This window comes from Sciurus carolinensis, chromosome 12, assembly GCF_902686445.1.
Source record: "Sciurus carolinensis chromosome 12, mSciCar1.2, whole genome shotgun sequence".
Lineage (NCBI taxonomy): Eukaryota > Metazoa > Chordata > Mammalia > Rodentia > Sciuridae > Sciurus > Sciurus carolinensis.
Window position 1 is genome coordinate 2,366,453 of NC_062224.1, and position 69,743 is coordinate 2,436,195.

General features: G+C 54.6%; 2 protein-coding genes across 2 annotated transcripts; one reads left to right on the top strand and one right to left on the bottom strand.

Annotated features, from left to right (window-relative positions):
• Positions 1–12,769: 12,769 nt before the first annotated feature.
• On the bottom strand, positions 12,770–19,306 carry LOC124961936 (uncharacterized). Its single transcript, XM_047520987.1, has 4 exons — positions 19,231–19,306; positions 17,092–17,165; positions 15,955–16,406; positions 12,770–15,036 (listed from the first exon to the last, which is right to left on the bottom strand). Exons 1-4 carry the CDS (start codon positions 19,304–19,306, stop codon positions 15,000–15,002), a joined length of 639 nt encoding a protein of 212 aa, XP_047376943.1. The 3' UTR covers positions 12,770–14,999.
• Positions 19,307–20,859: 1,553 nt separating this feature from the next.
• Positions 20,860–54,668, top strand: Kcnk1 (potassium two pore domain channel subfamily K member 1). The gene is made up of 3 exons (XM_047520553.1): positions 20,860–21,657; positions 51,483–51,878; positions 54,033–54,668. The coding sequence occupies exons 1-3, from the start codon at positions 21,303–21,305 to the stop codon at positions 54,287–54,289; spliced, it is 1,008 nt and encodes a 335-aa protein (XP_047376509.1). The 5' UTR covers positions 20,860–21,302; the 3' UTR covers positions 54,290–54,668.
• The last annotated feature ends 15,075 nt before the right edge of the window (positions 54,669–69,743 follow it).

A 69,743-nucleotide genomic window follows, 5' to 3' on the forward strand; every position in this document is an offset into this window, starting at 1 on the left:
CTGGTGCCCTCATGCTGGGGCCAGCAGCTCCCTCCCACAGCCTTCCCTGGGCCCTGGGCCCGCTGGTGGGCAGCCTTGGTGTCTCTGTGACTACTTCCTGAGGCAGGTCAGTTTTAAGAGGAAGAGTTTGTTCTGGCTGAGCTCTGGTCAGCCGGGCCACAGCTTCAGGGCAGTGGCCAGGTGGCACATCATGCCATCGTGGGTGGCAGAGGAGGCTGCTGGCCTCACTGGCTGGGCGGCAAGGAGGCGGAGGCAGAGGCTGGGTGCAGCATCCTTCAGGGCGCGGTCTGCGGACCTGGCTTCCTCTCATGGGCCCGCCTCCTACGGGTTTCGCCACCTCCCAGCGGAGTCGCAACAGGGCCCTTGCTCCCGCTGGCCCGGGCTCACTGTGACCGCCCACTGTGGGTCTGCAGCTCCGAGCTTGTTTTCTGGGACCCGCCCTGCAGGCGCCGGGACAGAGTGAAAGGCCTGTACAAGCGTCCCGGGCAGGGACTCGCTTCAGGTCGCGCGCGCCTCGTCAAGGGCTCTGGCACCCTCATGGAACGGCGATGACGGTGCTACAGGCAGCGTCGTCACTTTCTAAAGATCAAGGCCGTTTCTGCACCAGCTCTGGCTGCAGCAAAGCCTTCTTCAGACTCACCACGTTCAGGGCGCTGTTTCCTCGAACCTGGCGGTATGTGCCTGACCGGAGCAAAAGCGACGACCGTGCAGTGAAGCTATCACAGCACAGCGACGAGGTTAAATTAGACTCATCGCTCTGTCTTCTGAGTTCCAAAACTTAATAACTACTCCTGGAAAATGAGGTATTTCAGGTGATAAGTAACGTTGATCATGGTCGACGTTTGGTCTTGTAATAGTTACCCTGGTTTATTATTAAGAACGGTTACTTTAAGTGCCAGAGGATCTTCCGGTTCTTCCCAACGCTGGCATGGTGCCCGGGACATGCGCTGTTTGCTCAGAGGGGGCCTCAGCGTCTTGCAGAACGTGCCCATTCCGACCCAGGTGTCCGGCACTGCCGTGGACGCTGCGGTATAAGGATGAGCCAGATGTGATCGCCCCCGTCCAGGCGGACGGATTTGAGGGCACCAACAACAGGAGCAGAAAGGAAATGGCCTTCAGGCCCTTGAGATCCCGTGTCTTCCGTGCACCACACTCTCAGAGGGCCGAGTCTCGGGACTCCTGCGGAGTATGCTTGGCTGATGGAGAGGGAAACCGCCAACGCAGAACAGGTTCACCGTGCACTGAACCTCGGGCCAGCCCTGAGGACGGGATGCAGCCTCGAGCTGGCGTCGCTGAGCGCTGGCCTCACCCCGGGGAGCTCCCGGCTCTCCGATGGAGCGGAGGGCTGGGGTTTTCTGCTGCTGTGCACACAGGGTCCTGCGTGGTTCTGCTGGAGGGTTCCCGGGTGCGCTGCTGGGTTACCATGGCGATCGTAACTCATCGCAGCCTTCCAGGTAGTGTTTTTCTGGTTGCGCTGTAGCGACTTCTGTGGAGTTTCTAACAATAGAAAAAGAACTGGGATCTGGTAGCGGGTCATAATTCACTTCCTGGCACCGTGTAAAAACCAAGAAATAGCATCTGAGTGGCAATATCACGTCCTCCAAACGTCCTCTGCATCCCAAAGCTCGTTTCCATCTACGATTCCCACACCTCAGACGTGCATTGAAACCAAGAAAGCCATGCACGTCACACCCGTGAAGCAAGAAGCAACCCCTCTGTAGCGCCTCGGTCTCGGCTGATTCCAAGACTCCAGACACAGGGTAGGCGGGGGCCTTCGTGTGTGACCAGGAGGATTTTCTCAGAGGAGAGCAAACAGATGGCCTTGGTGGCCCTCCGCAGAAAGCTGGAAGGGGACGGCACCACTTAATGGGAATGCCTTCAGATTTGCGACCCTCGGAAAGCAGAGCCATTTCCTCTGCAGGCAGACGCGCTGTGCGGAAAGCAGGCCCATCACTTCTGCAGTGGAGAGGAAGGAAATCATTTCAAGACAGAGCCACAGCCTTGAAGTTTAATTTCCTGGTTGTAACATCAGAATAACGAAATGTGCTTCCAATATTACCTATTAGAGCCTCCTCGTTTCCGGACTCGCCACAGAAGACAATTCAGCAGAGATATAGAAAATGCTAATCAAAGACCCCCAGGGGAGGGAAGAGGGGGCGAGGTAGGGAGGGAGAGGAAGAGGAAGGAGGAGCCTCAACCTCGGAGGTCACCGCTCCCCCCCTGCCTCTCTGCCTCCCTGCCTCCCTGCCTCCGTAAAGGGCACCTTGTTGAACAATGGCTGCCGTCTCTTCACCTCAGCAGGAGCCAGCATGGGCCCCATGGCGTGAACATACCCCAAGCCTCCTGCCACTGCCCAGCCTCAGAACATGGGGCCGCCGAGCACCTTGAGCTTCGGAGCAGAGGCGTCCAGATTGTCCCTCAGAGGCTGGCGTCTCCAAGGGCAACCAGGGAGCCACCCTCCTGTGCTACCACCACCTCGGCTGGCTCGTATCAGGTTACAACGTCATCTAATGTTTCACGTGAACATAGAACACATAAGTAAGTGGTTGCGTGTGGTGTTTATTGAGGTGTGTCACGTGTCTGCATGTGGTGTAGAGTCACGTTTGTGCAGAAGCACGTCACGCCTTAGACGGTATCAGCCGGGTGGTCACGCTCACGTAAACTCCTCCCTCACCCTTTCAACGGACTGCGTCAACTCTCTCTCAGAACAAGCCTAGGAGGGATGGGTGTGGCCCCGAGATACCCATTTTGCAGATAGGAAAGTCAGGGACAGAGGAATTGGAGTCAAGAAGTCAGTAGACAGCAAAGCTGGACCCAGTCCAGAATCCTCGCTCTGAACCGCCGTAACCTGGGGTCGCACCCTCTGGATACAACCCGGTTCTGGCCCCGCTATTCAGTACTGGATTCCAGAACACAAGAATGGAAACGAAGCATAAGTGAATTAAAATAGATCTGAAAACTAAATTCAGCTGCGAGAAGTTAGATTAATGTTCATGTGAAGTTTTCCATGGGGATTTGGTTTTTGTGGCCTCAGCTCTGACGTGGCTTCTCCTGGCCCAACGGAAAAGTGCAGGGCAGGGACAGAGCACAGCCGTGGAGCAGCAGCGTGGAGGCCCCAGGGACAGCACGGCAGTCCTCTGCACGAGGCCCTTTCCTAGCCCCTCCTGGCCTCCTGCCCCGAGTTCTCTAAGCCAGCATGGACGGCAGGTTCCCAAACCCAGAGGAGGGACTCAAACCCAGCTGGGACGCTGGACTCCTAGCAAGGGGGGACGGGAGGCAAGGCCCAGGCAGGGCAGCATCAGCGTCCAGCACAGAAGGATGTGCCGGCTGCCCGGCAGGCCAGCTGCAGGTAAGAGGGGGACAGAGGTCACGGGCTCCCAGGAGCTTACTTCCAAATGTGTGGAAGCGCACTTTCCAAAACTGTGCACACTTTGTAGACGAGTACTTTAAAACAAATTAAACCTGGACTTTGGTTTTATTTTCATATCTGGCAACTTGAGCAGAATTTAGAGGGACTGCAGAGCCGTTGTGTACAATTGATTTTGTCCACTGGCTTCCTGCGAAAGACCAAGGTCGTTAGAATACGGAGAGGAAACGAGGTGATTCCTGTCTCTCCCTTTCCTCTTCCTCTCTTAGGTTCTGTAGACGGTTAATCCCACAGTTTAGCTCTGGGTTATGCGTCGCCCTGTGCAAACCCGCTGATCATCGTTACCTTCAAAGTACAGTTTAATGCTGACTTCAGAGACCATGTCCCTAGCCGGCGTCATCAACAGCATGCCCTGGGCCTCAGTCTCACTCAGCTGTGTTAGCCTGAGGTTCTGGCAGCGAAGATCGTTTCCGATTAGCTTGAGTCTCCCGCCGCGGGTTTAAGGTCCTGAGGAGAAGCAGCCCCGACGCGCTCGGCGTTTCTGCTGCCCGGGATACTGCTCTTCTGCCTCTTAAATAGGAAAGCAAACCCGACCCTCAGCTCCAGCTCACTCCCTCTTGTGTCCACCAGTCCCTCTCTTCCTTCCCGGGTCTCTTTTGAAAAGTGAGATACAGCTCAGGAGCCATAACATCCATGCAAATCTGCTAGCTGCTTCTCTCCAACACAAGGGGATGCAGGCGGGGACACTAAATATAGACATTCCCATGCACGGAGAGGAAAACTGGAGGAGGGAGTCTTCAGTCTCAAGCTGCTGCAGAGCCCAGCTGTGCTGGGAGCGGCCCCTGGTCCTAAGCTCTGCCTCAGCATGGGGGGCTGCACCCCTGGGCTGTCAGCTCTGCCCTCTGGGCTGCCTCCCCTGTCCTGAGTCCTGGTAGAACTCTGGAGGCCAGTGGCCTCTTTCCTCCCACTCTGCCCAGCTGGCCAGGTCTCTGCCGGTATGAACCTCTCCAGAAGGCGGGGGCCCCGGGGAGTCAATGTGGACCCACTCTGTAGTTGAGGCTTACCCACAGCACTTTTCTGGGTAAGTCCACATCTGCCTTTGGCTTCTGCTGAGAAGTCTGAGGACAGCCATGAGTCACACATCCAGTGCCTTCAAGGAGCCCTGAGAGACTGGAGGCTGTGATCTTTAAGACCTTCAGAGTCACGCGCAGAAGCGACTCCGTGGCTTTCTCTCCAGAGCTGGCTGTCCTGTGCACCTGCTGATGGCATTTCTTGCAGTCTGGAACTTCCCAAGTCATCCGCGGCTGACTCCTGGGTGGTTGATAGTTCTGGCTTCGGTTTGTCTTTTTCTTCTTGCGTTTTACAAACAGGCTGCAACTTGGGTTCTGCCTGGACCTCTCCCACCAAATGTCCAAGCACACGTGCGGTTGGCTCTGCTTCCCACATGACGGCAGGATGAAAGCCAGCTTCACAGTCAGGCTGTGCCCGCGGCTCCTCCCGGGTCCCAGCGCACCTGCCTGGTTCTCTGGACCCGGGGCAGCTGGGCCTGCAGGGCCCCTGTGTCCAGCGAGCCTGCTGAGGGGCTCGTGTGTGCTGTAGGGCCTGGCAGCTTTCCTCCCCTGCCTCCCCTTTCCTCCTGGGATCTTACTAACAGAATCATTAACGGCCACTTCTTTTTTTTTTTTTTTTTTACTAATAGTTCATTCAAAGAAGTTTAGGCTTTTTCTATCATTTTCCTCAAAGTTCTTCCAGTCACCAGTCCCTGCCCCAAAGCAAAGCCCCTCAACGGGTTCAGGGATCCATTACGCAGCACACCGACATCCGTCCAAAATCCGTGCGTCTCCTACAGCAGAGGTAAAAAAAATCACGCAGACACATTGGCGTCCAAGAGCATGGATTTATTACTCAACGGTCCTGCAGGTCAGAAGTCCAAGTGGTCTCACGGGGCCCCGAGAGAGGGGCTGCCCCGGATTCTCCCTGGAGATTGCGGGAGGCAGCCCCTTCAGTTCCCTCTCTGACTTCTGGAGTCCACCTCAAGTCCTTGGCTTGGGGCCACTGTCTCCACAGTCAGAGCCAGCAGTGGAGCGTCCTGCCGACCCTGCTCCAGCCCTCGGTGCCAACCGTGACCCGGAAGGTTCTCTGACTCTAGGGACCATGGCTTAGATGGGCCCACGTGGATGATCTGAAATGAGCTCCTCGTCTCCAAGTCCTCAACTCTAACACGTCTGCGGTCCCTTCTGCCAGGTGAGGCATCAAATTCTCCAGCTCCAGGGTTAGGACATGGACATCTATTCTGATAAATAACATCTTTCATTATCCTTATTTCTACACATCCGATGTTCTTTGTTGCTACTGAAAACATTTCTAAATTCTGTTATTTGTTTCTTTTTTAAATATCTAAATTTTTTATCTGCTCTTTTTAGCTATAATTGACAATAGAATCTATTTCGACATAGTGTGCATACACCGAGCATCACTTCCTGTTCTTGTGCATGATGTGGAGTCTCACTGATCGTGTGCTCATGAACCCAGGAAAGTGATGTCCAGCCCATCCCACCGTCCTTCCCATTCCCACTCCTCCCTTCCCCTCATCTCCAATCTGATCCATAACCTTTTATTCCCCCCTCCCCACCTGCCCTCAGTCATCTGTTTGTATTAGATGGAAATTTCGTTGACGTTTGTCTATGAAATTTGTGTCTAATGATCTTCTTATATTCATTTATCAACTCAAGGTGACACTGGACTTCTGGTATTCTAGGTACGCAGTCACAGCCCACGTGAGTGCCGACAGTTGTGGAGTTTACGAAGTGTGAAGTGGACACTTTCCTTCCTGAGTGCACCCGCCGGGCACCTGGCTCAGCACCACATGAGGTGGTTGGTGGTGCCCATCTGCACTTCCCAACAGGGAAGGAAAGTCCGGAAGCCTCCGTGTCCTCAGGAAGCCTGGATGCTGGATGAGGAGGACCTCCCGAGGGCACCTTTCATAAAATATATTCTGCATCACCTGAAATGATCACACAGTACAGATTTTCTTTTATGTATTAGCATGTCAACAACATGGGTTCTCTTACATCGTTGGTTCCCGGCCTAACCCACTGTGAGCGCAAGACCTGGTCCTTTCAAGCACTGCTGGGTTTGATCTGCTCTTGTTTCACACCTGTGTTCCTGAGGAACGTTGGCAGCACGGTTTTTCTTATTGAGATGTCCTCGTCTGGACTTGTATGGAGTCCCGTGGCAACCAGAGCTGCTACGTGTTCCTCTGCTCAGTCGGACCCACAGGCTGAGGAAGAGCATCGCATTCACTGTCCACCTGAGCGAGAGACGAAGGAAGGGAGGCAGGGGTCCTGCCTGCTCACCACATCACATGGCCGACAGCAAATGTACCCCCACCGTGGGCTGGCCATCCAAGCCAGAGGAAGGAGCTCTCGGACAGCTAGCACAGGGCCTTGGCGGCTTTGATCTTTCCCCAGTTCTCCTAGTGGCAACCCCCCCGGAGGCCCCTGGCAGGGCCTGGTCTGGATGTGAACAGGAGTATCCCCTGGGACCGACCAGGAGGGAAGTTGGGTCTCCTGGCTGCCTATCTAGAAAACACAAGGAGACCAACACGGAAAACGAGGTGTGTGATGGCTGGACAGAGGAGGCTCTGTCGGGAGGAGAGTCTGACTGGCTTACATTTTAGAAAATGTTATTTTGAACCATAGGAAATGGTTTGCATTTGATCAGCACTTCTCCTGTGAAGATAGCGGTTTCACAAGATCCAACTAAGTATTGCAAGTGTCCAAATGTCAAAGAGCCCAAGTGCTGAAGATTTCCAAGTCCATGATTTATATGCCAAACCCCTCATTGGTATGACTTCACTCAGCCGCATGGAAACTGCGGGCCTTTTCCTTCCCATGACTCTGGTGGAGCATTTTGGGTGAGATCAAAGGCACCTGCAGAAGCTGCTCCTTTCCCAACCCCCAAACCTGCGAGTGCCAAGTTCACCACGGGAGCCGCTCATCGGGAGGGTTTCCACGGCCGACACTCCGGACGGGAGAGCAGTGAGTCAGAGACTCAGAGCCGCGCACTGAGGTCCCTCTGTCCTGTGTTTCAGGAAGGTGTTCCCGTGGTCGTCGCGGATGCCGAGCCTGCACGCGGATCCCGAGCAGCCCTCACTGCTGATCACCTTGGACTTCCATTTCCCTTCACGTGGTTTTCAGCAAAGATCAAATACCTTTCTCAGTGGAGCGAGAGTCCTTGAAAGAGGAGGAGGAGGGGAGGCGGCAGGAGCTCTGCTTACCAAGCCCTCGGGTTTCACGGGTTTCACGTTCTAAGATATCGCCAAGTGCAGGCAGCGTCTGCAAGCAGGCTGCGGGGGCCTGTCTCTCGCTCTGCGACCTTGGGGCTCCAAGGACAGGCCCCTTGGTGACAACAGAAGCACGTTGACCCGGGGTGCCCTTGACAAAGCTTCCCCACGGCTTAGGTCACTGGGCTGCAGAAACTGAATAGCCGTGCCACGTCCATGGTGATTATGATGAAATTGCTCTAATGAGTTTATTAATGAATAACTTGTGTGGAAATGATCACAAACTTCAGAGCACCGAATAAAAGTCAAATTAATAAGAGGAAAGGGACTAGTAAAAGTATTTAAAGGAAAAAGAAGGACTCTGAAATGGAGCCAGGGCTCCAGAGGACAGAGACCCAGCAAGTGCCCTCTCGGCAGAACGGAGAGGTGAGTGTGCCCGCGCCGGCGCGGTGTGACTGTTTCCAAGGTTGGAAGACAGGTGTTTGAGTTCCTGAACCCAGCAGGCAGTCGGGTGGGCGGTGGGGGAGCCAGGGCACCTGTAGCCACCCCTGCAGGCCAGGCAGACGGCGGCCAGGATGGTCCAAGTCAAAGTGACACCTGCACCCACACTGCTGTGTGGCTCAGTGGACTTTGACGTCTCCAGAACTGCTGGTTCTGCCCTGCAGCGTTGGCCACAGCACGAGGGTAAGGCCTCCATACAGCAGCCCTCTCCTATGACCAGAATTTCCACAGCTCCTCTCCTGTGAAAAGTTTTCCACCCTCCAGCCAGCCGATTCATCTACTTCTTTACCTCAATACCTCCTCTTTGTTTTTTCCAGACCTCATCTTCCCAGGGCATTCCTGGTATTCCCTTGGTGGACGGCCCCCATTTTGCTACATCTCAGGACTGAGGAAGGGACAAGACACTCCTCAAGTTCCTGAATCAGCTTCCAAACAACTGCTCTTCGGTGAAAGGAGGTTGACTGTCTTAGTCCATTTTCTGTTGCTATAACAGAACACCCCCAGCTGGGATATTTATAAAGAAAAGAGGTTTATTTATCCCACAGTTCTGGAGTTCCAAGAGCATGGCACCTGCATCTACTCCACTTCTGGTGAGGGTCTCAAGGTGCAAAAGCAGAAGAGATGGTGTGTGTGCAGCAGAGGGAGACTGGAGGCAGGTTTGCTTATGATAATCTGCTCCCACAAGAATGAGCCCATTCTTAAAACCCTGCCTTGGTCCCCTCTCAACAGATCCCTCCGGAGGCCCCACCTCTCAACACCTCTGCACCAAAACCAGGCCTCAACCAGGGTGGGCGGGGCCAACCACGTCCCACCCACAGCCACCCTCTGTGGGGGTCATGGTCATCACCTCCAGCCCCCACTCCTTGGCCGCTCGCCTCCGAGGCTCCGGGGACTCTGCCCTGGCATGTGGCCTCCTTCTCCACCCGTCCAGCGTGCTCTTCCATCTTCAGGTCACACACATGCCCCACTTAGGCACCCTCCGCTCTGGGACCCTCTGAAATAGCCTCGTGATGCAGCTTCCTCTCCATTCACCCCCACGCCCACCTCCAGCCGCAGCCTCCCTCACGTGGAGACCAGCCGCTGCTCAGTCCTCCAACCCCAGGACTAATTAGCCCCTGGACGGCTTCGTTCCCTTCCTGCGCAGCTGGCCTCGTGGTCCATCACGTAACTGGGGTCCTCCTTCCATCATGCTTCCACACACCCACGGCCGGGCCTCCACGCCCCTCAGGGAACCGAAGGCTGCTGCAGAAAATGGCAGACCCATGTGGCCGTCACCCGGGCAAACCGTGGCCCCTAACCCAAGGGCGTTCTCGAGGGTCTCGACGCTCCCTTTGTTCCTTAGATTTCTCCCTCCTCCTTCCTTCCTCAGCCTCACTGCCCATCATCCTTCCGGTCACTCTTAGCAATGATCTCACCTGCTAGTCCACAGATGGGATGGAGCCACTGGGCCACCCCAGTCCCACTGCCTCTGCTCCCGTGATGGGACCACTTGCGTAGGCTGGTTGAGCCCCTCTCCTGCTGTCTCCGTGAGAACACCTGGACAGAGACCCTGGTCAAGGGAAAGGGACCCAGAGACAGTGGCCTCATGAGGCAAGACCCTCAGTGCCAACAGAATGACCTCCCTCGACGGGGACTAGGTCAGAGGTCATGTCAGGGTCTAGGTCAGAGCTGGCAGACCTGGGGAAGCGTCAGACTGGGGATGGCCAGGGAGGAGGAAGGCCTTCCCCCCAGGCAGACGATGACCCTGAAGAGAAGGTCGTAGAGTAGACACAAGTCACGTTCTGGGCACCAAGTGCTGGCCAGGCGGGGGTGAAGGCCGCCTTGACCCCGGGAAGACCAAGCACAGACGCCTGCCCCCGGAGCTCCCTCGGCAGCCCTGCCCCACTCTCCCTCTTTCTGGTCCACCGTGTATTTTCAGCCCACAAATATGGATCTCACGCCTGCTGTGCCGGTCGCCACAGGAGCACAAAGGTGCAGTCCCGCCATTTTGTAACTTTGCAGGTGGAGAGATTCACAGAGCGTTCGCTCTGGGTCCAACACCACGCCACGCACTCCGCAAGCACCGTCTGGCTTCTCGGCCCGGCCCTGAGTGGTTGGCACTATTACCACGGCTGTTTTCAAGGAAGACACTGAGACTTGGTCAAACATCCCACAGTGGCTGTACACAGGAGGCGGCGGCCGTGGTGCTGAACCTGGGCCAATGGCTGTGGGCTCTAGCGCTGCGTCTTCTTATCAGCCTATCATGGCTGCTCATTCTATGACTGTGTAGGTGCTGAGGACAAGATCTTCTATTTATTTTTGAATGCCAAGAATATTATCTTATTTCTGTAACAGAAAAAAAAAATCTGTTTTCACCTTTTAAAATCTTTTTTTTTAAATTTTTTATTTTTATGGTAAACAAATGGGATGCATGTCGTTTCTGTTTGTACATGGAGTAACAGCATACCATTTGCATATTCATACATTCACATAGGGTAAAGGTGTTTGATTCATTCTGTTATTTTTTCCTTCCCCCCACCCCTCCCACACCTCCCACCCCTCTCTTCCCTCTGTACAGTCCCTCCTTCCTCCATTCTTGCCCCCCTCCCACCCCCCATTAGGGGTCATCATTTTTGAGGTATGATTTACCTGCTGTAACGCTGGTGTGCCCGAGTGTGCCCATGGTCCCTTTTGCAGAGGTCGACATCTGTGCACGTCCCGCTCCAGCCAAGACACAAACCCCTCTGTCCCCAGAAAGTTCTTCACGTCCCCACCAACTTCTCTCCCACCCCAGGCAACCTCCAATCTGACTGTTCCCACCACAGACTGTGTTCAAACCCCGCAGGGTCTCAGGTTATGAAGCCCAACCACTCGAGCCACCGGGTGCGGCTTCTTCTGCTGCGACTGGCGCGTCCAAGTTCTGCCTCGGGTGCTTGTTCCTTCCCACTGCTGAGGAGCTGTGCACTGCAGGAATTCACACAGTTGAAAATGAAGCAGTGGACAAGCTGCGGTGACACTAGATGACCAGCCCTCGGGAGGCTCCGTCTCTCTTGCACAGACACCTGGGGGCGAATGGCTGGTCACGTGAGGACTTGCACGGCAACTGGATGAGGAAGCACCGTAGGTTTCCCTACGTGGTGGCAGACCTTTTTATTCCCAGCAGGGATGTACGGAAGTCCTGGTTGCTCCATGTCCTTGATGACACTTGGTATTGCCTGTCGTTCTGTCCTTTCAATCCGCCATTTCAAAATAACTCAGGCTTGCAGAAAAGATACCAAAGTCGTACAGGGTCCTTCTATATGACCCCGTTCTCCTGCTGCTAACGTGCGTAGGACCACAGCACTATACTAAGGTCAAGACTAGCTTCGGGTGATACCTTTGACGACACTACAGACTGCTCAGAATCCACCAGGTTTTCACCAGTGGAAACGGTGTCCCAGCATTCAATCCACTGTCACCCCGTCGGTTGTCCTGTCTCTGGGCCTCGGCAGTCTCCTTGTCTTTGTGACTTTGCCACTTTTGTTGTTTGTTATTTGTTTTGGTACTGGGGACTGAACCCAGGAGTTATCTACCTACCCTGAACCACATCCTCAGCCCTTTTTATTTTTATTTTGAGGCAGAAGAGTCTCACTAAGTTGCTGAGACTGGCCTAACACAGCTTCCCAAGTCCTTGGGCATATGGATGTGGCACCATGCCCAGCAATCCTGACACTTCCTAAGAGTACTTACCAGTGATTTTATAGCATGTCCCCAAATGTGGGTTTGTCTGATGTTTACTTGTGAAGAACACCAAAACCTGGTGTGCTCTTCTCAGTGTATTGTGTCACAGGTAAAATCAAGTTGATGTCTTAATCCTGACGATACTAACCGTGATCATTAGGCTGAGGTTCTGTCTCTGGGTTTCTCTGCCGTGAGGTTACTATTTTTCCTTCTGTAATAATAAACATTGGAGGCCAGGTGTGATGATGCTCATAATTCCAGCAACTGGGGAGGCGGAGGCAGGAGGGTTGCAAGTTCAAGGCCAGCCTCAGCAACTTAGGGAGACCCAGTCTCAAAATAAAAAATAATAAGAAAGGCTGGGGATGTGGCTCAGTGGTCAGGCACCCTTGGGTTCAATCCCCAGTACCAAAAACAATGGGGAAGATCTGTGGGCCTGGACAAACTGCTGGCTATCCAACTTCTGCTACCTCAGCCTCGGTGTGTGCACCGTGTCCCGATGGTGCCTTTCTGCCTCCTCACACTTGCACAGGTATTGATCGAGTGATTCAGCAGGACGAGCTGCTCCTGCCTACCCACTTGTTTTAGTCCGCTGTGTTCATACCAGCACGGGCTCTTCGCGGACTCACTGGTTGCTCTGTGACTTGGGATGCTTCCCTCCATCACCGGGAGCTCCCTGTGCGTTTCTGAGGCACATCCCTCCTTTTTCAGTCTTTCCAGAGTTAGCCATCTTCGTTGGTGAGAGGGGCATTCCGCTGTGGATTTGGACTTCCCCAGGACTATTCTGCAACCCTTAGCTTGCCCACGGGTCTTGCGTGGGACGCTGGCTCCAGCCTCCTGCCCATTCTTCAGCGCATCTTCTGATTCTGAATGGCATCTTCTGATCTGTTACTAAGATCAGGTTTCGTTACTAAGTTGATTTTGGTTCAATTAACACTCCGTGCCTAACACCCACATTTCTGCTCCTGTGTGGACCTCCCGCTTCCTCCTCCCCGCCTGACCCCTCCTGCGCTTCCTCTCCCATCCCCACCGTGCTCACAGGAGAGGAATCCGGGGCGGCCCCCGCACACGGTGGGATTCCTGTCCTGTCAGACACGTACCCGCCGTGTGTTGGACAGCTGGCTTCCTCCTAAGTCAATCACACGAGGAAACCCACATACTCCTCTCGGGCTCACCACTTACGTGACGTTTTCTGCCCTGCTTGTTTATTTCCATAGATTCCAAAGCCCTGTGACATTCCTCTCCCCGCTGAAGGACGTCATTTAGCTTTCCTTGGATACGACTCTGCTGGTAGTCAGCTTTTATCGATCCATAGATGTCTATTTCCATCCCTCTTTGAAAGGTCATTTTCACTGACACAAACTTCCAGGTTGGCAGTTATGTTTCTGTCCCAGCTTTTTAAAGGTGGGTGTCCACTGTCCCTGGCCCCGTGTTGATCCCAGCATCCAGCATCCTTTATTCCTGCTAATTTTAAGATTCCCTCTTTGCTTTTAGTTTTTATTATTGTAACCATGGTCTCTGCTTTTATATTTCCTGAGTTTGCAGCGCTTTTTGGATTTAGACAGTGTTTCCCAATTATTCTGTAAGAAAGAGCCGTTCCTTCTCTCGTGGACGGTTCTGGATGTGTGATGATCTGGCCCATATATATTTTTTTCAGCTATTTTCCTGCCCTTTTCTTTCTCTCTCTTTGCCTTCTGGGGCTCCAATTGCTTCCACGTCAGACCGTTTGAAATTGCCCGCAGGTATCTAAATCTGTTTATTTTTTCAATCCTTTTTAAAAATCTTTTTTTCTTCTTGCTCTTCAGATCATACAATTCCCATCTCAGTTCCACAGACTCTTCCTTTAATTCTTTTCACATGTTTATAATAGCTGCTTTAAATTTTTTTTGACCAACTTGAACACCCCAGCTATCTTGGGCTCGTTTCCATGGATGCTTTCTTCCCGACTGTGGCCCGCATCTACCCATATGTTCTGTTGGACGTTGGACGCTGTCAGCAGTATTTGCAGAGACTGGGTCTCTTTCTTTCTCCTCAGGGTGCCGAGTCTTGCTTTAGAGATCAGCTCAGCCCCCGTGAGGTGTGCACTTTATGAGTCAAGGTCCACAGAAGCTCAGGCATTCACAAGACTCTTTATTTGGCGAGGCTCGAGGTCCAGATGCCTCCAGTGGGTCTTTGTGGGATCCCTCCCAGCTTCAGGGCCCGTCTAAGCAGGTCTGAGTCCAGGTCTTCCTCCTAGTCCTGCAGGTGCAGGTGACTAAGCAGATGCTCCCCGGCACTGTGCCTTCTAGGCTCCGCCCTACCTGGCCATCTCTGTTCCACGCTCAGCCCTGGGGTTGCCGAGTGGTAAGATGCTGCATGTGCCCGGAAAGCCCTCGGTGGTTCACGATGATGCCACAGGCTGACCTCACTCCACGGCTCTGAACTGTCGCCCCCACTCAGTGAACTGCCGTGATGGTGCCGTGTCCTTCTCCCAGGGAGGTCGCCCTGCTGCCTGGGGCCCCGGCTGCAAGCTCATCCAGTTGGAGCTACATCTGTGAGGGTCTTCTTTAGCTTCCTGTTGTCTGTAACAGAGGAGGATTAGGTGGGAAAGGGGGAAAGTCAGAAGAATTACACAGGGAGTGTGAGTGGAAAGGACAGAGAAGGGAGAGAATTCGCGTGTGTGATGCACAGAGGAAACGCAGCTCTCTGTACGTGTGTTCACATGTCGTCGGCACGACACAGAGACAGAGGCAGGCCCGTGGTTCCTGCCTTTGCCATGAGGATGACCGTTCTGACTTTGTTCTTTGCTGGCGCTTTAATGAGACAAAACGCAGACTGCTTAGCCCAGCACCGGACCCTACACGGGCAACCCGCATCATCAGCACTAGCGTCCCTGCCCGTCTGCTTGCTTCCTGCTCCTGTTCTAGCTCGTCAGAGGGCTGGCCTTGGGCCAGCAGCTGGCCCCTCCTGACTCACCGAGGGCACCGTGTTCTTACGGCTTCCGGGTTCTGGGCTTTTCCCCACTTGGGATGGTGCCTGTGGTGAGCGGGTACACTGCTCTCAGTCCAGGTCCCAGCGTTCCTCGAGACCCTTGCAAAGACGGAGGCTTTTGAAGGAGGAAGCGTGAGGAGGGAGGTCCTCTCCTCTTACCGAGCAATTAGGAGGCACAGCTCACGATTCCTTGATGGTAACGAGTAGCTCCACAGCACTGCGTTTAGAAAGCACTTCCACGTTACTTACTTAAGCCTCACAGACAGACGTGCCCCTCCCCTGACCCCCAACCCTGGGGTCTTCATCAGTGCCGTCCTGGGGCCACACGATGTCCTCACCAGCAACACTGCACAGCGTTTGACCTCAGGACACCCATCCCGACCCCAGTTCCTCCTAGTTGCCTCGTTTTCTATTGATGCCATGACAAACCACCACAAGCTTAGGGGCTTAAGACCATGCAGAGTCATAGCTCACGATCACCAAGGGTCACAAGTCTGGGCACAGCAAGGCCATTGCCCAACCCAGGCTCGGGCAGGACTGCCTCCCTTTCTGGAGGCTCTGGAGGGGAATCCTCTTTAACACTCACTGCTGGGGTGGCAGAATCCACTCCGGTGTGGTTTTAGGACCCAGGTCCCTGTTTCCCTGCTGGCTATTGCCTGGGCTTGTTTTCAGCTTCTGGAAGCTTCTGGTTGCCTGGCTTCTACATGCCTCTCCTCCAAGACAACAGCAGAGGGCTGAGTCCCTTTCCTGCTCCCGATCTGTCTGAACTGCCCTCTGCTGCCTCATTTACCAATCAATCAATCAATCAAAGTATTCATGGTGCAGACATCATGTGACAGAATGCTAAAGAGGATACAAAGAGCCAGAGACACCAGAGACACTCCTAAGTGCATGCAATCTGGTGGGGAGTCAGGCAGGAGCTGGTGAAAGTACTGACACAGAGCGTGCACGTCCGGGACCTAGTGACACACACAGACACTGAGGCAGGAGAGGCAGGAGAGGTGGCTCTCGAGTGCTCAGAAGGTTGATGTGCACCTGCAGGGCCAAGGCAGGGGTCCTCCAAGACAGCAAAGTGCAAGTGGAAGCAGCTAGAACGACCAGGGGCCTGAGCTGCTCTGGGGTCCAGGGAACGCACCCAATTAGCAACCTCAGGGCCTCTGGAGTGCAGGCCTGCAGACGTTCCCGAGTCCTGGTCCCAGAGTTCAGTGGATGAGTGGGGAATCGCGGGGTCGTGGGACCTGAGCGCGTCCTCTCTGAGTTCTTGCAGGGGTGAGACTGACCTTCAGCCATGCTCTCCTGGGAAGCTCCCTGGTGTTGCTCCACACCCAGCACCCATGCTCCTGGGGTGTCGCAGGCGTCCACGGCAGCTGTAGAGCGTGTGGCGTGCTGTCGGGAGCCTGCTGCCTCAGGCTGGAGCGGGCAGGTCTCCAGGCACGGACAGAGCAGCAGGCGGGCGCTCCTGGACAAGGAGGAGGTGGGCCACCGCTGGCTGCCGTTCTCTTCTCCAGCACTGGGGCCGGGATCGTGGGCTGAAGTCCTGGGAGCAGCAAGTCTGAGGGAGCCTTCCCAAGCTGCTAGGACACAGGCCTGTTTGGAGACAGCGGTGGTGGGGCGGCTGAGTGGGTAATGAGGTGGCCGCCACCTTCACAGGTCAGCACTGGAGCCTGCTGAGCCCGCTGAGCCCGGAGGCTGGCAGGGCAGAGTCCAGAAGCCCTCAGCTCCTCCCCCTTTCTTCCCTGCTTCCAGGAGAGCCCTTCCTTCCTTTCTTTCCCCCTTTCCTCCCTTGCACGGGTGGAGGGTGTGTCCAATGAGAGGTGAGAGTTACGTTCTGTCGCTCACGGGCAAGGGGCAACTGCTTAGCAGCCTGGCTAAGAGACAGAGATGGGGGCAGGGGCATCATGAGCATCACCCAGGCCAGCTGTGACCAGCGCCAAGACCTGCCTGGGCCGGAGACCTCAGGGGAGGCACCTGCCATTGGCTGCTCCCCAGAAGACCCTGTCTAGAGGCCCACTGTGCCACACTCCCCAGGCAACTGTGACGGGCAGAGGGTTTGTGCAGGGTGGGCTCCGGTACCTGGCATGGCAGCACCTGGGAGCCGGGGACCTGGGGCGGAGCATCCTGTGCCTCCCTGCTCAGGAGTACACCATCCTCGAGGACGCCGACCTCCCAGATGCTGGAGCCATAAACCCCGTGTAAGTGAGAAGGACAGCGCGCCGCGTCCTGCCCTCCCAGCCTGTGGTGGCTGCCCTCGGCTCAGGCTGGAAGCACCCACCAGGTCTCGGACACGGTGTGCAGCCTCACTGCTGTGTCCCCGTTGCCAGCACCCACCTCTAGGCCTCTGTTCATCTGTAAGATGTGAAATGGAGGCTTTGTGCCCACTGACAGCACCCCCGTGGCCCACCTCCCCTGCCACAGCGGCCACCGCTCTGCCTTCTGTTCCTGTGGCCTTGCCTCCTTCCCACACCCACACAATTGGACTCACATGGCGCTTACCTTCTGTGCCTTGCAGATTTCACGTGAACTCACCTCCTCAAGGTTCCTCGGTCCTGCAGCGGGTGTTAGACTTTCCTCCCTCCTGGGCACGACCTTGTCCTCAGTGGCACGCACAGCTGCATTTTGTTATCCACTCATCCTGGGGTGGACACTAGGGTCGCTTCCACCTTTAAGCTGTTGTGAAGGGTGTGGCTGTGGACAGGGGTGTGTCAACCTGTCCAAGCCCCTGCTCCCAGTTCCCTGGGGCGGGCACCCGGAAGTGGAATCACAACACCAGGGTTCTGTATGTGTTGCCGACTGACTGGTTGTCCCCAAGGGAAAGGTGTCGCGCAGAGCTAGCACCTCTGCCTTGCTCTCCTGGACTCAACCTGTTGAGGCAGTGCCCCTTGATGCCTCAGGTCACCCTGCAGCACAGCAGCGATCCTTTGCAGCCGGATCCAGGCCAGGTGTGCCTCTCATGATGCATGGCCACTGTCCACAAGTCATGTGCTGGAGGGACGTGAGGCAGAGCATGTGTCCAGCAGGCCCCTCACGCCCCTTCCGGCCTGGCTGCCCTCTCGGGAATCCTGGGGCTCTCCTGAGTTTCCGTGCATGTTCCCATCCTCTTCTGAGACTCCTGGGTCCCTGCTGGAAAGAGGAGAGGAAGGAGGAATCCGTCAGCAGCGAGGTGCACACGAATCTCATGGGGTCAAGACATGAGTCCTGACTCCCCTGAGTTTGCTAACTTCCCTGAAGCCAGTGGGCCTGGCCAGGAAGAGGAAGAGAGAGAGCCACACTGCCCCGGGGTTCACGGCATCTCCGACAGCCAGAGCTACAGAAGGCTCGTGGACTGACCGCACCTGAGGGCGGGATCTGGGCCCCCACTGGGCCCCTCCCAGAAGGTGTCCAGAGTCTACTTGAGTCTAATGGTGACATACTTTGCCAGAGTGTGATGGTTCTCATCTTAAGTGTCCCCCTAAAGCTCATGTGCTGAAGGCTTGGTCCCCTGCTGAAGGCACTGGGGGTTGTGGGAATGTCAGGAGGGCCACCTCTGTGCATGTGCTTTTGAGAGGACGATGACATGACCCTCCTGCACACAGTGACACTGGGGCCACACGCTGCCCTGTGAGGGTTCAGGTGGTTGGGAGTGGGGCCGTGCTCTGGACGTGTATGAGGAATCTCAGTCCCTTCCTCTCACTCTCTCTGGCCACCCTGAGGGAGCAGCTCAAGGACTTCCCCAAATTCCTTCCTCACCCCAGGTCAGAAACAACGGAGGCAGCTGACCATGGACTGAAGGCTCTGAAACCCAGAGCCAACCCGAGTCTTTCCTCCATTTATCTCAGGTATTTTGTCATGGTGGTGCAGAGTCAAGACAAAAAGTATCTAGTGTCCTTGACCTGGTTGTAATGCGGAACTGGGACAGTGTCTCAGCCGGAGAAGTGAAACAGAGAGAGAGTGGAAAATTCATCTGCAGCAAACATCTAGATGGTTTTCAAAGTTCAGTGTGGGCCAGAGGCGTGCTGTCTGGTTGTCTCTCGTGGCCAGGAAGCCAGCCCCAAACTCACTGGCGAAAAACGACAGTCATCTGATGATTATATGTCATGGCCCAGCCAGAAGATGTGCCTGGTCTGGGGCGTGGACAGAGCAGGTCACCAGGCAGTTCAGTTTACAGGGCTGAAGATGGCCACGCTCCTGTGGCTGCTGTCTCAGTGCGGATGGGCTGAAGGCTGGGCACAGCGGACCCGTCATCTGGAACACCTCCACATGACCCTCCCAGCATGGCTCAGGATTCCAGGACAGGGCATTCCAGGAAGAAGGTAAAGAGCTCCTGTCCTTTTATGACCCAGCCTTGGAAAGCAGTGCAGGTCACGCCTGCTGCGCTCCACTGGCAGAAGCCTCACCAATCGCCCCGCCCCAGCAGGGAGGGCACAAACCCTACCTTCTGATGAGAGGAGAGCCAAAGAGCTGCAGCCGTGCTGCCCTCTCTGCATGTGCATCTGAGGGGACGATGACATGACCACACCTGCACACACAGTGGCCACTCATGCCACAGACTGTGGCCTGTGAAGGGTGACGTGGCTGGGGAGGAGCGGAAATTGCATCTTGCTGGGCACTGGATCTCATGGATGAGTTCGGCATGCAAGCCAGATCCTGAAGGACCGAATGTCCACTATGACAGAGGAGGAGGAGGCATGTCCTGGCAGGAGGACCCTGCGAGCAGAGACACAGAAGAGGCCAGCAAGGGCAGGAGGACTCCAAGGTGTGCTGCAGGAAGAGGTCGCCTCAGGAACAGAGTGGACGCAGAAAGGTCACATTGGCAAAGATTAGGGACAGGGTAGGATGAGCATGGCTTAAAGAACCCACAGAAGACAGGACAGGGTGGAGAACTGAGAGGATTTGTAGGAGTCAGGAGAGAAGGGGACTCAGGTTCTTGAGGAGCTGAGTACTGGCTGATGGCGAGTGTTCCGGAGACTGGGCCTAGGCTTCACCTTTAGAATAAGGGGCCTGTTCCTCCTCAGGGGTGGGAGCTAGGGAAAGAAAGGGATTACTGCTGGGCTTTTGAAGCACAGAGGAGTAAAGCAAGGGATGACCTCAATCCTGAGTAAGGCAGGGAGTGAGATTATTTACTGAAAGTTAAGAACCACTGATGAGTATGATAGACATCTACAAAATGTGTTTTTTTATTGTACAAGTCACTTCTACTTTTAATGCTTTTTCTGATTACAAAAACACAGCAATACAGAAGATTTTTAAAATATTTAAAAACACAAGAAATGGAAGTCACCTATATCCTCCACTATCACCTCTGGGCAAGGGCTAGGAGCTGCTCTATTTCCAAGCAGTCAATCTACTATGCAGAAACAATTCTATTTTATAATGCAGAAAGCAAGCATTTTACATCTCTGAGATTCTGGAGGGTTTTGTTTATGCTTCAACAGTCTGAGCACATATTTGAAGGCAGCCCTGCTGTTGAGATACTGAAACTTACTCAGCCATGCCTCTGCTTTGGAACCTTTGGCATGCTCCTGACTCACCGCTATTTTATCGGTGTGGACACGGCAGGCACGTGCAGATGTACCTATCTGTGTGATAGAGATGCTTCCTGCTGGCCTCTCTGTGCTCTTCTTAGCACACACACTCTTTCAAGACTCTTGAGGCATAGGGCAAGTTACCTTTCCAGAAAGGGTCACGGGTTTTTGCCCTCAGAATAAAGCAGCCAGGCACCCTCTCCAACATCTCCATCCCTGACAAGAAGTACCTGGGGAGCTGCTGCTTCTGGTAGCCAGCACCTTGGTCCTCTCTTTAGCATCCAACCTGAGCTCCTGTTCTAAAGAACCAGGGCTCAGAAAGGGCCTCTCTAAACCCCTTCTTTCCCTGGGGCCTCTTTGGGAGGGGTGAGCGGGTCAGAGGAGACTTGAAGGTGCCTTTCCCAAGGAGGTTCTGGGCCTTCGCCATCATCACTGGTTCCAGACGGCCCAATTGGCCAATAAGAAGAGAAGGACAGAACAGGGCGCTCGCTATTTTTTGACCGTGGCGTTGACTAGGCGGAAATACGTGTGGGCAGGAGTCGCGGGGCGGCAGCGCCTTGCTCAGAAGTGGCCCCACCGCGCGCGCACACCCCAGCCGCGGGGCCGCTCAGCGGAGCTCCCGGCAGGGGACGCGGCGGAGGGGCGCTGGACGCCCGGCGGGGGTCGGCCGCCCCCGCGGGCTGGGAGCGCGCCGCGGGCGGGGTGTCCCGGGGCGGCGCCCAGCCCCGCGCTCCGCCAAGTTTGCGCGCGGTCTCCGCCGACTCCCGGTTACCTGAGCCGGCGCTCACGTCACTGCCACATCATCTGGGCCTTTTATATTGCAAGGAAGCAGGAAAGAGGGAAGAAAAGCGGCGCCCGAGCGAGCCAATCGCGGGCGGGCGGCGGCGGGAGGAGCGCGCGGGCCGGAGCGGGGCCCGAGCCGAGCCGAGGGGGCGGCGGCCGCTCCGGCCGGTCTGCGGCGCTGTCCGGGGCGGCGGAGAAGATGCTGCAGTCCCTGGCCGGCAGCTCGTGCGTGCGCCTGGTGGAGCGGCACCGCTCGGCCTGGTGCTTCGGCTTCCTGGTGCTCGGCTACCTGCTCTACCTGGTCTTCGGCGCCGTGGTCTTCTCCTCGGTGGAGCTGCCCTACGAGGACCTGCTGCGCCAGGAGCTGCGCAAGCTGAAGCGCCGCTTCCTGGAGGAGCACGAGTGCCTGTCGGAGCCGCAGCTGGAGCAGTTCCTGGGCCGCGTGCTGGAGGCCAGCAACTACGGCGTGTCGGTGCTCAGCAACGCCTCGGGCAACTGGAACTGGGACTTCACCTCCGCGCTCTTCTTCGCCAGCACGGTGCTCTCCACCACAGGTAGCAGGCCGCGGCCACCGCGCGCCACCGCCGCGGCTTCCGGGCCTCTCCGCCCCCCGCCCCCAGCGTCTGGCCCGCCCTGGCCCCTTCGGCGGCCACCCGTGTGGGCAGGCGCCGCGGCGACGTGGCCTCGGAGCGCGACTTGGTGTGACCTCCCGTAACTCCTGGGGACTGGTCCCTAACCTTTGGCCTGAGTGGCCGCTGAGGCTGCGTCGCTGCGTTCCTCTTTCGGGATACCCTAAGCTAGATCGTCAGGTGAACTGGTAGCATCCTGGCCGCCCAGCAAGGCGGTGGTATATAGCAACTGCCCCTTGTGCGGAGTGCGGTCACCTTCCTCCTGACTGGCTCCCAGAGGGCCGAGGCCGCACAATCTAGTACCGACAGAGCTCTGCAGGCCACCTTCCAGACTGCGCCTTCTCTTTTGGTCACCATGCATCGATATTTAGGCTTTTAGTACCCGGGAGGCAGCTTGGGGGTGGCTGAATGACATCACTCTGCTCTTTGCAGGTGACCTCTAACAGACCGGCTTCTTTCAGAGTAGGAGGAGGGTGGGGGAGAGGAAAGCGAGTGTCTGATTGCCCAGGAGCCAACAAAATGGGGCACCCTGATTCAGCAGTTATTTCAACTTTAGGTCTGCGTGGCTCCCGGTCAACTTCAAAGCACCACCTCCTGCAGGAGGCTCAGGAGTGGAACAGCGTCCTCAGGTACAGGGGGGAGGGACGCAGCCCCAGGCGCCATCGCTAAGCTGGATTATTAGATCCTGGAAGGCTCTTTCCCCAGCCTTGGCCAGTGAGGGAGGGGCACATGCCCAGGTGGAGACAGATGGGTGTCTGCCTGCGGCATGAATCTCCAAGGGCTCCAGCTGTCCCTCCTCCTTTGAAGCAACCCATTTTGGTGAGCACAAGGTCACACACTTGCCAGTTCTCAGTGTAACCAGAACGGGCCTTCTGGTTCCCCGCAGGGAACACTTTGTAATCCCTGCCAGCGACCTTTACAGGTGGATCCCCCTTGTGTGACTCCCTCCTCCCTGGCTCCACCTCCCAGGCTCTGTGGGTCATAAACCCTGAGGGCTATACCCAGTTGATGGCTTTGGCAGTTACTCAATAATGAGTGATAATAACATGGTCCATGAAGATCACATAGCACAATTATTCAGAAGTTTGGGGTGAATCACTGAGCTGCCCTAAGCTTATCTTGAAATAAATAGAAGTAGGAGTCTAGCTTGCATCGTGGTATTTTAAAAACAGTGCTAAACATAACCCTAAACAAGGCAAACCTGCATCTCCCTTCCTGAAGAGCGGTCTGCCCTTCTTACTCTGATTTTTATTTCAGCAAATGCTACCTCTGTTGTACTTACCTAGCTCTGTCCCTCTGCTCAGGCAGAATTCACCTTGCTTTCTGTTTGGATTATGCTTGGCTAGAGCAAGAACCCTTCATTATCTACAGAAGTCAGTATTTCCACGGGGCTACAGGAAGTTCACCACTGGGTCATGATGCTGGGTAAGCGTTCTGAGGATGGTGATAGTGCTCACTGTGTACCTTGCAGACAGGACAGAGTGAGGATGTACGGTGGAAAAGAACCTGCTTGCTTTTCCTGGCGGGGAGGGTTGTACATGGGTGGCGAAGCTCATGTATAAGCTCAGTATCACATGTCCTTAACGAGACGTCCACAGTTAGTGTACCTCTTGCTTCTTCTGGGAAATCCTTCTATTTAAGATGTGAACCATCCTCACACTTTTTAATTAGGAAAAAATTTCAGTTTGTGTAGGACAGGCAGTAGGGACAGATGTCTTATTATTGGTATTCAGATGGCATTGTAGTTCCTCAGAGAGTCTGGATTTATGCACAACAAGGGTCCATTTAGGAAACCAGTGCAAGGGGCACTTAGGGACACACCGAGTGAAAACAGTGCCTCTCGGTTTGTAAAATTAGCAGGTCAGTGGACTCTGGTCACAAGTGCAGCGTTCCGAGTCAGAGGCCCTCCTCTGTTGGTTTTGCACCGAGCCCTGTTGGACACAGTGATATTCCTTGTAGTCTCAAAACTGGTTTGGTGGCAGAGGGTCGGGTCACTTTTAGGTTAAAGCTGGTAAAACCACCTCATTACAATGGAGCTCTTCTCTGGCAGAGTGCCAGGCAGCTCAGGGGAGCTGGAGCCGATCCTATCTCCGGGCACATGCTGTCCCCTTCCCTTTAACCCCTACAGCCTGTCGGTGGCCATCACTGAGTCAGCCAGCGGCTGCATGGCACAGCCCCTCCCTGAATTGTCTGGAATAGTGATGACCGGCATCACAAAGATGCTGTTCTCCGTCGCCTTCGTTATAACACAGGTTCATCAGTGCCTTTGTGTCCCAGTCTTCTCGTCCCCAAAATTCCGAGTGTCCATTTCTGGAAGGAACTGGGTGAGGTCTTCATGGTCTATTTGGAAGAAGCCTTAGGTTGGCCCAGTCCACAGTGTTTTCTTCGTTCTCTGCCAAGGACTCAGAGTATTTCTAACAATCAACTTAATACCTCTTTAATTCCCCTTTGAGGGGAGAGAAGGCTGTTCTCCTCTGCCAGGTTGGTGACTGAGGCACCAATAATGAAAGACAGGCTGACAGGAGAGCAGCGTGCACATCTGTAAGTGTTACGTGGACGGAGCCTTCGGTGTTGGCGATGGATAGGACATTCTTTTCCTCTGGGCCTGGGGTGGGTGCCCCTGGATGAGTGTCATCTTCAGCAGAAGGTCAGACATGTGTAGCGTGGCCTGCTCCAGGGCAGAAGGTGAGGAGGAGGAGGTGAGGGCGGCCTTCCTGCTCTGCTGCTTCCTCAGATGCCATGGGGCCACGTTTTGGAGTGGAAGTATTGATCCCCTTCGCCCTTAATCCAAAAAGAGACACAAGGACATCTCCATGAGAACTGGCTGAGAGTGGGAGAAACAGAACTTTCTGGAAGGAAGAGGGGGCTTGAAAGCCAGAGGAGAAGGAAGTATCCCCACCTGACTCACACTGTGATTTACCTGAGGATCGAGGACAGGTCTTAGTGGTATTCGGGGAGTAAGATGTAATTTTTTTGAAGTTCTCTTTAGTAACCACGTAACACTTTGAGCCACATTGTTCATTCTTTTTAAAAATTTCTTTGTGTTTGTTGTTTTCCAATATACATGATAGTAGAGCATGTCTTGCCATAGCCCACATACATGGAGTCTCACTTCCCGTTCTTGTGGTTGTACCTGATGTGGAGTTTCACTGGTCATGTATCATGTGAGCACAGGAAAGTGAGGTCTGATTCCTTCTACTGTCTGCATGGTTCATTCTTTTTTTTTTTTACTTTGGTATCAGGGATTGCACCAAGGATTGCTTAACCACCGAGCCACATCCCCAGCCCTTTTTTGTATTTTATTTAGAGACAGGGTCTCACTGAGTTGCTTAGGGCCTCTCTAAGTTGTTGAAGCTGGCTTTGAACTGGTGATCCTCCTGCCTCAGCCTCCTGTGCTGGGATTACAGGCGTGAGCCACCGCGCCTGGCCCTCGTTCATTCTTAAGAATCACGGGTGATATTGCTTTGCCACAGTGTGTTCCTTATCCACTCCCACCTTGGCAAACGTCCATGCCCTGACAGGAACGCTTGGTAAGGTAGCGTTTCATTCCTACGCGCTCTGAGGGCAGCTACTGTTTGCTGACGTGGGATCTGCAGGACGCTCTCTCTGCTTCTATATCTGCAGCCAACGTGCCTTTCTGCAGATGCTGTCTGGTCCCTGTTCCTGAAGAGATGTTTCGAAACTATCAAAAATGTGCCCAGTAAAGGAGCTTTTGGGGTTTGTTTGCAGTGCTCTCTGATGTAGCCAGAGGGGGAGCTACGAAAGCACAGGTGGTTTTCAGGAAAACCGGACCCGTGCCTGGCTCCCGTGCGTTCACACCCACACCTGTTTCTGGAGCTACCAGAGCAGAGCAGGGCTGAGCCACCCACAGTCGGCTCCTGGGCCCGACCTGTCCCCTCTGCCTGTGCTTGTGTGGCCTGAGCTAAGAATGGCTTCATGTTTTCAGATGGTTGGGGAAATGTCAGAGGGACAACAGTATTTCCTGACACATTAAGGTTTTAAGACAATCAAATTTCATGCCCCGAAAGAAGTTTTATTGGCCCACGCCACACCCTTTCCTTTGTAATTTGTGGCTCCTTTCCGGCGGCTGTGGCAGAGGTGGGTAGTTGTGATGGAGACCATGGGACCTCCAGACCCAGGACACGTCCCGCGTGTGCAGACCCAGCGTGCTACACTGGGGAGAGACGTGCTGAGGAGCCCTCGAGGTGTTCTGCCACGCGACACTTCCTTGGCACTTCCTGCTCAGCTCAAGTGGGAAGCGGCATCTGAACTGTGGGTCCCCTTCAACAACCGCTTGCAGAACCGGGGTGGCTATTACAGGTGTCACTGATTTGGGGGCAGATCTGTGACACTGCTTTTTCTATTTAAAGCTGTACTTGGTGTAGGGATCGTCTTATCCTAAACACGGAGTAGAGAGGACAGTGAAGATGACCGAGCAGAGTACTGAACCAGGAGGAATGGGAAGTGGCGTGCGCTGAGGTTTCTGGTCTCTCCTCCCGGGAGAGCCTGTGCCTGGCTGTGCCTTCACGTTTACTTCCACACGTTGCCCTGCGTGGGTTTCAAGCCCGTGGCTGACTCAGCAGGGAAAGCATAGCCCAGGGTGTGGGTGACAGGTGGTGGGATGGCCAGCTTGGCATCCACAGAACAAAATGATGTAAGACACATCCTTTGCCCCTCCCTGGTCGGTGCCAGGCAGCCTGTGTGTGCAGCATCTTCCAGGTGTGCAAGGAACCCGTGAGGTGTGGCCTCCACTCTCCTCCTCTCTCCGGGACAGAAACTGAGGTCCGCATGGGGTCATGACTAGAGGTGACCTGCTCTGAAAGTGACCCCTGGTGCACCTGACCTGAGAGCCCAAGTAGTGCATTGGCCGTGTCTGCAGCAAGTTCACAGGTTCCCGACCCTGCACAGCAGACCATGACTGCATTTGGAGACAGGGACTTTACAGAGGAGGTTGAGAAGGAGGACCTGGCCCAAAGGCAGCCATCTGCAGATTTGAAAGCAGTCTCCCAAGAGACTGAACTTCTATCTCAGACTCTCAGCCTCCAGAACTGTGAGAAAATAAATTCCTATTGCCGAAGCTGCTGCGCGCTGGCGTTCTGTTATGACAGCTCTAGAGAATGAAGCAAGGGGGCCCCGTTATTTTTATTGGCATGAAAAAATAAATATAGGAGCACAAGATACAGGAATTTTAAGTCTTTTTACTATTACAGCAGTTTCATACATTGTACCTGAATAGGATGTCACCATGGTAGAGCCTACGTTTTTTGATGTCACTGATCCATTAAGAAAGGACTTCAGCTTGCTCCTGCTCCAGGCTGAGTTGGATAGCACACTCTGGAAGCATTTCAGTGTGGAAGCGTTTCAGCTTGCCACCCAGTGACGGTCCGGCGAGCGGATTCAGTGTTTCATTGTCAAACCCAGCTTGTCTACATGACGTCAGCTCTTGAATATTTTGAAGAGCTTCTCCCCCCCTCCTACAAACTTGCTGTTCTCTGTACCTGTTTTATAGCACCTGGAACACACTGTAACTGTTATCAATGGTTATACCTTGAAAGAAGCTGTGCCTTTGCTTTTTATGACCTAACTGTAAGTCTTGTTAAGAACAGGATCTTCCAATGTGCAGTGAACCTAGCGGGGCCCTCAGGACGCACTGTCCTGAACGGTGGGTGGGCAGAACATCTACAGTCCACAGAGTAGCGGACACGTGTGAGGCCAGAGCACTTGAAATTGCCCACACTCGGTCACTGTGACCCATGAGAAGGGTGAGCCCAGGTGAGCCTGCCCACTGTGAGGGTGGTCTCAGGGACAGATGCCTGACTGCGTCTAATGCTGTCTTTGGCACAGTGGGAGGGGCACCCAGCTGGATTTCATCCTGAGAGTCACCCACGGGTGCCAGTTACAGCTGTCTGTGGAGACCTCGCCGTGTTCACGTCACCTATTCCAGACAGGAGATAAAGGCCCTGTCAGAGCATGGTGCTCTTGAGGGGTTGCCCGTGACCCTGCTGTCCCTGGACTCAGCTGGATCTGGCTTCCCGTGGTCTTTCTCTGTAGGTCCTGTTTCTTCAGTCCTCAGAGTTGTGTTCTCTCTGCAGCAGCAGGTGCAGGGCTCTGGCCCAGACCTGAGGGCAGAAGCGAGGCAGAAGCGGGGTTCGGGACCACATGGCTCTTTCAGCTTGCTGCTCCTGAAGGCCGGCGTGGCTCTGCAGGCTTGCTGCTGCTTTCTAGGGGCCCTTGCGTTCCCTTTCTGCCATTCGCAGAGCACACTTGGTTGCTATGTTGACGAAGATGAATCGACTTCCGTTAGACACTCGCAGTTTTTGTAATTTGGCGGATGAGCGTCTGCCTTTCTGCCCTGGCCGCTCTGACTGGAGCTGACTCGTGAAAGGCAAGGCCGCCTTCCCAAGCCTCCGTGGGTGTGCGTATAGCACTGTCACCATGCCGAGGTCCTCTTGTTCCGTTCTGGTGGAAACCACAAACTGGCACTCCCTGAGCCTTCCAAGCTCTGAGCCCACGTGCCAGTGACTCTCAGCTCTTCGTGTGCTCCTATGGCCCGAGTGTCAGCAGTTCCCAGCAGCTAGTGTCAACAGCTCTCCAAGCCATTTCCTGGCAGCTGAAGGCCCTCCTCCCCGGAGTGGCTTCTGTCCAGCTCTCTGCTACTCTCAGGCTGCTGGGCATTGTCAGGAGTAGTGGCTCTTGGTGCCACCACCTCAGGGCCACCAGTTTGGCCTGCTCTTCCCAGGATAAAGATCACAAGCAGGCTGTGAAACTCATCGGAGCCAGGCTTTGCGGTGGCTCTGCTGCAGCACAGGGAGACGGAAGTCCCAGACTGACCCGAGCCTGAGGAGCAGGCTCCTTTTACAGCCTCTGTAGCCTCTCTACCAGTTCATGGCTGTGTACTGCTCCTGTGGACCAGATTGGGAACAGCCAAGGAGGAGGGGAGGCATCCAGAGGGGCTGCAGGGAGGAGTCCTCAGGCAAGGCACAGGTCTCTCAAAGGTGCCGCAGCCAGCGAAAGTGCAGTGCCCTGGGCCATCGCCGGGCATCGGACACGGCCATGGCTGACTCCAAGGCATTTGGGTCAGCCACAGCTGTTAAAGATGGAAGCAGAGCATGGATCCTGCTGTCTTGTCTCAGTACTGTGGGGGCTTTAGGTGGAAAGCTCACTCATAGACCCAGGTACCACAGAGTCGATGGAATCATGGCTGGATTCAGAAAGAAAGCCAAGATGAGTGCGGGCCTGAGGCGTGGGTGTGCACCTTGGAGATCACTAGAGATGCTTCTTCCTTGCTAAAGCTCCAGGGCCTCAGTCTTGACCCAAACAGGACCAACTGGCTGGAGGGTCTTCTCATCTCAAACAGAAATCCCAAATCGCCTGAGCGCAGCTCCTTTGTGTTAGCAGCTCCGGCACCAGCAGTTCTCAGCTAGCATTAGCAGCCCTCCTCATGGCTCTCCTGGCAGCCAGAGGCTGTGGGATGCTTACAGAAGCCAGAGCAAATGGCTCCAGCAGCTCCCCATGCCTCTTGGCAGTTCTCTGCCCCTCCCCACTGTTCCCCAGCTGCTGACCACCCTGTTACCAGCCCTGGATAGTGATCAGCAGCCTCAGAGTTCCAGCTCAACCTGCTCTGAGAAATCAAGGTAGAAATCAAGAATAGGCAAAACACAGCCGCCTAGCAGAGGCCTCATTAGGACCTAGGTAGCAGAGCAGCAGGAAACAGCACACACGCTACTCCAATGGGGCAGGGGAGGCTGCTTATGTAGACAGAAAGCTGGGCTCACGCGGTGGACTCACGCATGTGCAACGCGGCTGCCCACCCACGTCTGCTTAGTCATGGGGAGGGAGGGTCTCCTTGCAGGCAGTATTGGAGACAGCTGAAGGGCTGCAGAGGGCAGAGGGGCAGGGTCATCCGGGATGGACACGTGACCAAAGTGACTGCAGACTTTCGACAGCTGTGGCTGTTGAAGATGGATAGAAAGAAAGGTAGAAGACCTCTTTGGAGTGTCAGGCTCCTCCCTCCCAACCCAGCTGAGCAGTTCACTCAACTCCGGTCTCTGTCCCCTTTCTGCTCACTTCACTGAGGCTTCTTGAGGTTTATTCTGACCCATTTTGTTGTTGGGTCTGCAGTCACTTGCTGGTGGAGCAGGGAGGCAGGAGAGGCCATCTCCAGGAATTGCTGCCCACGGGCCTGCTGGCAGGGGTGCAGGACCCTGCTCAGGGCCTGCCCAGGCTCCTTCCTGATTCTTTGTGCCCTTTCTCCCAAGCACTTAACCTCCGCCTGCTGGTCCCCTGACTCCTTGAGTGCCACCCTGTGTGGAAGTAGCCCCGTCTTCTATCACAGCACTTGCCACCCCAGACCCAAGTGACTGGTTTTCATGTCTGTCCCCCAGGAGTGCTCCCCCTGGATGATAGGACTCACCCCCTTGCATGCTGGGCAGGGCAGCTCAAGGACATCTCTCTCCTGTCTGAGACTTTCTGTGGCCTGAGGAAGGCTCTGGAGTTATTCATTTGCAACTGCGTCGTCTCATTGAGGAAGCAGGCGTGGATTGCTGGAATGACTGGAAGCGTTCACCTGGACGTGGTGTGCGAGGGCCGGCACAGCGGTGACAGCGGGCGAGGCCCTCGGGGCTGCGGGGAGAGGTCCTCTTCCCTCCTGCATGTCTAAGGAGCCGGTGGGCTCTCCAGGCACTGAGCTGGGCCCTGGGTTATGTCGCAGTGTTGAAGTATCTGCACACATTTTATACGTTTACCAGAATGTTTAGTGTTCAGTGATTTGGTATAAAATGTACATTATAGATGTTCAAAGAATATCTTCAGCACGATTTTTAGGAGTAGCTAATATTAAGTGAAGTCACCATGGAATGAACCTGTGTGGGTTCTGGTTTTAGAAAGTGAATAGGCGAATGGGAGTCTGCTCTTCATAAGAGCTGCAGAGTGGGAGGGTGTTGGCTCATTTTGGTTTCAGATTGTGCCCCAGGGGGAGGCCACCGCGTGACCACACGAGTGCGTGGTGCTCTTCGCGTCTCCATGTGCTTCTTGACCCACCCCTTTGCAGATGAGGCTCCTTCCCATCCCTAACCATCTGAGCACCCTTTTTTTTTTCCTCAAATGCTGTGTTCTGGATGTCGCCTCAGCCTGGGGAGAGCCAGGCAGGGGAAAGGGAAGTGCTTCAAGCTAGAATCAAAAGGTCGGAACATTCTGGCCAGTGCGATTCTTCCAGTGCTTGAACACTGGTCACCAAGACACTTAATTATTTAGTGCCCGGTCTTACGGTCTTAGTCGGATGAAGTTAATTAAAGCAGCTGGTGATACTGCGCCTGGCTGCCTCCTTTGGGGTCGGAGTCAGACGGGCTCCCGTGGGATTCTGAGTGGGCAAGGGTTCCCCTCACCTCCCACCTGCTGCCCAGAGCTCTGCTTATGCCGTCCCAGAAATTCTCCTGTCTCCTGCCCGCAGGCGGCTCCCAAGGGTGCCCCTCCCTGGGCATGGGTGGGCGCGGTCCCCAGCAGCAGGGGAGGGGCTGTGGTGGGCAAGCCGCTGGCTCCTGCCTCTGCAGAGCCGGCAGTGCTGGGGGGAAAGAGACCCATTAAAACTGCAAAAAAATTTAAAAAATGGTAGCTCGTGGAAGGGGCGCTGATGCCGAGGGCTCCTCTGGTTGAACACCTGCTTGGGTGAGGGTGCCCCAGGTATTTCCTACACTAGGTTTCATGGTGGGTTTGTGTACCCGACCCTCATGGGGCCCAGGTGTCCAGATGTCCAGCCTGGGGCTGTAAAAGTGAGTCGGGCTGCTGTTAAGGGGAACGAGTGTGCTCAGCTGTGCTGGCCTCCTTGCCCGGGCCCACCGCTGGACGCCCTGTGGAGCGCTGGCTGGGCTGGACAGCTCTCCAGGGCATGTCACCCTCAACCAAACCCACTGGCAGCCTATGGACCAGGTCGGCCAGGTCAGGTCCTCTTCCGGCTTAAGTGCTGAGATCCTGGGTCTTGGGAAGCTTCCCGAGTTCAGCCCTGCTCTTTCTCCAGCCTGTGAGGACGGAGAAGAAAATGCCGTGCAGGGGTCACCCCTCAGACCTGGGACAGCCCACCGCTGGCTGGGGACCAGGTGAGGCACGGCACTCTCGGAGAGCTGTGGGGTGCCAAGCCTCTGTGTGGAGCTGTGGGGGCCCCGGCAGCCTCCACAGGACTTGGAGGGGAGAGGGCTGTGGGCTGTAGCGCGCAGGGGCTTCGTGGAGGAGGTGGATTGCAAGGAAACCAGCGACAAGCTGGGTTTGGGTGGGTGGGGTCGTGGGCAGAGGGCTGGTGAGGACAGGGGCCTCTGCTTAGCCCAGACACCCAGGTGGACCTGAGCTTGGATGAAGAGAGAGTGAGGGTGTCCGACTGGAGAGCCAAGAGCAGAGGGCAGGCAGTGGCCACCATACCACTGGTGGGGGCAAGGTGTGCAGCAGGGTTGCCAGACCCCCAGTGGACGGGGCCACGCGGACTTCCTGGCTGCACTGTGACACGGGCCCCTCACCCGCAGGCTCCTGCAGCCATTCTGACTCACGGGGGCTTGGCCCTGACGGGAGACCCTGTGGAGGTGGGGACAGGGCCGTGGGAATGGAGGAGCCGTGGCAGACTGGCTGCCGGAGTCCCAGGTGGACCTCAAGGGGACCTCCAGCCTGGGCCCAGGGCACAGTGGACAGGGGTTTCACAGCCAGACCTCAGGCCGTGCACAGCCACGTCGCTGGTGTACACAGCAGTGCGGCTTCTCTCACGGACCGTGGGGAGCAGCCCCGCTCGGCGTCCCCTGCCTGCCACACCCGGGCCTCGGCCAGACCCCAGACTTTGCGTCTTCTGGGGTGGCGCCTGCAGCATTGGCGGTTAGCGGTGGTGCCGTTGCCGCAGAGTTCGTTGGATTCCGTGCAGTCGCCCCGACGTGATTACACTCTTTTTTTTTTTTTTTTTTGCGGTTCTGGGGGTGATTACACTCTTAATTGGCTATAAGTAATTTATTTTGTCCCAGCAAGACCTCAACTCATGTTAAGACCTCAGCTACACCCGGGGCACTGATTCAGTTGCCTGGGTGTGACTTCACGGAGGTTTGCCTTCCGGTCATCTGTAAAAGCAGCGTGGCGTTCTGAACACAAACTGCCTCTTGTAGGTGCTCCAGGTGGCTTCTTAGTGTGTGGGACTGAGGCCAGGATGCCCAGCCTCACTTTGGCCGGGGACACTGGATCCCAGGAGTCTTCCTCAACCAGAGTGGGGATGGCCGAGCTGCTGTAAGACGAGGCAAAGGCGCCTTTCCGTTTACAACCTGTGTCTGTCTTTTCCTCACTGGGTGTGAAACTTTGTAAAACACTGCACCCGTGGTCACTCTTGCAAAATCTGCTTTTCCTTCTTGCTACTTTATTTGAGAGGCATGAACTCAGTAACCGAGTCCCATATTGAACCTGCATGTGTGCTGGCTGCCTGTGACCAGGGCGCTGCGGAGCCCGGGCAGGTCTGAGAGGTGCTCGTGCATGGACGTGTTCGCAGAGCCGAGTGACGTCTAGGAGACCTGACTGTCCCCAGGACCTGCCCGGGAGCTCGGGTCCCTCCGGTGGTGTCGAGGTGGATGCACTCGAGGCTGCGAGTCTGACTTTGCAGTGTGGTCTCTTCACATATGTGCCCTCTGAGCAGTCACAGCACCGGGGCTTCTCTCAGGGACCACGGGAGCAGCCCAGGTACCGTGGCTGAGAGGCAGAGCGGTGATGTTTCCAGAAGACCTACCTAAGCCAGAGGAGGCCACAGTTGTCCAGCATGGCGTCACGCTGGCCTGCACTCTAGCCTGCTCTCCTGGAGAGGGAAGGGCCAGGCGCGGCCGCTGGCCCTGAGCACCAGGCCCTCCACAGCCTGCTCTGCACCTGTGTGGCACTTGCTCAGCTGATCCTCAGTGCGCCCTTTGCCACCATGTGCAGGGCACTGAGGCATGCGGGTTGCCCGTGGGAGGCGCCACCCCCGAATGGCTGAGGTCTGCCTGGCCATGGAGGGAGGGACGGGACCCTGCTGCGGGGGGAGCTCAGTGGGCCTCTGTGCTTGGAGAGGGAGGTCTGGAGCCACTGTGCCCTCTGCCTCAGGGCAGAGAGTCAGCCCTGCTGTGTCTCTGGGAAGGTTGCGAGTGCCAGGAAGCCCAGTGAGATGATTCGCCTGGTTTTGAGCTTGTGCAGCCTCCTCTTCCTTCCTCATCTGGACTTGGGGCTGGGCTGGGCTCGACCTGTGCTCCCAAAGAAACGTGCCCGCCATCCCCACTCCTCAGGCTTGTCCTGTGCATCCCCCACGTGACTCCAGCGTCTGCCTTTCCCTTGCAGGTGATTCCCCATTTCCCCTCAAAGGCAGCGGCAGGGGACGCGTGTCATTCAGAAACCGCAAGACGGGGCCGTCTTCCCGCTGGCAGGAGGTCTCCTAGCTCGGCCTGGCTGTGGTGGGAACCAATGTGTCCACCCAAGACGCCGTGGCCAGGTGCACCTGCCGAACTCCGCCCCTCCTGTGCTGCTTGCTGGCTGGAGAAACCCCGTGTGGGGCTTTGTCTCTCAGTGGCAGGAGGCAGCTGCCTGGAGCTTCCTAGCACGGTGAATGCATGCTGTGTCCACTGGCTGCAGGGACTCTTGCTCTGCCCTGAGGGCTGCTGCCCACGGCCATCATTTCCCTGATGTGTCCTGTGCGAGTTCACTTACACACAGATACACTTGTCCTGTTTTCTTTTTTTTTTTTTCTTTAAAAATATGAGCTCTAATCTGAAGCCGTAAGTCACGACCTTGCCTGATGACAGCAATGAGAATAGGTTGTTAGCGGGTTTGGCAGGTGGCATGGCAGTGTCGATGAATGGACCAGAGTCCGTGGGGGTCCTTGTTTGGTGGCCCACCAACCCTGGCTCTCGTCCACTGCGTTTTTAGCAGCTGGCGGTCACTACGACAAAGTCCGTAAAAACCTATGTATTCACATCAGTGACCGCAGGAGAGCTTGCCTCCGAGGGTGCGGGGAGTTCTTCCCGGGGCGTTTCCACGTGGTCAGCACCTCAGCTGAAGCCCGCTGGACGTGGCATCATGGGGAACGTTGGTAGCCCAGTAAAAATGCCCGTTTTCCTGAGGGATTCAGGAACTATTGTCAATTCCAAGAATATTCGGCCTTATTACTCTGCAAGTGGCCGACTCTGAGAGATGGAATCTGCAGCCCGTGTCAGGTAGCACGTCCTGCAGAGAAAGACGCAGTCGCTGTGACTTGCCTGGCGTTTCAGCCACGCCTGTGAGTGTTCAGCTGGCAGACCGTCCGAGGAGGGCCGAGTCTGGGGGCTGCTAGTGTCTCAGACGCCACGTTTCGTGTTGGCGCCGGGGCCAGCCCTGCTGTTGTCTGGGCTGGGCCTTAATGGAGGCATGCTGAGCAGCGGCTGGAGGAGGAAGCCCCCTGTGGTCCCGGTGGGTGCCAGGCGAGAACCACTTCCGCCCTTGGCGTGAGGAGGGACGGTTCCCGCTATTCCAGGGCCTCAGGGAAGCAGTCTTTCCGGTTATTCATCTATTATCACCTGGCTGTGAGAAACCGTGGAGCTGGTGCTGGGTAGTGGCCGAGAACAGGAGTGGACACGCCCAGGGAGATGCCCGTGTTCCCACGTGGTCTTCGGGGCTTCCATGGCCCTTGCTCACATTCCCTCTGATTGCTGCTGCGACCAGCGCGGGCAGACCTCACGCCCTGTTTTGCAGAAAAGGAAGCTGGAGAGTCCATGTCTACCTTGTTGGGAGGTGCTGGGGTGGCAGGATAAGGGCAACCCCTGTGCCCCAGCGCTGGGAGCATGGAGTCCACAGGTCTGATGGCGGCTGTGGTTCGGGTCTGGAGGGCCCAGGGCCCTGGTTGGAAGGCCTGGGTTCCAGCTTGGTGCAGCTGGGAGGCTCTGGGGACTTCAGAGGTGGGGCCTCACGGAGGTCTGCAGGCAGGTCGTGGAGGCCGTGGCCTGGAAGGGATCCTGGGACCCCGTCTCTCCCCTCTCCATTGCTGCCGGGGTACGAGCTAGGAAGTTTGCTTTGCCACGTCTCTGTCACGAGGAGCTGGCACTGGCCCCAAACAATAGGGCCAACTCCCCATGGACTGGAAACTCCAAAACTGTGAGCCACAGTGAACCTTTGTTCTTGGTGAGTTGGTCACCTGTGTGTCACAGTGACGGACAGCCGAGAGAACAATGGCCGTGCGAAGGAGAGGAAGGCTTGTGGGCGGTGGTGCCTGCAGGAGCAGTCGGCCACGCCGGCTGAGTTAAGTGCTCGCCAGGGAAGCAGCGGTCACAAAGGACCGGGCCCTGTGCTCCCTGGGAGTCGGTGAGTGAGGGAAGCGGGGCGGACTCCTGGAGGAGGCAGGTGCAGCCTGTCTGCCTGCTGCCCGCAGAGGCACAGGGCTGGTGTGACCGCTCTGCGAGCCAGAACACTTTGCCACACATGCGGTCGCTTCTCTCCAAAGCTCCACTGCTGTGTTATCACCCTGACTGAACACAAGGCTTCCAGCCTTGGCCCAGCTCCCAAACAAGAAAGCCTGTTGAAACAGAAGCCGTTCTCGGGTGCAGAGTGCCGTTGTTCAGGCCGACTTTTTAAAATGGAGTACTCGGCTCAAGCAGTGAGTACCCGCATTTCCTTCCTATTCAGGAGCTACTTCAATGCTTTGTTAATAGCAATGATCAGTTTGTGAGTGGAAAACACAGATCATTTCCCCATAATGTCCTGTGTGTGACGTACCCGAGGCTGTGTCTCCCCAGCACAGCTCAGTTAACAACGGGTTTAATTGTGAAGCGGAAGGCACACAGGTACCTCGAGCCCCCTGTGACAGGACCAGCAGGCACCGCCTGGCCCTAAGGAGCCGGAGTCTGGTCCCAGGACAGGGCAGGTTCTCACTGCTCCTGCTCGAGAGGTTAGAGGGAGCTGAGGGCTCAGGCCAGCGGGACCATGACTGCTATTAGAGGTCGCGACACTCCACCTGCCACGCGCAGGCAAGCTCGTGGGGTCTTCTTGTCCACTCTGCCATCATCCTCACATGGCGCACCTTGGGGCAGCTGTCGCGTGCCAGGCTGGTTTCTAGCTGCCCCGAAGCAGTGGAAAACAGCGTGGACTGAAGTGCTCACTGTGGAACATTCCTTCTAGAAGGAAGAATGATCCTGGCCAACACAAGAGAATGTGGAATACGTCACAGAAAGTGGTCGCATACAGGAAAGTGAAACCGTGAAGGGAGGTGAGGGCGCAGGGGATGTTACCAGGTGACCGCGGGCCTCTCTGAGCTGAGGGCGTCTGAACCAAGACTTGACATTGGGGAAAATGGCGGCCAGGTGCATGGGTAGGGAGGTTGCCGGGCAAAGGCCCGGAGGCAGGAGGGTGTGGCATGGAGGTGGCTTCTGCTAGTTTTCCCAGGACCCCTCTGTAGGTCCTAGAGCAAGAGGAACATCTCAGAAAGTCCCATCTGAGTCACCAAAATGAAGGCGAGAAAACCAGTTTTCCTCACCACACATCGGTTTGTAGTTGAGATTCCTGTAACAATAGAAAGATCAACAAGAGAAAATCAGCAAGTGCACCGAACGTACAACACGCGCCCCAGAGGAGAACTGTCAGCCCAGTGGTGCCTGCCTCAGTCGGTACTTCAACAGAGAACAGCGCCTTTTAGGGAAGAGGCAGGACAAAGGAGAAGCTGTTCCAGCTACGGAGGCAGGAAAATGAGGGAAAGTGCCTTCCCGGGAAGTTGGCTGGCAGCTCTTCCCGCCCCTTCTCTAGCCGACAAGGGGACTGAGGTGCAGCACTCGCACCCTGCCCTCTCACAGGAAGGGCAGAGGGAAGGGGGCAAGGCCTTTCATCCTGTGACTCTCTGTTCTGGGATCAGAGGGCAGAGAGCCCCTGGCATGTGATCTACTTCAGTGCAAGATACCTTTATATTTCGAGGAGAAATATTTGGCTTCTGTTAGTCAGCATGTTGTCAGTGTAGCAAGAAACCTGCAGTGACCAATTTAGGAGGAGGAGGGGTATATTTACTGATTTATTTTGGGAGGTACCCGTGGCACTTAACCACTGAGCTGCATCCCCAGTCTGTTTTTATCTCAAGTTGCTCAGGGCCTCACTAAGTTGCTGAGGTTGGCCTTGAACTTGGCGATCCTCCTGTTTCAGCCTCCCCAGCTGTTGGGACTACAGGTGTGTGCCACTGCGCCCGGCAGGGCAGTGTGTGGCAGCTCAGTGGGTGGCCACCGGGCCCTTGCTTTGGGCCTGTGAGGCAGCATGTCCTGCAGGGAGCTGATGGACCAGAACTGCTCTCCTTGTGCCAGGAACCACGGGAAAGGAGAGGAGGAGCTGGGTCCACTACCTGCTCCAGGACACGCCCCCCCAGGCCCGGGACCGCCCCCTGGGCCCCAGCTCTTCATGGCTCCACCTCCCAAGAGAGCCTCACTGGGGTCCTGGGGCCCTTCAAAGTCCAGACTGTAGCGGTTTCCTCCAAACGCACGCAAGGGGGGTTCTGCATCTGGACACAGAAGGTCAGAATGTAATGGGGCCTTGGAGTCTTCTGGATTAAGGGTAAATCCAGCTCCATCACTGCAGAAACAAGACATTTAATTTAAACGGTTCTATTAGGCTGACGGCCCGGTACTTAATGTCCAAATGGCAGTGATCCTGGGTGAGAAGGCGGGAGAGGGCCATGCGGCTGGAACACCAAGCCAGGGTGGGGCAGTGCCTCCAGGGGTCTTCACACCTGCAGGCGCCGTCTCCCGAGACCTCAGAAGGGCACCCGCTGCTCAGTGCTGCCCTCCAGGGTGGCCTCGTCCCCTGCCTCTGGGCTCACTGCCCACCTCCTGAGACCCAGAGGTGAATTGCCAGTCACCAGGCAGCTTTTATCCCAGGGAAGCACCTGCACTATGATGCAGGTGCCTGATAATTTAGATGCCTTTCAGTTGAACAAGCAAAATCCCAAGTTACAGTGGCTGCAGCCATGGGAGAGCTGTGGTTTTCTCCTCTCCTGGGGCCAGCGGTCAGCAGCTGCAGGTGTCGAGGTCACTTCCTGCCTCTGCCCCTTCCTGGCCCTCATGCCAGTCCCTCAGCTTCACGTGGCCGCTCAGCTGTAGACCCGCTGTGGTAAAGACCGGAAGGAACTAAGTCTCCCAAACTGCTTCTCTCCAGGTCTGCAGGTCCCTGCCATTAGCTGGGCCTCTGTGTTGTGGCCATCCTGCCTTCTGGGGAGACCAGAGAGGAACAATGTGGACATCTGGCTCTGTGGTAGAGAGCAGTGAGGGGAAGGTGCCAGAGGCCATGGGCACGTGAGCGTGGGGCCAGGTCGGAAGGAGGAGTGGGCAGCGCACGACTCAGGCACTGAGTGGAGGGCTGGGGTACCCTGAGCCACATCCAGGTCCTCTCTGACCCAGACGCGGGCAGCCAGTGGGGATCTCTAATGTGCGTCTGGGGGTGGCCGCCTGGGTTGGACAGAGCAGAGCCCCAGCCAGAACAGGGCCGTGGGAGGAAACGCAGCGAGCGGGCGGGTGGGCTCTCCTGACCCTGCTCCCGCTGGCCTCCTACAGTCCAGCATGTCAGCGAGTGGGAGCAGAGTCACGCTGCCTCTGGTGAACCAAATACTCTTCCAGAGTGGGGCCCGCGCCCCGCTCCTTTAGATCTTCGTGAGGACTTTGCCGCCGATGGAGTCCGGTGCAGTGCCCGTGCTCTGTCTTGGAGGAGGCTGCTCTCGCTGAGGGGTCACATCTGCTCCACCCCAGGCCTGGCCCAGTCAGCCTCTGTAGACACGAACTGAAGCCCAGGGCAAAGCTGTGCTCCCAGGGAGAGGGCAGTGGGTCCTCCCAGGCCTGTGGATGGAGAGATTCTGAGGCAAAGGCCCTGCCCTTGTCGCCTGCTCATGCTCTGCAGTGTGTGGTGTCCATCGGGGCCTCGTGGTGCTGAGGACATTCTGAGGTCTTGACTCCTCCCTCTAGGACATTATGAAACCACAACCAACGTGAGGACTTAGAACTGAGGAGTCACGCTTGGCTTTATCCGGATGTTTCTCAGTGCCTGGGCTCCGGCCTCAGTTTGGAAGTGGGAAAGCACACTCTCAGTACCCTCTGCACAAAGGCAGGGCCCTCGACAGCAAAGAGAGTCTCGAATTTCCTACCAGAGGCTGTCGGAATGAAAAGCTGCATTCCTGCGTCTGCATCTCAGAGGTTAACATTTTTAGTCCCACTGGGCGCTCCAGGCTTAACTTTGGAACTTTTCATTTCCAGATGTAGTGGAATTAGTGAGGAGAGTAGGCTGCGCCCGCTGAGCTGCTGAGGCCCTCTGTGGTCACCCACCCTTGCGACCCTGCCTCATAAAGCGGTGGTGGGTCACCAGCTCCTCCACTCTGAGTTAAGGGCTGGGCTGGGCTGACTCTACGCCTTGTCTGTCAACTAAACAACCACCATCTGCCCAGCCTTAAGGCACAAACTGACAAAGAAATCCATCTTGCTTATAAAAGGGACCATCTGTGAGCTTATTGAATGAATCAGAAGCACGTGGATGCCTGGGCGAATCAAATGCATATGGCAAAAACCAGATCTGTGAGCTTATTGGCACACCAGGTCACTGAATGGAGACCCCTTGCAGGAGGAGCACCCTGAGATTGGACATGCGGGCACTCTGACCCCACCACCTGCTCACTGGCTGCCACCCTCGCCCAGGAAGATCACCACAGTGAGGAACACCCGAATCTCTGTCCTTGGGGTTCAGCAGAGTTGAGTGTGTCCTGCCATGAGGACCCTGCATGACTCGCTCCAAGTCGAGGCTCCGGAACAGCCTCGGTCCAGACTCTGGCCTAAAGTAAGCTCCTGCGCTTTGACGGCTCTGCAGCCTGCCCGGGTTCTTTGACTGGATGGTGACCTTGTCTGACCACCATCGCTGACTCCGCGCTCATAGCTGCTCTCTGCCTCTGCTCTCAGTTCAGCCTCCTGAACCCCGGGGCTCCCTGAACGTTTCCTCAACCCAGACAGAGATAGAGACATAGAGAGACCTATGTATCGATATGTATGTTATTTAATGTGTGTAGATAATTTGTGTGCGTGTAAAGTGTGATGTGTGACTTGAGCGTTACAGATGTTAGTAATTAAGATTGGGTTTGAACTTGTGTTTGCTCAGCTTATGACAAGCAGGTGGTCCACAAGTATTCAACAAACCACCTCCACTCAAAGTGGAGTAGCCTGTGAATTTATTGTTATTCAGCAAATTCCAACATTGTGGGAAGACACAAACGTGTTTGCTCCACCTGAATGTGTGTCTCACTCACAACAATCCACTTCCAGTAGGTATTTGTTGAAGTGCCCGAGAATGTGAAGCACCTGCATTTACAACAGGCGGGTGGACACTTGTGCCCTTTCTCCTTGTAACAAACCTCCAAGTAGAGAGATTTTAGAAGAGACCTGTAGTTCTCACCCCCTTTAGTCATGGGAATCTGCTGTTGTCCACTCTGGATAGGTGATTGTGGTGGATAGCCGCCATATTGGGTCAGTTTATAATGACGGGGGTGGGACCTAGAGAGGAAGCATTTGGATTTTTTGGAGGGATCATTAATGTCCTCTCACACTACGGCACAGAGTTCCTATATCTCAGCTTATTGCTAAGTGTTGTAACCAAGGGAAACCCTAAATAAGCCCTCCAGCTTCACTTGCCTGTCGGTGACTTTAAAAATTACTGACTTTGGAGGTCGGGCCGCTGAGCAAGATTGGTCTCCCACTAGCTGAGCCGTAGGTGACATGTCTGCTGGAGGCCACCTAACAGGTTCAACCTGTTGTCTTTTGCTCTCTCCTGTTCTCCAGGCAAAGACACTTTTGTATCTTAATGATTAACTGAAAGGTTAGCTATTCCCGGGAAAAGGAACTAAAAAGACACAAGTCATAAAACTGACTAATCAGTAACTTATCTCTGGGTTTACAGATCCCGTGACATCTGGTAGTCCTCAGATAGCATCAAAGTGTGGGCCAAAGATTTGCTAATCCTGTTCTTTAACATGAAAAGATGCTTAGCTCTCAGGGAAATATGTTTGACTGAAGAATTATAGAGACTGGCCAGAGATGAAAGGAACTGTTATCTCAAGGATATTCTTTTTTTTAGTTTTAATTTTTATTTGTCCTATTTAGTTATGCATGACAGCAGAATGCATTTCAATTCATCGTACACAAATGGAGCAGAACTGTCGGTTTCTCTGGTTGTACATGATGTGGAGTCGCACCATTTGTGTGGTCATACAGGTACCTAGGTCATGATGTCCAACTCATTCCACCAGTTTTCCCACTCCCCGCCCCCTTGGATATTCTGACAGAGGAGAAAGAAAATGCAGGTCCTTTTTGATGAAGGGTCGGTTTGGCTCAGGACCTTCCTGCTCATTGTCCCCTGCGCCCCTGTTCCCTATTCTTAAAAGCCCTGTGTACCCTCTGCTCCCTGAGGCAGAGCTTTGAGGACGATGTCCCTTCATCTTCTCAGGACTGGCTGTTGAATAAATCTGATTTTCTTCTTACCGACTCTCATCTCCCGAGTACTGACTTTTGAGTGGTGAGCAGGTAGATTTGAATCCACTAACATCATCAGGCCTTTAATTGTGTTAAACCAGAGCTCTTGAGACTGAGGGACGTCTGACCTAGAAGGGTTTACTGAGCCATTACAGATGCTAGCCAGAAAGAAAGGACTGAGTCCGGGGACAGTTACCACAGCTCCCAGCAGCAGGGCTAAGCAGCGGCTGGGCAGCGGCTCACGGCGCAGCTCCGGAGCGTTCGTATGAAGCGTGAGTAAGGCCACGTTGGCCGTAGGCAATCTGGGTGGGTAGCGTGAGGCCGGGGAGGCCCGACGGGAGGGCAGCTCCTGAGGAGGAGCGTCCATCGCTCCTGGATTGTTGGGGTCAATAGTGGTAACACATTAAGTCAGGGTGTAGTGGCACTGGCGGCGACAATGATCGGTTCAGTCGAGATTTCAACATAAATACTCTTTGTTGCTTCCACCTGCAGCTAACTAACTTCCTATGCCTCTTCCACCCTCCAGCCTTTCTGGTGAAATTTAGGACTTCTCAGAATTTTTCTTTATCAGTTTTTATCGACGCTGTTTTAATAGCCTCTAGCCATTGTTGTGGAAGGTGTCTCCAGAGGCTTAGGGACAACCAAGCTGTGTACAGAGGAGAGCCCGGGGCAGCCGAGGGCTTCTGACTAGGGCCCAGAGCCGTGGTCGCTGTAGAGCTTCACACCTCGGCGACCCTTGGGACAGGCATCTGCAGCCTCGGCAGAAGCCTCTACCTTCCGCACGCTCTGCTGTGCTCACTGCAGCACCTGGACCCCTCCCTTTAGTCCTCAGGACCCCTGCACGAGGCAGGAAGTGGTGCTTCTGGCCCCACGTCCATCTGTTGATGGCTCAAACGCCAGTGCGTGGGAGACAAGCGCAGGCGGGAAAGAATTCAGGTGTATTGCAGGTAACCAGAGAAGAGGGGGCTCCTGCCCTCCCAACAAAGACCCCCAGGTTCCCAGGGGCTTCCACAGGAGGAAAGAAGATGCGGGGATCACGGGCGGAAGGCTGTGCGCAAGTGGGGTCCCCGGGCCTGTTTTCTGTTTCTTGTTCCAGAATGTACCTGCGACGCTCGGCCCCCATCTCCCAGGCCCAGCCCTGCAATCTCTTAAGTCAGCCTACTCTCCCTACAAGTTCAACGTGATTTTATTTTTAATTAGACATTAGGACTGGCGGGTCCGTGGCCACACGTCGATGTCGCCTGCAGACCCTCATCTGCTGCAGGTTCTAAGAGCCTCCCGGAGGGTGACCAAGGGCCGCCAGGGGGTCAGTGTTTCTTGGGTTTCTGTTCCTGCCATATTTGGTTCCAGCAGTCAGTGTGTCAGTCATCCCAAGGTGGGGGGGGGCAGAGTAAGGTCACAAGGGGCGACCGCAGAGCTGACCTCAAGTGGGACGGTCTGGGACACGCCGTGTTGCTGTGCCTGCTGTTTCAGTGGTGTTCCCCTTTGACAGACAGACAGGGAACCAGGGCAGGATGCTCCTCAGGGCCACACAGCTAGGAGGAGGCAGAGCCAGGATTCAAGTTCAGGAAATGTGGTTCTCAGGGTTAAAAACCTGGTAAGTGGATGATGACATGTAATGGGGTGGGGGTGGGGGAGAGAAGAGTGGAGGAACTTTAGATTACCAAGAGGGAAATGAGAGGGGCAGGGGTGTGAAAGATGGCGGAATGAGACAGACAGCGTGCCCCTGTGTCCATGTATGAACCCACATCGTGCACAGCCATAGAAACGAAAGGATGTGCCCCATCTGTGTACAACGGATCAAAATGCAGTCTGTAAAACTAAAAAATGATTTTAAAAAATCTGAACAGGGAGGCCCCTGGTCTGGGCGACGGTAAATGCCCACGTGAATAAACCAAAGTCCAACGGAAGGGACTCGCCAACTTCCGCCAACGAGGGCCCTGCTGTTCTGGCGGGTCGGAACTGTCCCCTCGGCTTGCTTCTGCAGACCCTTGATAAACGCCCCTCTCTCCCCTCTGGAGGACTGGCTGCCACTCCCGGGAGAGCTGCCCGCCCGCCCGCCCGGGCGAACCACTGGAAGCTGGAACCAGCGCTCTAAATGTGAATGTGCTCCAACTTGTCCCTGGTCATCAGCCCATTTCCTGTCCAGGCTTTAATGCTACAAAAGTGTCCTTTGTTCCAGGAGCCTCTGCCCCAAGGTGTCCAGGTCCGGGTGCGGGTGCAGAGGCAGCGGGCCAGGGGTTTCCTCCCAGGGGTCTGAGTACCTATGAATGGAGGAGTGCGGCTTCCGTTTGATTCCTGGGACAGGGACCAACACTGGGCTCTAGCCCACACCACAGCCCCTGTGGGAGGGAGTCAGGTTCCTTCAGAAGTTGGCCGATGGGCGGGATGGCCAGAGCTTGTCCTAATGACCATTTCCCAGGAGTTCAGGTGCGTAGCGGGTGTTTTCAGGGGGAGAGGAGAGTGGCAGGAAGGGTGCGTGCTGGCACCCAGCCACTCTGCAGCCCTCTGTCCCCCAGGGGGTGTTTCCCGTCTCTTGCATCAGAAGGTTCCTGGTTCCAGTGATTAGTAAGGACCTTACTCTCCTGGGCAGGCTTGAAATCCTTTAGATACACACGGTATTTTCATGCAAATTAAGCGTCATTCTTCTTTTGATTAGAGAACAGTATTAGCAAGTCCTGGGTCCACACTTTGTTATTTGAAGACCACCAGGTGTTCCAGTTTCTGAAAAATTAAAGGGTTATTGATTAGTAGGCCTGGGGACATTTATGTTTTCTCTTTGTCTCCTTTTCCTGAAATAATTGACTCTTAACAACTCAGCCCTTGAAAGTAGGTTTTTCTTAGAAGTTATATCACTGGGCAAAGGGGGAAAAAAAAGAAAAACTTCACAAGGGGCAGTTTTGCACAGTGAAGGTCATCTTGTACATGGTGGCATAAAACAAAATGGAACGGCTGTTGCCGGCCTCACACCTCACCCACCGCGAGAGTTGAGGACGTTAGCCTTCTGGTCTAAAGCTGAGTGTGCGGTCGTCGCAAGAACTGTATCCGCTACTTGCAGGTTTGGCAGGAGGCAGGGGCATGGTGGAAATTCAGCAATAGTACGCAGCGTCTTCTGTCATCATTTGTCATTAACTCTGGGGTTGTGCGCGGTGCCCGACTGTTCCCAGGGGAAGAGAGGTTTCAATCCTGAATTGTCAGGGTGGCCTCCACACCTGGAAAGTGCCTGCGTCAAGACTGTAAAACCCTCCTCCAGAGCCCCTCTGGGGAGACTCACCATAGGATAACTGAAACCCCAGGGTCCCGATGGCTGCAGGATGATCATGTCAAACCTGAAAGCACACCTGGGGGGAGGCAGCACACCTGGGGGGAAGCAGCACACCTGGGGGAAGACAGCACACCTGGGGGGAGGTAGCACACCTGGGGGGAGGCAGCACACCTGGGGGGAGGTAGCACACCTGGGGGGGAGGCAGCACACCTGGGGGGCAGCACACCTGGGGGGGAGGCAGCACACCTGGGGGGAGGCAGCACACCTGGGGGAAAACAGCACACCTGGGGGAAGACAGCACACCTGGGCAGGAGGGAGCACACCTGGGGGGACAGCATACCTGGGGGGGGCAGCACACCTGGGCGGGAGGGAGCACACCTGGGGGGAGGCAGCACACCTGGGGGGAGGTAGCACACCTGGAGGGGAGGCAGCACACCTGGGGGGAGGGAGGCAGCACACCAGGAGGGGGAGGCAGCACACCTGGGGGAGGCAGCACACCTGGGAGGAGGCAGCACACCTGGGGGAGGCAGCACACCTGGGGGGGAGGCAGCACACCTGGGGGAAGACAGCACACCTGGGGGAGGCAGCACACCTGGGGGAAAACAGCACACCTGGGCGGGAGGGAGCACACCTGGGGGGGCAGCATACCTGGGGGGAGGCAGCACACCTGGGGGGAGGCAGCACATCTGGGGGGAGGTAGCACACCTGGGGGGGAGGCAGCACACCTGGGGGGAGGCAGCACACCTGGGGGGGAGGCAGCACACCTGGGGGGAGGCAGCACATCTGGGGGGAGGTATCACACCTGGGGGGGAGGCAGCACACCTGGGGGGAGGCAGCACACCTGGGGGAAGACAGCACACCTGGGCGGGAGGGAGCACACCTGGGGGGCAGCACACCTGGGGGGCAGCACACCTGGGGGGCAGCACACCTGGGTGGGAGGCAGCACACCTGGGGGGAGGCAGCACACCTGGGCGGGAGGGAGCACACCTGGGGGGGCAGCACACCTGGGGGGGCAGCACACCTGGGCGGGAGGGAGCACACCTGGGGGGAGGCAGCACACCTGGGAGGAGGCAGCAGACCTGGGGGGGAGGCAGCACACCTTGGGGGGGGGGAGAGCACACCTGCGCGGGAGGGAGCACACCTGGGGTGTTAGCAGACAGGAAATGCAGCTTTGCTCAGTGGATCAGGAGCCTTCTCAAGATGGTGGGCTCAGGAACCAGGTCTCTGTCTCTGTGGACTCCTTCAACCTTGCTTCACTCTTGTCCTAACACTAAAATGCTTACGTGGTCCAGAGGGAGGGAGAGGGAAGACATTTTTGGAAGAATGAAAAGGCCACACTAGAAGAAGACACGACTCCTCCCTGGCGTGCTGTCTCCTGCCGTACTCGGGCTCGGGTCGCCTTCTGACTCTCTTCCCACGCACGTCCCAGGGTGAAGGTGGCTCTCTGTGTGACAGACACACGATAGGGCTGTGGGCATGGCCGCGTGCTGACACACCAGGGTGGGGTGGGGGGTGCTGACAGCTGTAGATGCCAAGAGCCGTGCCAGGGCTCCAGTCACCAGGAGCACCTGTGAGCCCTGCCCACCAAGCCACCCATGAGCAAAGGCAGCGTTTATCCTGGAGTAAGGATCGCCGTGCAGGACGCACCAGGAGTGAGCCCTTCAACCCAAAGCTTTGTTGGCCGATAGGGCTGCCGGGTGGAGCTGGAAGAGTCTGTGTGTCTCCCGGTCATCAAATATGGCCTGGTGATGGGGACGCTGGAGAATCGAGAGTTGCCCTTCTCACACGCTTAGCCACCTCACCTCTCAAAATGAATCGGAAGCCAAGGGCAGTGGTGTGCACCTGTAATCTCAGCAGCTTGGGAGGCTGAGGCAGGAGGATCATGAGTTCAGAGCCAGCCTCAACAATAGCGAGGAGCTAAGCAACTCAGTGAGACCCCCGTCTCTAAATAAAATACAAAAGAGGGCTGGGGATGTGGCTCAGGGGTCAAGTGCCCCTCAGTTCAATCCCTGGTACCCTCTCCCCACCCCCCAAAAACTGAATTGGAGAGACAGGTGGGTGCCTGTGTGGCTTAGGCGAGTTCCACGCCTTTGTGAAGCTGGACGGTGAGCCTTCTCCTCCCTTCAAGGCGCTCAGGCCTTTGGACTTAAGGCCCACAGCCCCAGGGTTACCTCTGGCTGTAGAACAGAATCCTGGGGGCTTTGATGTGGAGGAGAGCCTGGCCTCCCTCAGGGAGACCTCTAACATCCCCAAGGCCAAGCAGGTCTAGTCACAGATGAAGAGCTTTATACCTGATCCTGTCAGGGGGCTTCCAGAGGCTGAAATCTTCTCTCAGTTTTCATTGTTTGCTTTTTTTATTTAACCTGTATAAAGTTAACTTAATGAGGAACCCGTACATGGTTCCTCATCATAATTAATGCAAGATAATGAGAGTATTATATGTTCAAGGCCATAGGCCACGGTCAACTGCACCTTTCAAAAGCATCTGATGCAGGTGGAGAAATTGCTGATCAGTGACTCGCTCTGATGCACCAAAGAAGCCACAGAGGTCCTCTGTCTTGGACGTCATCAGGAGGACTCGAGATCAGAACAACCAGAAGGCCCATGTCTGGTGTGGCTAATTGGGTTAGCAGGTCAGCGCTGGGGACAGAGTGTCAGGCTGCTGTGTTTAGAGCTGCGTTGTGTAGGAAGGAGACTGCTGGCCACATCCACCCTCATGCATGGCCCCCAGGGGTGTAGCCATAACGGGGAGCCCAGCTGCCGGGGAGCAGGAGCCAACACCACGAGAACATGGACTTTGTGGGAGGTTCATCCCAGGACCTAACTGAGGTCTGGGAGTAAGTTTCAGCCAACTTTGTTATACACAAATAGCCTTAGGAAAATGTAATGAACCCCACATGTGCCCGGTTTATTAAATCTTGCTAAATTTTTTATTGTTTGTAATTTTAAGACAATTATAAGATTTAAAATATGGTTATAAGATTTAAAAAACATGAGCTTTGCTTCACGGTTTATGTGGACATTCCATTGGCTGAGCTTGAGTGTCCAACTGGCTGAGAGCTTCCGTCGGGCTCTTTTGCAAACCAGCCGCTGTGTGGTCAGGGCAAAGGGTGCTTTCCCAGTGTGACCGGCGTGGGAAGTGTGGACAACACAGGTGAGGGGTGCCTTTTACCTTTACTTTCCTTTAGCAAAAATGACTTATGCAAACATCAGGAGGAGAAAATGGCTTGAGTGAAGGTCTGCACCCTGGCGATTCTTAGTCTCCTGGTGGGACTCCATCACAGGCACAAAACGCCACTGTGCAGAGAGCCTGAAGTCTCGCAGGATTCTATTTGCTGCTTGGAGACAATATTTGAGTCAATGAGATTTAGTTGACATTTTAGTGAAATGGCCTATCAAATATCGAGTTAAAATTATGATATCTTAAAATATTTTAAAACTGAATATTTCCTTACTTTTTACCCCCTGCTAGGCTCATGCCATTTATTGGGACAGATGGGGACAGAGGTGGGCTGTGTGACATAGGTGTGTCACACTTATAGAAAAGCTAATTTTTTAAAAGTGTTGCTAAAGAAAAAAGGAATCAGATCATGGACTTAAAGCTTCTTGCCAACAGACTCAGCTCCTCGTGGGCTTCCTCTACAAAATCCCTGCCAAGCCGAGTCCATCCCTCGCAGCCCGCTGCCCGCCAGCTTTGGAGCCGGGACCTACCTCCTTGTGCTGTCCGGCTCCGGCTCCTAACGGATGGGTGCCCTGCTGTGCAGCTGGCTTCCTTACTGTCAGATAGGATTCCGCTTCTGGAATCTATTTCCATGCACCTCTGATCATCAGAACACCTTCCTCAGTGCCCGATGGAATCCCAGCTTCCCCTGTCCCCATGTTTCTGTGACATGGGTGGCTTTGTTTATGACAAGTCTCATTCTTTTTCCACAAATTGAAATATTCACATTTCCCTGCTTCCTTATGCCACCCGCATGTTACCTGGCAGACTGTCACTGTCATTCACCTGATTGTGTGTGCTGTTGGGGTCGAAGGTGAGGTGTACCCCAGGAACTCCCGCTGATGCAGGCGTGCTCAGAGGTGAGGGTTTGGACCGTGAGCTGTGACTGAGTCAGGCCGTCCTCGTGGGAGAGGCTGGGTGGTGACTGAAGTCAGGTGGGGGTGACTGGAGGAGGCGGGCCCTGGGGCAGTCTAGAAGGGTGCGCCTGTCCTGTGTCCCCTCTGCACTTCCTCTCTCTGCGTCCCAACCCTGCCAAGCGCCGAGCAGCTCTCCTGCCCCAGGCCCTGCCCCCTGATGTGCTGCCCACCTTGGGCCCAGAGCCACGGAGCTGACCGTCTGTAGATTGAGATCTCTGAACCTCGAGCCCCAAAACAACCTTTCCTCCTCTAAGCCGCCCTGAGGACAGAGAGGCAAAGCTGGCTAACAGTGCTGCAGCCTGCCCTTGTCCTCTCTGAATGTCACGCTCAGAGTTAGACGTGGCCTCCCTGGTGCTGCTGGGCGGACGTGGACTGGACGGCTTCAGAAAGCGAGGCTCAAGCAGTGGTTCCTAACCACCAGGGTCATGGTCCTCCTCTGAGAACCTCAGCTCTGGAGCCTCCACACAGAAATGCTCGTGTGGCTGGATGAACGTGTTTGCATATGATTCCAGAGGACAAGGAGAACTCCGTTCACTCAACTGCGCCCCTGGGGCAGCCGATTAAGAACAGTCAAGGAAGTGGCTGGGTGGGCGTGGTGTTCCGCATCTGGAATCCAGCCACTCGGGAGACCAAGATGGGAGGATCACTAGTTTGAAGCCAGCCTGCGCAACTGAACCCTGTCTCAAAATAGAAAATAAAATAAAGTAAAAACTCAGGATGTAACTCAGTGGTAAAGCACCCCTGGGATCAATCCCTAGGTCCTAATGATAATAATATCAATAATCAAGGAATAACCACATAGACCTGGACCTCAGGCATGAAGCAGAGAATTGGGATGTACAGTTGAGCAAGACAGATTTTCAAGATTCAATTTTGAAACCACTTTTCAATATATTCACAGATCAGTTTTTTTCAGAGTCTGATTTCATTTTTTAAAAATGCACCTAGTTGGCCAAGTGTCCTGAGCTGACTTGTTTGGACATGCTGGGGCTGTCTGGTGACCTGCTCATGAGCTCCTAGAACCCAGGAGCCCTGGGCCTGGCAGGGTTGCCTCCTGTTAGCATGGGTTGGAGGAAGAGTCCCTTGTTTGGCGACGTGGGAGTGACTGAGATCTGGGAAGTGAAGCTGGTACTCGGTGACCACGGTCCTAATGGTTTTAATGCTTCTTTGGGAATTGGTGGCAGACATTCTTTGAATGGTTGGAATGCCAAGGGGGAAAGCAGGTGTCCGAGTGTGCCTGGCAGCAGGGTGATGGGCGGGACACCTCAGAAGCGTGGCTGGACCCGTGACCGCGAGCTCTGGCCTCCGTTCCGCCCTGGGCTGGAGTCCCTATCTTGGTGGAGTCCGTCCCGCCCGCCACTGTGCTCTGTGGGCTGGTTCTCCACACACACCTTTGTTTGTCTGTCATTCAGGTCGGACGTCCGGTGAGTCATGTGTTTGGAAAGTGGGTGGACGGGGTGTGACGCCGAGGGTCCTGTGGGAGCAGAGGGGTGCCTCAGCGCTGGGCACGGGGGTCCCGCGCTCAGCTTTCCTCCTGCTCTGCGGCCCAGTGCGGCTCCTCCTGTTCCACCTGACGGCAAGTCCTGAGCCGGAGGCACGTTTACAGAGCGGTGGGCCTCCCAGGAGTCTGGCCTCCACCAATGGATCCTATTGACCTGACAGTGCCAGACCCAGAGTCTCCCACTTCTCCCATTTGAGGGATGAGGGCAGACAACAGACACGTGTCATTTAAAGATGTTTGCTCTTCTGGGCCTGGGATGTTGCTCAGTGGTAGAGCTTTGCCAGGCCTGGGTTCCATCCTCAGCACCCAGTCCCAGAGCAGACCCCTGCCTCCCACTCCCGGCCTCCACTCACCTGTCGGCCTTTCCCTGCAGGTTATGGCCACACGGTTCCCCTGTCTGACGGAGGCAAGGCCTTCTGCATCATCTACTCTGTCATCGGCATCCCCTTCACCCTCCTGTTCCTGACGGCCGTGGTCCAGCGCGTCACTGTGCATGTCACCCGCAGACCCGTCCTCTACTTCCACATCCGCTGGGGCTTCTCCAAGCAGGTGGTGGCCATCGTCCACGCTGTGCTGCTGGGGTTCGTCACCGTGTCCTGCTTCTTCTTCATCCCGGCCGCCGTCTTCTCCGTCCTGGAGGATGACTGGAACTTCCTGGAATCCTTTTATTTCTGCTTCATTTCCCTGAGCACTATCGGCCTCGGGGACTACGTTCCTGGAGAGGGCTACAATCAGAAGTTCCGAGAGCTCTACAAGATCGGGATCACGTGTGAGTGCTCCCCGGTCAGCCGCGAGCACTCAGGCGCTTGCTGGTGGAGAAGCTGATTTTCCATTCTTACCACCTTCCCGTCCTGTTCTGTTCCACGATTCCCATCGAACTCTTTCTGCACAACCCTTACTACCTCATTGTTTTCCCCTGGCACCTTACAATCGCTGATCAATAATGTTTAGGCGTTATACTGAAGGTGTAAAAGTAAGCCCCACAGAACATGCTTGATAACCAACTTTTAATGAAGTAAGTTGCTCTGCTTTATTAAGCAAGCACAGGAAGTGAGGCCTCAGGTAGAGCCCGCCACCGTTTACCAGGAAATTCTTAAAGTGGTCATTTATCTCATTTGTCCATCTGGTTCTTTTCGAAGAAGTTACCCAATGTTAAATGTTTTCAGAATTTTATGTGGGGAAAATCAAATAGATATGAAAATTCAAGCCGGACATGGTGGTGCACGCTTGTAATCCCAGCAGCTTGGGAGGCTGAGACAGGAGAATCTCGAGTTCAAAGCCAGCCTCAACAACAGCGAGGAGCTAAGCAACTCAGTGAGACCCTGTCTCTAAATAAAATACAAAATAGGGCTGGGGCTATAGTGCCCCGAGTTCAATTCTCAGTACCACTCCCCACCCAAAAAAAAATCGAATGGCCAGTGACTCAAAATTTTTAAATAATTTCAGTTTTAAATTTAATGTAATACCCTGGAAAATGTAGTCACCCGTTTGGAGAAGCTGCTTGCTCTGTGTGAGCCTTCCCTGTTTCCCAGGATGCACAGTTGTGGAGTCGTGATGGGTACACAGTTCCCATTTCTGCCTCCTCCAGAATCTTCCAATTCATGACTCGCTCCAGCCGTGGCTTCTAGGCAATCAGAGTAGAAACTCAGGCACTTGTATGCACCTGGCCTGTCTTCTCATCTTAACGCCACGGGATGCTTAGTTGAACTGTGTCTGTTTCAACATTTCCATTCAGTTGTGGGCTTACCAGGAACAGAGGCTTGGCTCACGCATCCCCAGGGCACCGGCCGCGCTGGGTTGCCAGGCAGCTGGGCAGGTACAGCCGTGTCTCCACAGGGCTTCTCGTGTCCTGTGTTACCTGTGGAGTCTGTGGTTCGCTTGGGGGCCATGCTGTCACCTCTCCCTGTCTCTGGTGTTGACTCTTCAGGTGGCTTCTAATTTGGGAGTGTTATAAATAACTTTACAGTGGACACTTATTTCAAAATACTTTTTGAACTTTAATGTATTTCCAAGAAGTGGGATTACTGGAATATGCCTTTTTTGTGACTCACAGAACATAATGACCTGGAGCTCTCCAAATGCTGTTATGGGTCCACACGGTCATGAGCCAAGTAGTTTCAGTCCTCCTAGGGTGGCCTTGGCCAATAGAGTTATAAGGGTTTTTTTTTTTTTTTTTCTGTCTGTGAATTTGACAGCAAAATAAACATTATCTTAACTTTTTTTCACATAACAGATGATTATCTGATGTTCATTTTCTCGACTTAGGGAAGTACCTATTTCTGATGATCCCCACTAACTATACTCTTTTCTTGCACGAATCAGCTTCTCGCTTTGTCCAACAGTTTCCCTTCTCCCATTTTCCACGTAGTAGTGAATCTTTGCATAGCATTTATCTCTTGCTACAATGTGGACGTGCTTTTTACGCAATCTTCCAAGTTGGTGGAATTTTAATTTAGCTTAAAATGTAATTTCTGTTACTAAACTACTAACTGTATAGTGGGAATAACAATGAGGATATTGCATGCTTGACAATGTGCCCACGGTGAATGGCAAGCGGTCCCAACATGCCACAGGCTTTTTGTGAACCTGAGAGATACGGCGGAGGCGGAGGCCTCATGGCGAAGGCCACACTTGGAGGAGCATCCGTGTTGTTGGTCTAAAGTCACACCATATTGGCACCAAGCTCTCTGATTTTTTCCCCTCAAAATTTGCAGCCTGTGATTCTAAACAATCCCAGCTGGCGGAGGGTAAACCATCTGCATTTCCTTTCCTGTGCAGTTCCTCGCTGAGCCCTGGTCTTCAAACTCTCCTAGAAATTTGTCAACCTGTTCTGTAACTTTTCTGTGGCAGGGGTGGGAGGTCCGACGGGTTTCTGGGTTCGCCTGTGACCGGGTCACACTGAAATGCTGTCCTTCTCGTGCAGGCTACCTGCTGCTTGGCCTCATTGCTATGTTGGTGGTCCTGGAAACCTTCTGTGAGCTGCATGAGCTGAAGAAATTCAGAAAAATGTTCTACGTGAAGAAGGACAAGGACGAAGATCAAGTTCACATTATGGAGCATGACCAACTGTCCTTCTCCTCCATCACAGACCAGGCGGCCGGTTTGAAGGAGGATCAGAAGCAAAATGAGCCTTTTGTGGCCACACCGTCTGCCTCTGCAGATGGCTCTGCAGGCCGCTGAGCCTGGGCCGTGCAGGGTCCTCCTGCGGCAGCAGGCCAGGCGTGAGGAGGAGGCTTGGTCAGGTCCACTCCAGGAGAGCATCAAAGCCCAGAGGGGCCTCCTAAGGGCACCTACTGTTTGCAATACTTTAAAAATGTGGCACAAAGGTCGCTTTGACTCTGGAGGGGTGTCTGCTAACTGGGAGACAGGATGTGTGCCTGTATTTCACCTGCAACAAAACCATCCAGACTTTACTAATAGGAGAAGAACACTTGAAGCAGGGTGCCACAGTGGGTAGAAGCAGATTTTATACTTTTAACTGGGGACTTTGGGGTTTGCATTTAAATCACTGAGCTAGTGGCTAAATAGCAACATTTATACTTAAAAGCAAAAAATAAAATTAAAAAAAACGTGTTTTATAAATAGGTTTAAGTGTACCAGATTGCATGTGCCCATCCAAAATGATTATTTTTGTAGTATCTAAGTTAAACCTACTATTTATAATGAATAGGTTACCATTAACTATGTACATCTGAAGTACAGATAGATTTATATCCTGTATATACAGCTGGGTTACCAGGTCCCACTGGTCTTCTTAACCCCAGAATGTAGATAGTTTTGCTCTTGATTCTCTTTATACTAAAGAATTCAGAATTGCCACAATAAGATGAGGGGAATAACAAATAGAAGGGAGAATGCCCATCACATCTGTCCTGATCCACGTGCCCCCTCTCGGAGTAGCATGACCTTGGATGTCCAGAATGTTTGCGAGCACTTCTTTGGAAGAGGTTAAAGTAAGAACAAACACGGTTTGTAGAAAGGCTGAGAGATTTTGTTTCGGAAGCACGTGTGACTTACAGCCACCTGGGTCTAAAGCACAGAACTTGGACTTAAACACCCAAATAAACAGATTATATTGCACTAATCTGAGGATTTTAAATTTAAAAGCCGAAATAAATAAAAATCACTGCTGTTCGCAATGCCGTGCGTCCATACATCGAACGTACTCCCCTGTGTGTATGATGTGTGTGAGTGAGTGTGTGGAGGGCTGTTCTGAGCGTGCGTGCCTCTCTACAGAACCATAAGGGCAGTTGGATGATGTCCCAGGACACCGTGAAGGGAAAGTGAGGAACCCTGCGTGATAACAATGTTCGGTGACCCCCAAGCGAGTCTTCACTGTCCTGCTGGCTGCCCGGAGGTGGTCCGGGCCTTCTGACACGGCCGCTCACTCAGTGACCACCTTCTGCACCACGTGCCTCCACCAGCAAACCCAGCAGCCACTCTCTCTCACAGTGCCCTCCAGGAGCATGTGTGTCCCCGACTCCCAGCAGAGCCATCCGGGCCAGTGCGGTAGGCGTCACCGCCACTCCGAAGCCCCTGGGCCGCTCCATGGCTGCCGTCTGTCTTCAGCAGGACCTTCCTGGGTTGTGGCTCTGGGTCATGCTGCCTCGTGAGCACGTCTCTTCCATGCTGGCCTTGACTCTACATGGGAACCGTCCCGGGGCCACAGAGGGCATGGTGGGGTCTGCACGCTCGGGGTAGCGCAGAGGCAGCCCCGAGGTCTGCAGAGCTCCGCACAGGGTGCTGGGTAACAGGAGGGCATCCTGCATTGGGCAGGGCAGGAGGAAATGGCTGGTTTGCCCCAGCCGCTCAGCTCTAAGGCAGAGGCAAGTCCGAAGTTCAGAGAAGGAGGAGGCACAGGAAGGAGGACTTCTGGGTCGAGCTGCTGTTGGCAGGTGAGCCGGTGGCTCTTCTTTCCAGAAGCTGGCATGAACTTGCAGGGCATGCCGGAACCTTGATGCCCTTCAGTGGTTTCCTCCTGATGTGAAGAGCGAGGTAGAAGGTTGCAGCCAGCGTCACCCCCAGGCCCCGTGGGGTGGGAAATGCCAGGAGGACCTGCCCAGCTTGACAGGTGCTGACCTGGGTCCTGAGGGAGCAGTGAGTGGGGTCGGCAGGAGGAGCACCATCAGCCGTCACAGAGCAGAACCGGGGCTGCTGGTGGGGCGGGTGGTGGTCATGGAGCTCCTTCAGGGCTGGCATGGTCCCTCTAGCTGCAAGTGAGATCGTGCATCAGGAGGTGACGTCGGTGCAGGAGCTTTCTGGATGCTGAGCTTAAGTTGGATTGAGGGTCCCCTGCCGAGTGCCAGCATCCAGATGGAGTCCCCAGGCTCCTGCCAGTGCCCACAGTAGGAAAAGCAGCAAACCCCCTGTCTTGAGGAGAGCACTGCTCCACGCACATCAGAAGGCCACCCACACCCACGAGGATGCTGATTTTGAAGCTGCAGATGCTCCCCATGTAGGGAGAGAACAGAGTATCTCACGGTGTGTGGCCTTAGCCTTCCAGAACTCACAAGTTGGGTATAGACCAAGGTATGAGCACAGTCTCTGCAAGAGTCTGGTAAAAATGATTGACCAGCAGATGGAGTTTAGCCCACACCACTGTTTATGAACTGATGTGACTCAGTTCATTTTGTGTTGCTGTAATAAAACACCTGAGGCTGGGTCATGTATTAAAAAAAAAAAAAGATTTACTTGGTTCACAATTATTTGCCTGGAAGGTCCAAACAGCACAGGGCTGGGGTCCTGGCAGAGAGCCGGTTGTCTGCATCACGAAGAAGCTGAGAAGTGGAAAGGAAAGGGCTATGGGCAAGCAGCGGGCATGACCTCTCTTTCAGACAACCAGTTCTCTCCAGAGATAGCCCACCGGCGAGACAGCATTAACCCCTTCCTGCGGCGGAGCCCCATGACCTGACACTTCCCATAGAGGCTCAGCTCTTAAAGGTTACCGCCTCCATGCCCCACACTGGAGACCAGGCCCACTGCACCTGCGCCCCAGGGGGACACACATCCAACCCCAGCGCTGTTTTCTCTGTAGTAATCGTGGCCCAAGACATTTACATGGGGACTTGTTCAAAAGCTGAAGCAGAATCCAGATGGGAAAGGGGGAAATTTTTCTGAAGAAATCAGTTCTGTGTGACTTTGGAAAAGAGTCAGGAATGATCGATTTACCAAGATACAGAAGCTCTTGTTTCTTTCCTGAAGCGCAGGCGTGTTCGGATCTGTTCATATTTTCTATGAGTCATATGCCTTTGGACGTGTCCATCAGGGGCCTTTTGGACAGACAATGAGCAAAGAGATTTGCACGAGTCAGGGACCTGGGGATGGCTGGAAGGGCCAGCAGAGCGCCGTGTCATGCGGGAAGCAGCGAGACTCACCACAGCCTGACCCCTCTTGACCTGGTGATGGGCTGGTCTGTTCCTAAGAATCCAGGTCCTGCAGAGTGCTGGTCCTCTTGAGATTCTTTGCTCTCAAGTGCGTGCTAGAGGTTGAGAGGAACTGTCATGAGCTCCGACATCCCCAACACAGGGAACTGGTCCCTGGGGATATAGTTTCAGAAACTCCTACGACGCGAATTTAGAAGAAAGGTTTCTTAGAAATGCATAGCTGAGATTAAAATATAGTGGCACTTTCAAGATCATGGTTTATTTAATATTTCAGATTAAAAGATAGTATACATATTAGGGGATCCCTTCAAATTCAACTCTAGATTTACACACCATCTGGTACTTTTGCAATGAATGTTAGCCAAAGAAATTCCTGAACACCTGAAAGGCCCGCTATTAGCATGAACTATAGTAATAAAAAACTGACATTTAATTTGTTCAATGTATAGTATGTACATTTTTATTTGTTCCAATTAGTTATACATAACAGTAAAGTGTAAAGTTTTAACTCTGCCTCTGTGTGTGCTACATTTCCTCTTTCCTGTAACAATGTATCATTTTCCAAGAGTCTTTTTGCAGGACCTTGTTACGCCCAGGCCTCTCTGTGAGGCCAGGTTACGAAGTCGTTTGCCAAAGACAGTTTTACTGTCTCGTTATCCAAGATACGTCGCGCCACCTCGGCTTTCCAGAGTGCAGCAAAGCCTCCTGGGAGCCCTTCCCCAGCCTGGCAGGGAAGTTGCTGGCCAGGAGGCCGGGCCCTGGCGCCCCTGGGAGTTCACGCACGTGCCCTCTGCCTGTGGTTCTGATGAACCCTTTGCCTCGGATCCCACCCCACAGAGGCAGAAGGACACCCTTACCCAGCAGGCTCCAGGTCTGCAGCAACTTTCAGTGCTGATTTTTGCTGTGGCACGAGTGAAAAACACAATCGCAAGTCTGAAGACCCAAGTTGACAGTGGTGTGCAGCCCCCCACGCGGCCCCCAGCAGCACTGTCAGCCGCTCGGTCCTGCACCCCACTGGGCGCCTGGACCCCCAGAGTCCCAGCTGCCTGTCCATGCTAGAAGGGTGGTGGTCCCTCCCTCCTGGGATGGGGCGACCTGCCTCTCTCCTCTCAGTGGGTTTTGTCCATCCTCAGGTCAGCTGGAGAGGGCGCGGGGAACACTCACCTGGGGCAGGATGGACTACACGGCCGCACACGGGCTGGCCCAGCACAGGGCGTGCGGATCCCCGGGTCCAGCCCACCGCTGGGAGCCACACGCCAGCTGGGAGCTAGAACGCAGAGCAGCCAGCGCTGCAGACCCTGCAGGAAAGACGCATTACGGTTTGGATCTGAACCGTGCCCAGACCCCCAGGTGGAAGGCGTGGTCCCAGCTGGAGGCACCATTGTGGGGTGGAACCTTTAGCACGGGGCCTAATGGGAGGAAGCGGGTCACTGGGGCACGCCCTTGCAGGGGACCTCTCGTCACAGCCCCTTCCTCTCTCTGCTTCCTGGCCGCCATGGGGGAGCAGCTCAGCTTCCCCTGTGCTCCCCTCCAGGATACCTCACCATGGGCCCATAGCAACGGCCAGCGACCATGAACTGAAACCGCTCAACAGTGAGCCAAGGTAACATTTCCTCTCTTAAGTTATCGACCTCAGGCATTTTGTCACAGACACACGACGGTGACTCACCCATACGGACACCTGCCAGGGCAGGCCCAGGCGGCAGGCAGGACAGCCTGCGGGCAGCACATTCTTCCCGTCTGATTTCAGTAATACAGCTTCCATTGTCATGTCAAACTAGGCCCAACGTGCTGGGCTTGAGGAGATGCCGTTCGGTAAGTCGTGGGGAATACACTGCAAGACCCCCAGGGGATCCTAACACCGCCAATGGTAGGTGCCCGTCGAAGCCTGTTTCCTATGCATTCACCCATCGCAGAGCAGGGGAAGCCGAGCATAGCGGCCCAACGTTGGCATCTGTGACCCCCGGCGGTGACTCCCTCTGAGAAGGACACTGGCTTCAAGGACAAGCTGGCCGCTGGCCTGTGGGATCGCAGCTGTGCCACCCAGATCTCACTGGAGGGACTTGAGGACAAGAGCGGAAGAACCCGGACCTTTCCTCGGTCCCAGGCGACCTCGTGTGTCCTGACCATACCCCAGGTGGGGAGGAGAGAGCTGCCGCATCGGCAGCGCACAGACACCCACCCCCAGAGTGCAGGGTGGCTCTTCTGTTGCCAGATGGCCAGACCCTGTGCTCACTTCCCCAAGCGCGTGACACCTGAGAGCTCACGGTCACCATGGGCCACGCAGAGCCGCTCAGACCCCAGGAAGCGCTGGACAGATGAGCAAGTGCTTTTCCCGACTATTTCACGCAAGAGCTGAAGCCAAAGATGCCACTGGCAGAGGACCCAGAGGCCACCGAGGAAGCCATGCTGCGTCTGCAGAAAAGAAAGCAAATCCAGTCTCAGCCTCTGGCTTCCTCTCCAAGCCTCCACTTCCCTGTTTTCATTCTAAGCAAAGCCTGATGCGTGGGGACCGTTGCCCGTTTAGGTGAACAGGTGGACTCAGGTGGGGAGAATTGCCCAAAGATTTGAAGATCAAATCTTCATCCTGTGCACCCTCAAGTTTTGACCTGCCCCTCCCAGTTCCTTTGGGTGTGGCTCCATGTCCCCAAGCCTGCTGGGACACCCGCAGGCAGAGGTGGTGAGGGCATCTCCTCAGAAGCCACAGCTTAGGCTTCAAAATCCAAACCAATCAACTACCAAAGGGGGTTAGTCCTCGTGAAACCCAGGCCCACTGCCGGTGTCAGAGGTCAAGGGTGGCAAGAAGAGGGACTTTCCAGGTCAGCAGACGAGATGAGAAATGCAGAGCAATCTGCCAGGCACATCCACCTGCTCTCGCCGCTGCCACTGACACCAATTTGAGGCACTTTCCTAAAAGACAAAATGACCTCTACTGCTGTAAAGTGACACAGCACAGGTGACAAGGGAATCTGCGTTTATTTAGAGAATAAACCTGTCCCCATGACGGGGAAGCACAAGGTCGGGCAATTCCAATGCTGGCCTGTCCTGCGGACAGTCAGCACAACGAGAATGACTTCACAGGGGACAAGGTCCTTGTTGGGATGGACAGGAACCCGATCCCCGGAGGTCCTGTTAGTCGACTTTATTGTCACGGTGACCCAAATACCCGACATACGCAACGGAGAGGGGAGAGATCGTTTTGGTTCATGGTTTCAGTCCACGGTGGGCGGGTTCCATCGCTGTCGTCCTGAGTGAAGCGGAACATTATGGTGGAAGGAAATTGCTCAGTTCATGTCAGCGGGTAGCAGGGAGGAGGGGGCGCGGGTGAGGTCTGTCCTCCCAGAGCAGCCCCCCGCCACCCGCAGTCTCCACTGAGCCCCAGCCACAGGTTTCCCACGCCTCCTAACGACGCATGGGATTTTCAGTCCCCTGGGTTAACTCACAGCCACGTCAGAGCCCCAGGATCCATCGGTGTCCCAAAACCCCACTCCACACTACTGCCCTGGGGACCAGGGCCTCAAGATGTGGGGGACATTCCAGACCCGAACCACGGCAGGCCGACGGACAGCAGCCCAGCGAGGTGAGGGCCACAGCCGGGCACGGCAGAATGGGGCCCTGACGGACGCCAGGGCCTGCTCTGGCTGGGGGGCCCTGACCAGCTTCGGGTCTCTGCTTCCTCTTCTGCCTGATTCCCCCTTGGGCTGTAGGGCTCAGTGATTTGTGGAGCAGGATTTAGCACAGCACCTGGCACTTCATGCCTCATAGTGAAACTCAGTTGCCAGTATTGTGTGACAAGCACTCAGGATGTAGTGAGGTGCTTCTCCATTCAGCCGCACAGTAAATAATGACAACATCAGCAACCAAAGGACATTGGAGAGTAGCGAGAGAGAGCACCAGTTAGGGCCACCCGGCTCTATCAGACTTCGAAACTGGCAAACGACCCTCGGGACTTTGACAGAATTAACCAGAGAGAGAATGGAGTCTGGAAGGACCCCCGTGATAAAGGACTAGGTGGTCAAGGCCTGGAAAATGCTGAGCCTGCCTTCAAGGAGTCAAGCGCTTCTCCCTCCCTGAGCCGCAAGCAGGAAGGCGAAGAAACAGAGGTTTCTGTGCTAATCAGCTCTGCCTGGCTGTGACCAGAACACCCAGCAAGGACAGCTTAGAGGAGGAAAGGTTCATTTGGGGCTCATGGTTCCAGAGGTCTCAGTCCATAGACGGCACCTCACAGCCCGGGCCCAAGGTGAGGCAGGATGTCATGGGGGAAGCCCAGCAGAGGAAAGCAGCTCTGCCCATGGCAGCTCGTAGGCAGAGAAAGGGGGAGTGGGCCGCAGGACAGAAGCACCCTTAAAGGTCCCCAGTGCTGGCCTCCTCCAGCCATGACCCCCTGCCATGGTCACCACCTGTCTGTTCATCAAACTGAGAGGGACCACTTAGGTCACCATCCAGCCATCTCTTCTCTGAACATTCCTGCATAACAGAGTTTCTGGGGGACCTCAGATCCAACCACAGCAACATCCAACCTGAAACTACAGTAGCGGTGCTTTAAAAAGCCCTGAGAAGGTTTGACTCCATCCCAGTTATTGATTCTTGCTTTCATTTCTTGGGCTATGGGAGTCTTGTTAAAGAAGTCGGGTCCTAAGTCAACTTGCTGGAGATTCAGGCCTACTTTGTCTTCTATTTGGTGCAGGGTCTCTGGTCTGATTCCAAGGTCCTTGATCCATTTTGAGTTGAGTTTTGTGCAGGATCAGAGATGGGGGTTTAATTTCATTTCACTGCATATGGATTTCCAGTTTTCCCAGCACCATTTGTTGAAGAGGCTATCTTTTCTCCATGGTATGTGTTTGGCTCCTTTGTCTAGTATGAGATAACTGTATTTCTGTGGGTTTGTCTCTGTCTTCTATTCTGTACCATTGGTCTGTCTATTTTGGTGCCAGTACTATGCCGTTTTTGTTACTATTGCTCTATAGTAGAGTTTAAGGTCTGGTATTGTGATACCTCCTGCATCACTCTTCCTGCCCAGGATTGCTTTGGCTATTCAAGGTCTCTTATTTTTCCCATAATTTTTCATGATTGCCTTCTCTATTTCTATGAGTTACATCACTGGGATTTTAATTGGAATTGCATTGAATCTGTATAGCACTTTTGGTAGTACGGACATTTTTACAATATTAATTCTGCCTATCCAAGGACATAGGAGATCTTTCCATCTTCTAAGGTTTTCTTTAATTTTTTTCTTAAGTGTTCTGTGATTTTCATTGTAGAGGTCTTTCATCTCTTTTGTTACATTGATTCCCAAAGCTTTTTCTCAGCAAAGTAAACAATCAATAATGTGAAGAGAGAGCCTATAGAGTGGGAGAAAATCTTTACCACATGCACTTCAAATAGAGCACTAATCTCCAGAATTTATAAAGAACTCAAAAAATGTAACACCAAAAATACAAATAACTCAATCAATAAATGGGCTAAGGAACTGAGCAGACACTTCACAGAAGAATATATACAATGATCAAAAAATATATGAAAATTGTTTAACATCCCTAGTAATTAGAGAAATGCAAATCAAAACTACCCTAAGATTTCATCTCACCCCAATTAGAATGGCTACTATCAAGAATGCCAACAATAGGTGTTGGTGTGGATGTGGGGGAAAAGTTACACTCATACATTGCTGGTGGGGTTGCAAATCAGTGCAGCCACTCTGGAAAGCAATATAGAGACTCCTCAGAAAACTTAGAATGGACCCACCATGTAACCCAGCTATCCCACTCCTTGGTCTATACCCGAAGGACTTAAAATCAGAATACTACAGTGGTGCAGCCACATCAATGTTTATAGTAACTCAATTCACAAAAACCAAATTATGGAACCAACCTAGATGCCCTTCGATAGATGAGTGGACAAAGAAACTGTGGTATATAAACACAATGGAAAATTACTCAGTCGTAAAGAAGAATAAAATTATGGCATTTGCAGATAAATGGATGGAGTTGGAGAACATCATGCAAAGTGAAATCAGCCCATCCCCCAAACCAAAGGCCAAATGTTTTCTCTGATAAGTGGATGCTGATACATAAGAGCAGGGGAAGCAGGTACGGGAAGAATGGAGGAGCGTTGGATTGTGTAGAGGGACATGAGGGGAGGGGAGTGGGTGGGGGGAAGGAAGATGGTGGCATGAGACAAACATCATTACCTATGTACACGTATGCTCACACAAACAGATGACTCTACATCGTGTACAACCAGAGAAATGAAAAGTTGTACCCCATTTGTATACAATTTATCAAAATGCATTCTGTTGTCATGTGTAACCAATTAAAACAAACAATTGAAACAAGACCTTGGGAAGGAATGGCAGCTTTGCTTTGCTGACAACGTTGCCTTGCTGTCATGGAGACCTTCACAAAGATGAGACGAGATCACGGGTGCAAACACCTCTCGCGGTGCCTGACGTTGGGAAGGAGTGTCCAGAGGGCTGGTGAGAAGGTCACTGGATCCCAGTCTGAGGAGCCTGGTGCCTTGTGAATGCCCAGCCTGAGTGAGGAGACCAGGAGAGTTGCCAGTGTGGGCGCCAAACCAGGGAGCGGAGGCCTCAGCGCTGAGAGCAGAGGGGCTGGCAGACGCCCGGCTGCGTGCTCTAGCATCAGGAGCAAAAGACACGGGCTCCTGACCTTCTGACCATTTAGCCTCGGTCTGAATACGTTTGCACCCTGCCTGAAATCCAGGGCTGTGCTCCACACACACGCACGTGCACACACGCACGTGCACACGCGCGCGCATGCACACTCCTAATGCCAGGCTCTTTTGTGACTACGTGGTTAGACTCTTAGTTTCAGAAGGTAATTTGGCGAAAGTTGTTGGCTGATTACAGACCCAGTTCCATGTTTGCATAACTATTATGTTTATTCCATCCCATTTGACTGGAGAAGGCTATTTGCCAAATGTATCTATTTCCTAAAATTCCCGTCTGTCCCAGCTGCCCTGCAGGCTGAGGTGAGGCGGGGCTGGCCTCGTTGCCAGCCTCAGCCTCCGTGTCAGTGTGGAGGCCGAACTCCATCAGGGTGAAGGTGGGTGCAAAGCCCTCGCCTCGGGAGGCTCTGGCCCTGCAGAGCTCTGGGCCGGCACTTTCCTTTGCTTTGTCGCTGTTTCAATGCTGTCCCCTACGGCCACACATGCAGGTGACGACCAGTGAGCTGTGGAGGAGGAACTGGCCTTCGCTGGCTCGGGCTGCACGGTGAGCACTATCGCTTATGGTAGCCCCAGGGACGGTGCAGCAGGCCTGCAGGCTGTGACTCATTGAAGACAGGCGGATGGTAGATAGGCGTCTGCCGTTCTGCTCGGACCTCACTGCACATGGTTCCAGGGGAGCCTTCTCAGTTACTCCATGAGGTTTGCACACCACTCTCCAACTCTGTGCACCTAGAATAATGGTGCCAGCTTGTGCTATGGAGAACGTTCCCTCAAGATGCTCACGAATGCTTCAGAACCAAGGTTGTGGCTCTCTATTGGACTGTCTACTGGGGTGGGGTGGGGAACGTCCCTAACAGCCATCTCCATCCACGTACACACACAGAAGCCCAGAGGGGTCCACCTGTGCCTCTCAGCAGGTCCAGCTCTGGCCGCTGGGTGACACCACATGGGCTGCCTGCCTCTTGGGCATTTTAGTCTCCTCTTCCTTGGACTAGAACAAATGCAACCACCTCCACATCACCAGGGACTTTGCCCATAGGAATTAATTGAGTACCATTAGGCATTTATAATTAGGTATTTGGAAGACAGAAAAATAAAATTATTTCTTGGGTGAAGTGCAAGGCAGGATAGAGATTATTGAAAGGATGCAGCATTTAGGACAGGGGTGCAGTATGGAGGGAGCTAGTAGGGGAAAAGGGGCTGCTTTTATTTCCATCTTTCTGATCTTTAATGCAAGATTGGAATGTCCAACAGAGCCCCAAATCAGAGCTGCCGGGAAAACTGACTGCATTTCAGATTCTGTCCTGGACTCTCATCCTGGGGATGGTGTGAGGTCAGATAGACAGCTAAGCAGGGTTGGCCTGTAGAGTCTCGTCTTAGACATCATACGGCACCTTGTTGGAAGAACAAGTGACCTCCCGGCCCTGGACGAATGTGAACTGGGGGAGGCTGATTTGCCCTTGAACCTGCTCGTCCTCAAGGGGGTCATCAGAGTCACACAGACCACAGTGCCTTCTCCACACAGCCCAAGGCTCCCACGGGGGTGGCAGGCCTGAAAGGACAGTCATTCCCTTATGCAGCGACACCTAACCCCAGCCAGCACATCACATGGTCTCCTTTTCAAGCACAGGGAGGAAGAGCATGAAAGGATTCGAGGTGCTAGGTGTGCAGGAGGAGCCAGGCCCGAGTGTCCCGAGGCCAGGAATCTGCACTGACTGGAGGCTTGGTGTCCACGAAAGGGCTGACAGGACCTAAGTATGAGCGGAACACCTAGCCTGGAGTGGAGAGTTGCTGCTTCCCCTTAGGGCGGGCGGGCAGGGGCTTCATTCCAGCACAATATCGGGAGAGCGTGCCGGGAGTTTGGGTGAAATCTGTTTAGGGTCAGAAAAAACTATCTAGGAATAGAGGAGACAGGTGGCCAGGGGCCCCCGATTGCCCAGGACTGAGAGGATTTCTGAGACACGAGAACTTTAGTGTTAGAACCACGATAGCTCTGGGCAGATCTGGGTGCCTTGTCACCTACTGGGGGGGGGGGGGAGTCGGAGAAGTCTGAATTCATTCATTCTTCCACAATCATTTACAGAGCCCCAGGCTGAGCCACAGACCACTCACTCAGCACTTGCAAAGCAAAACAGGCTCCCTGGAGAAGCCGGGAACCCGGAGTGGAGACAGGCACAGCCTTAGTGACGGAGGATGCTGCAAGCGGGGGCCAGCCGTCCGGAGCGGAGGCTCCCTCCCTGAGCTCCTGCAGAGTCACCTGCCAACCACTGGCGGCTGGGTCCTCTGCAGTAACTGCCCTCCTCAGAAGATAGTGCCCCGCCCACGGTCCCTCCTGGAGTCTGCACCCAAGACAGCCAGCTTGTGAGCTGGAGACCAACTGGGTGCTGCCAGAGACCCCGCCTCCACAGACCCCACCTCCACAGACCCCGCCTCCAGAGACCCCGCCTCCAGAGACCCTACCTCCAGAGACCTTACCTCCACAGACCCCGCCTCCAGAGACCCTACCTCCAGAGACCCCGCCTCCACAGACCCCGCCTCCACAGACCCCGCCCCCACAGACCCCGCCTCCACAGACCCCGCCCCCGGAGCCCATCCCTCTTCTGGCAAGCAGTGGTGTGGGCTGTCCCCAAACCCTTGCTGCTTCTAAAACCTGCCTTTGGAGATCCCGCAAAAGAGATCAGACAGCCCGGACAGCAGGCCCGAGCCCCGTCAGTGAAAGGAAGGTGGGCGGCGTGTGTGGGCGACCCCTTCCAAGAGTAGTTTTCCATCCGAGGCACATGCTGGCTTGCTGCTCGGGAAGGGAAAGAGCCAGGAACTTCTGCACAACACACACATACACACAAACACACACACACACACACACATGCACACACACACGACTGTAGTTAGAAGGAGGGAAAGGGAAAGGCACGTCCCCAGTCCATCCTCCCGGATGCAGAATTCTCAGGTGACTTAAAGTTCATGGCAAAGCCAAGAGGGGGAGGCAGGTGTGGGGACGACGGGAGAGGAACTCAGCATGGAGGCTGCCTGGTCAAGGCCACCCCTGGGTCAGCGGAAAGCTGGCGCAGAGCCCACATTCCCCGAGGGGCCTGCCTTGTTCTGAATTAGGCGCCTGGACCCTGTGGGTGTGTCAGACCCCCTTGGCTCGCAGGAGACAGCCTACACTAGAGGAGGCAAAGCTGCTCACTGGATGCCGTCCATGCTTGAGAGAGGCCTGTGGCGCGAGCTCGGAGGCGGATGTGAACCCCAGGAGGCCTGTGCAGAAGTCACAGGAGACCTGCAGCTTTTCAGAAACCTGCCTGCCCGTCTCCTCCGCACTTCACCTTCTGTCTACTTATGTCCACCACACAAGTGGGTCCCTACCTGGACACCGTCTGCACGCTGCACCCAGAAGGCCTCACTGGTCATGGTAATTCAGCAAGGTTCTCCCCACTCTAGGGCCCTTGGGCTTGAGGCAGAACTGGCGTTAGGGACAGTCCAATAGCCCGGGTTCCATGACTGCCACTACCATGGCCAGGACCCCTTGCGACTACTGAGCCGGAACGCAGCGTGTGTGTGTGTGTGTGTGTGTGTGTGTGTGTGTGTGAGGCTGCGCTTCCTTCCGTCTGACTGTAAATTCATGGACTGCTCAAGTTCCCCTTGCAGCCGCCTTTGTTTTCTAACACCCGTTTGTCCTGACCTCGGTCAGTGGGTGCCCTGAGAGCCCAGTCCTGGGCCGGGCCAGCTCCCTGCTCAGCTTGTGCTGGTGCCACTCACAGCTTCACCCCTGCAGTATCTGGTTTTCTCTTCCTTCCCCACCTTCCTGCCACGCCACCTGCTCTGTCCCAATACGACATCCATCTCTGGATTCTCCTGCTGTTGTGCAGAGCTGCTCCCTTTGATAATGCCGTTCCATCCCCAAGTTTCCCCAAATCCTCCCCCGTGGCCCGGGCTGCCTCTCACATGGGGCCTTTCTCTCCGTCTGGATGGATTTTGCATGTTGCTATTGAACCGTTTTGCAGGTCCCTGAGCATCCATGGGCCCAGCTCTCTCATTACGTCTGGTGGGAGTGAGCTGAATATGCACCCGAGGTAGAGGAAGACACGAAGGAGCAGAGATGTGTGAATATCAGCCTCACAATGAACGAAATATCGGAAATGGGGAAAGGAATATTTATCTTATGCACAAGTACATATCGAGTTCCTACGCACAGCAGGCACCGTTCTAGGTGTCTGGGACACAGCCATGAACAGCAGACAGAAACCCTCGTGTCTGAGCAGCGTGGGAGTTCCTACTCCATGCCAGGCCCAATGGGTGCTCTCCATGTGTCCCCTCATTTAATCCTTAGGTGGACCCCATGAGGCCCATGCTATTCTCAAATGGAATTGGGGACTTCTTTTTTCTGGTTTGAGTCGTTGTTGTCTTATCTGTGACAGATGGTTAATGTCTGCCTCTTAAGGTCAAAGTCAGGGGAGGATGCTAATGATTATTGAGCACCTACTGTGTGCCTGGCTTTTGCTTTTAAAAGCTTCTCCTTAGCTGCCCTATGCAAGGAGTTGTTGGTCTTAATTTTCAGGTGAAAACCCTAATTATCAGAATAGTAGAATAAGTCACCTAAAGTCACAAAGCTACTCATCAGAAGAGTAGTAGGATAACTCATGTAGCTGCAGAGTGTTAGACAGGAATCGAACCCACTCCCACCCTATTCCTTCTGTCCACTCAGAAACAGATTCTGGTTTCTGAGCATCCCTTATTTAAGATGTAGTACAACAGCACTGGCAAATGTTAAAATTGTGGGAAGTGGGCCTAGACCGTAGGTAACTTGCCGTGTGTGACTAGACTGTTGAGTGGGGAGAGAGCTGCACCCCAGCTGTCACCCAAGAGGCAGCTTCCGAGGCTGGCGTGGAAGGCCGTGGCCCTGGTGCCCTGGGCTTCCCTTCTGGGCTGACACATGCTGGTTTTGCAGGGCCTTTGGGTCACCTAAGAGCTGAGGGCCAACGACCATTGGGATGCCGCTGTGGGTCTCAGGCTCCAGATGGAGCATGCCGAGGCCCAGGGTGTTGGGGTTGTGGAGTGCAGGCAGTGGCCTGGACAAGCTGTGGAGCTGGGACCCAGAGGCTGGCTGGGCAGAAGAGCTCGGGGACACGACGTCGGCAGCGGTGGTTCCCAGACTGGACTGTCCTAAGTTGCCTAGGACAGTGCTTCCCGGGCTCATGGCGTCCACACAGACGACCTGCTGACAAGGCATCTGCACCAGGTGAATGAGGCTGTTCCTGCAGGGGAACCATCCGCCAGGGCCTGAGTCTTCCTTTGCCACCAGCGGCTGGAAGGCCGAGGACATTTATATCTTGCTTAATTCATTTCCAGCACACACATTGGGAAGATCTGACCCATAGTGTATGTCAAATGTTCAGACTCCCAGGCCCTCACCCCAGAGACCAGTTTAGCAGGAAGCGGGACCTTTGCAAGCCCTGGAGATCCCCATTCAGGGAGGCTGAGGGGCTTCCTTTACAAAACCCCACTTAATAGTTATAGCAAAGTTACAACAAAGCAATCCCTAAGAATCTGAATTGTTACTATGTGTC

Coding starts and splice junctions, on each gene's coding strand:
- LOC124961936 (XM_047520987.1), bottom strand. CDS start 19,306: ATGTCATCGTCCCCTCAGATGCACATGCAGAGAGGGCAGCACGGCTGC. Junction 17,166..19,230: donor GGCTCTCCTCTCATCAGAAG/GTAGGGTTTGTG, acceptor CACATCTTACAG/ATGAACAGAGGCCTAGAGGT. Junction 15,037..15,954: donor GCCCTGAGGTTGCTAATTGG/GTGCGTTCCCTG, acceptor TTCTAAACGCAG/TGCTGTGGAGCTACTCGTTA.
- Kcnk1 (XM_047520553.1), top strand. CDS start 21,303: ATGCTGCAGTCCCTGGCCGGCAGCTCGTGCGTGCGCCTGGTGGAGCGG. Junction 21,658..51,482: donor CACGGTGCTCTCCACCACAG/GTAGCAGGCCGC, acceptor CTTTCCCTGCAG/GTTATGGCCACACGGTTCCC. Junction 51,879..54,032: donor CTACAAGATCGGGATCACGT/GTGAGTGCTCCC, acceptor CTTCTCGTGCAG/GCTACCTGCTGCTTGGCCTC.